Source organism: Gekko japonicus, unplaced genomic scaffold (assembly GCF_001447785.1).
Source record: "Gekko japonicus isolate JY-2015 unplaced genomic scaffold, Gekko_japonicus_V1.1 scaffold187, whole genome shotgun sequence".
NCBI classification, from domain to species: Eukaryota; Metazoa; Chordata; class Lepidosauria; order Squamata; family Gekkonidae; genus Gekko; species Gekko japonicus.
The window spans coordinates 24,279-85,980 of NW_015174849.1; the positions used below are offsets into that span (position 1 = coordinate 24,279).

Genomic DNA, 61,702 nt, shown 5'->3' on the forward strand with positions numbered 1-61,702 from the left:
GGGCTGAAGCCCCCCAGCCCCCCCGAAGATTACGCCGGTGACCACAACTGCTTTTGCCCATACCAGGTAATGCATCAGCAAGGCCCAGGTGCATATGGCATCCCTAGAATATATTACATGTTTATGTATTTCCTGGCAGGCTTCGAGGGCCAATCTGGCACCGCTTTGCCTTCTCATTGGCCATTCAGGAGATCAACCAAAATCCCAGACTCTTACCAAATAATATCACCCTCGGCTACACCGTCTATGACAACAATATGCATCAAAGAATGACGTCTAATGCTGTGCTAGACCTGCTGTCCTCTGGCCAGGAGATCATTCCAAACTACAAGTGTGGCAGACAGAATAACCTCTTGGCTGTTCTTGAAGGGTCTGAGTCTGACATCTCCATTGACGTTTCAACACTCTTGAGCACCTACAAAGTCCCACAGGTATGAACCCGGGATGGGGCCAATGTCTCTGGAGAAACACTGATGGACTTCAAAATGTTTCTGGCACAGATCAAAACCAGGTTTTAGGGGAGTTGAGGGGATTTGAGAGAGAATTTGGTCCTCTGGTGATTGATCTGCATCCCTCCTTACACTAGTTGTACTAGGTTCTGAAAAAGTCTTTGTTGCCTGGAGGAGGAACCCAACAAAGGAACTCTCTGCAAAAAGGGACTCCCTTTCTTAGATGGCCTGTATACATCTTCCTTTAGAAGCTGAAAACTTTTGGAACAGCCAGCCTGGTGCAGTGTTCCCTCTAAGCTGAGTTAGTGTGAGCTGGCTCACAGTTTTTTAACCTCTAGCTCACACATTTTTGTCTTAGCTCAGGAAGGATGGCTCCAGAGCAAATTAATTCATGCAGCAGCCAAATCGCTTGCTCACAACTTTAATGCTGGTAGCTCACAAAGTAGAATTTTCGCTCACAAGATTCCAAAGCTTAGAGGGAACATTGGTGGTGGAGTATGGAAATCTAGGAATATTGACTTATAGAGCCTCATTTGAGCAAACGTTATTTTGTGTGAGAGAGATTTCTATATCAATATGCAGAGGTCATTTCGGGGGGGATCGCGGGGGATCGCAGTTCCCCCGGGTGAGGTGTGGGAGGGCGGGGCACACGATGAAGCCACACCCCCTGCTTCCAGCCGCCCTGCTTCCGGCCCTCATTCAGCCAGGAGGGGGCAGGAGAAGAGGGAGGGTAAGTTGCTTCTTCCCCACCTCTCCCCACCCCTGCCTGCCTGGGGCCAGGGAGGGCCTTGGCGGGGCTTCCTCGCACTCCCGCCGGCCTTGCAGGTCCACCGCCGGGCCTTATGATGTCAGGGGGTGTGGCATATGCTAATGAGTTATGCTAATGAGTTCCCCTAGCTCTTTTCCTATGAAACGACCCCTGTCAATATGATTTGCATTTTTAAAAATTGTTTTGTCTAATGAAAACGTCGTTGTTTCACCTTCCGAATGACCTGGTGAGGGTTACAGATCTTGGGTTCTTATGGGTCAAGGTTATCCCTAGGGCAAAACCTCTCCTCCACTTCTGATCACCACTGAAAGTGATGCCACAGTGTGGGAGATCTCCATCAGAAAAGTTCAGGGCTGAAAACAATCCCTGCGTTTCAAGGGTTTCCCTTTAACATCATAAAGCTATATGAAGCATTTTGTAAAATTTATTGACAGTTATTTAAAGTGATGAAATCCAAATGTGACTTCCCCCCCATCAGGTCAGTCATGATGTGGATTTTACAGTTCTTAAGGATCAAACTCGGTTTCCTTTCTTCTACCAAATGGCCCGAAAGGAAGAAGCCCACTACCTGGGCATTGTCAACCTGCTCCTGCATTTCCGATGGACGTGGGTTGGTCTCTTTGCTTCTGACACCGACACTGGGGAAAAGTTCAAGAGCACCTTGACACGTCTCATGCTCAGGAGTGGCATCTGTGTTGCCTTTGCACACAGCTTTGAAGAACGTGGTGTTGGTGCCTTTATTTGGCCAGAAGAAAGAAGGCAACGCTTCAGTTCATTTCTCACTGAAGACCAAGTCAATGCATTTGTTTTCTATGGAGATTTTGTATCCCTAATATTTCTTATAGTGAATTTAAATCAAATGAAAGTCAAACGGCATGGAGTTTGGATCACAACTCTTTCGTTCAACTCCCTCTTCAGCTTGAACTGTCTTTCTATTCCCTTTGATGCCCTGTCTCACGGATCTTTCTCCTTGAGAATTCAAACAAAGGAAAGGGTGATGTTTCACAATTTACAAGTATGTAACCCTCTTCTCCAGGAGTTTGAGAAAGCATTTAATTTGGGTTACACAATTCCCATTTTCTCCTCGAGAGCCCAACGGAGATGCAGAGAGGCTGCAGAGAGGCTGGAGGACAGGAGTTGGGAAGTCCTGAAAGAACACCTGCCTCTCAGGGCCTACAATGTTTACACCTCCATCTATGCGGTGGCACATGCATTACATGCTGCCTACTCATCCAGATCTCAGAGGCTGATGAGGGCTGGTGGAGACAGATGGGACCATGAACGAATACAACCTTGGCAGGTATCCCTTTCCTGTAAATTGAGAAAACTATTCAGCAGTTTTTCATTGAAAGGATTATTGTGGATCTAGACAGAAGTGGTTGTCAAGTAGCATTTAGCAAATTTCCAAGCCAAACCCAGTCTCTGACTCCCTTGGGAACCTCCTCCTTCTTGCTCCCTCTGGGGAACTGAAGAGGGGAAATCCCCATTAGTTCCCCCGGGGTGCCCTACTGCTCATCCTTCTTACTGAACGGAAACTCTCCCCCTCACCACATTCAGTTCTGTCCACAGTCTGGGCTGGACTGACTGGGATGCAAGGGGGAACTAAGATCAGCCAGCCAACCTTAGTGACATTTCCATGTATGTTTCAAGACAAGATTCTTAACATGAGGTTTGTTGTTGTTGTTGTTGTTGAGTCGCACTGTCGAGTCCGACTCTTTGCGACACCATGGAACACATCACGCCAGGCCGTCCTGTCTTCCGCTGTCCTCTGAAGTTGGCTCAATTTCATGTTGGTTGCATCGATGACACTGTCTAACCATCTCATCCTTTGCCGTCCCCATCTTCTTTGACCTTCAATCTTTCCCAGCATCAGGGTCTTCTCCAGTGAGCGCTCCCTTCTCATTGGGTGGCCAAAGTATTTGAGCTTCAGTTTCATTATCTGGCCTTCCAGGGAACAGTCAGGGTTGATTACTTTTAGGATTGACTGATTTGATCTTCTTGCAGTCCAAGGGACTCTCAAGAGTCTTCTCCAGCACCATAGTTCAAAAGAATCTATTCTTCGGCGCTCGGCCTTCCTTATCGTCCAACTCTCGCAGCCATACATGACTACTGGGAATACCATTGCTTGGACCATGCGTATTTTTGTTGGCAGGGTGATGTCTCTACTTTTTATCATGCTGTTTAGGTTCGCCATCGCTTTCCTCCCAAGGAGCAGGCGTCTTTTAATTTCATGGCTGCAGTCACAGTCTGTGGTGATCTGGGATCCCAGGAACGTGAAGTCTGTCACCACTTCCGCGACTTCCCCTTCTATTTGCCAAGGAGTGATGGGGCCGGATGCCATGATCTTAGTTTTTTTGATGTTGAGCTTCAAGCCCACTTTTGCGCTCTCCTCTTTTACCCTGAGCAAGAGGCTCTTTGGGTCCTCTTCACTTTCAGCCATTAGAGTGGTATCGTAGAGTGGTATTAAGACACATACAGGCAATTAATTCATTTGGGAAACAAATTTGTGCTCAGTCCTCCTTAGTTATTTCTTAGACAATGGGGATTTCAATTGCCGAAAGTGCGGACTATTCTGCAATAATTGTCTGAGAAAGGTTATGGGTGGTCCAGAGTCATCACCAGTGGTGGATTTCTTGTATTAGCCAACTTAAAGCATTGCCCACAATGGGTAGGAACGTTCCTGTAGATTTGAGGGCAGAGCCTGGCCATGGACCCTTTCATTGAGAGCCAACGCAGTTTAGTGGTTCGTGTTTTGGCCTGGGATTTGGGAGATGCTGGTTTGAGTCCTCATATACCACTGAACCTTCGGCTAGTGACTCCCTCTTATCCTAACACACCTCAGTCATTGGGGGGAGAAGACTCTTGCTACCATGAAGAATTTGTCATTGTTTGCTTAAAGGAAAGCATGGTGTAGACATCTAAATGTATAAAACTGATGAGTAAGAAGAATACCACAGCTGCAATGACTTTGTAGAAGAGTCTTCTGTCTTCTAAATGCTGCTGTTTTCTTTGTGATTCCAGCTTCATCCGTTCCTGAGACACTACCAGTTTCACAACACTTCTGTGGGTGGGAAGGATTTGGGTGAAAACGGGGACCTAGAAGTCAACTCAGACATTGTGAATACAATCATCTTGCACAATGGTTCCGTCTCGAGTGTGAAAGTTGGGAGAATAGAAAGACAGGCCTCTGGGGAGATAAAGCTGACCATTGATCAGGAAGCTATTGTGTGGCCCCTTTGGTATAAGCAGGTGGGGAAATTCATTACTTTTTGTTTTTATTAAGGTTGCATGACGTAGAAAGATCTGCTTAGTACCATACATGAAACCTCCACGGGAGTCTTATGAGCCTTTCATTTGAAACAATAGTTATCAAGGTTTCTAGTAATAAGCACATGAAATGTCACATTTAATCAAATCTATATTTTATGAAGACATATATAAAATATTATTGCCAAATAATAAATTCTAATTCCTCCAGATAATGCTCCTTGTCTTTGTGTGCATAGAGGCTGCCTGATTCCAGGTGTACCCCCAGCTGCCTCCCTGGACATGCGAAAGTGACCCTGGAAGGAAAGCCCATTTGCTGCTATAACTGTTCCCGGTGTAGAGAAGGAACCATCTCCAGTCAGGAAGGTGGGTGACGGGAGGACGTCCCTTTGGGTATGGGGTAAAGAATAAGTTCGTTATTTCTGAGCATTATTCTAGAACTTTGTTGACTAGTCTAGAGGAAAGACCTGATGGGGAGAGGCTCCTGGGTAAATGGTGGTGAGTATGGAGAAAAGTTCAGCACCACCAGCTTTTGACGCTTTCAATGGCATTCATTGTTTTTAGCACAATGCCATACAGTGTGGTCCTTTATTTGCACGGTCAGTCCTGTCAGACAAATCAAGCTTTACTGGAGTCTTGGAGCATGCAACCGTATGCATTATAACCAGTGTTCCCTCTAAGCTGAGTCACTGTGAGCCAACTCACAGTTTTTTAGCCTACAGCTCACAGATTTTTGTCTTAGCTCGGGAAGGATGGCTCCAGGGCATGCTAATTTATGCAGTAGCCCAATCACTCGCTCACAACTTTAACGCCAGTAGCTCACAAAGTAGAATTTTTGCTCACAAGACTCCACAACTTAGAGGGAGCATTGATTATAACCCCCCCTCCCGGTATCTTCTGCAGGCTCCTTGGATCCCTGGAGAGGCATGCAGATGTCCCTTGGTACACCCCTTGATGTCACACAGGTTGTAGCTGAGTGATTTTGAGCCACTTATTATTTCACTGGGTTGGTGTGAGGATATTGAGGGAGAATTCCATGTATTTCAAACTGAAAGGCGACATCCACATGCAATTCTCAAGTCATGGTTTTCTCCTTGGCTTCATTGTACCTCTGGGTTTCTACTGGAACACTCGGCCTTATAATGAAGCTGAGGTCTATCTGAGCCACAGGACTTTGATAGTGGCTCTCCCATAACTGAAGGAGTTATGCTTTGATAACCCAGGAATCCCTTGGTTGTGCTGATACCAAGGATGAACCAGGAACACTGCCTTGCACAGCTTTTAATCTTCCAGTGAGCCTCTGTTCTTCCCAGATCATTCCATGTAACCGTGTTTTGACTTCATCCCATCTTTGTCTTCTATGGCTCTTGAATAATTCTGTTTGAGGAAGAAACAGCTTTCGCCACTGTAACGGATTATTCTGCCTGGGTGAAGGATGTGGGGAGAACCTTCAGGACCTCTTGGTGACATCATTAACTGCAAATTCCATTTGGGGACATTGGTTGGGTTTGGAGTAGTGGAAACAGGCATTTAGTTGGTCCTCTTCTTCCTCCTTCTCCTCTTCCTCTTCTTCCTCCTCTTCGTCTTCCTCCTCCTTGACTGACCAATTGAAGAAGGTGCTGCTGAGAGATCGCTGTTTCCCCCTGTTGTTCAAGCTATGTTTCACCTTGTGGGAGGGGGGAGAAAGGTATTTCTGGTCATTAAGGGGAAGTCTGTGGTTTCCAGTTTGTATTTTTTGTATTTCAAAGAGTCAGGTTAGGTTTTCTGGACCTGATGCTCATCTTCCGTAGTCAAAGGACAACTATGGAGAACTAATTGCCAAGTTCTGTGGTTTCCAATTTGAAGAGGGAGAGCAGGATGAGGCACAAAGGCCTTCAGCCTCCCCCCTGTGCAGTCGTCTCAGCCCCAAACAGCCTCTTCTCTCCCTGTCCCATAGTCTTTATTGAAACTGTATCTCTGCAGCACTTGAGAAATTAGTCATATGCAGCTGACATTTGGATGTGTGACATTTTGAAGTGCCACATCTAATCTGAGCCTTCATTGGATTACCTGGTGCTGGATGCAAAACAGACAGAAAAGAAGAAAAGCCCTTTGCGGGGAATATAAAGCCCTAGCTCAGTCGATCCAGTAGAACACTTCAGTTCCTGAGCAATAATGCATTTTCAAGGTATTTGTGGGCTCAGTGCGGCTCACAACACAAAATCAACAAACAATAATAACAACAAAACAATAAATAGTCCCGGGGGGGTGGGGAGGTAGGGAATTAGTTACCTGATTAGCCGAAGGTGATAAAAGGCTGATCTGGCAACCAAAATGGCCTGGGCCCCCAAAGTAAGTGAGGAATCCAGCATCAAAGACTCCTTACCTCTGGCACTGGCACCAATGGCACCCCACTGAAGACCGGGAGCCTAATTCCCAATCCAACCCTCCCACAACTCTGTTGGTCTGTTGGATTCAACTCTAGCCGACTCTGCTGCAACCATCCAGCCACAGCCGTCAAGGCCTGGTTTAAGATATCTGGAGCGGAGTCCAGTCAGCTGTCCGTCAACAGATAGTGCTGGGTATCATTAGCATATTGATGACAGCCCAGTCCAAATTCCTGGATCCATTGGGCAAGGGGATGCATATAGATGTTGAATAACATTGGAGAGAGGATCGCCCCCTGCAGTACCCCACATTTCAGCGGATATCGTGGGGACATCCTCTTCCCAAGCGCCACCCTCTGTCCCCGACCATGGAGAAAGGAGGAAAGCCATTGTAAAGCAGTCCACCCGTATCCCAATGTCGGCAAGGCGGTGGGTCAGTAGATCATAGTTGTTGTGTACCAACTGAGGACCGCACACGCGGTCGGGTTAGCATGTGTGCATGCGAAGAAGCAAAGCTTCGCATCCAGAGACAATAGCCAGCACGGATCCTAGAGGGGACCAGTGTTCCCTCTAAGCTGAGTTAGTGTGAGCTAGCTCAGAGTTTTTTAGCCTCCGGCTCACATATTTTTGATCTTCGCTCAGGAAAGATGGCTCCAGAGCAAACTAATTTATGCAGTAGCCAAATCACTTGCTCACAACTTTAGTGCTAGTAGCTCATAAAGTAGAATTTTTGCTCAAAGACTCCACAGCTTAGAGGGAACATTGGAGGGGACCTATCAGGTAGTCAGGATCCGAGTAATGACCTATGGGATTTGGGGACACTGTAAATAATCCTATTACAGGTGTGGGTGGGTGTTGGGTGTGGTTTGCAATGGGGATTTAAGCAGGCCTCTGGTCCTGCATATCTGTCTCAGTTTTTGCTAGCCAAATAAACTATGAGCTGATTCACCACCAATGCATCCTGGCTCAGTATATTATAATAGTCAACTGTCAAACGCTGCTGTCAAGTCTAAAAGCAACAGCAGCGCTGATCCACCTTGATCTATATGCCTCTGGAGATCATCTGTGAAGGCAACTATCGTAGCCAGGGTAGACACAGATCAGTTATATATGTGCTGTCATTTTTGCTTCTTTTTCCTCATGAGTTCTGGGAAGTGAAGGTTTTTTTCCTCTTGTTCACACTGCTACCAGGTTGGGGGAAGTTCCCAGTAGATGCATCTAAGTCAGGTCAGAAATTTTGCTTCCTTTTTCTCAGTGGTTCTGGGAAGTGAAGGCTTTTTCCTCTCCTCCACACTGCTGCCAGGTTGGGTGAAGAGTCCCAGTAAATGACTCTGAGTTGTATTTTGCCCTGCGCCTCCCATATGGTTGCCTTCTCCTTCCCTTTTCCCCTCCATCTGATGTTTCAGCTGCCTTCAACAGGGGCTGTGGAGACAGGGGGAAAACAAGCTGTTCTATATAGTATCAGACCATGGGTCCATCAAAGTCAGTATTGTCCACCCAGACTGGCAGTGGCTTTCCAGGGTCCCTGGTGGAAGTCTTTCACATCAGCTCCTACATCATCCCTTAAACTGGAGATGCTGGGATTGTACCTGGCACCTTCTTCATGCAAAACATGACTCTTTCACCGAGCCACAGCTGTGACCCTCCCCAGGCCATTTGAGTGCTTGGCCTGTGTTTGCTCCATTAGTTCCTCTGACCAGATGCAGCGGAACTGGAGATTGAGCTACTCGGACTATTCCCACAGCAGGGTGAGTTTCCCAATCTGCCTTCACTCCTGTATTTTCTAGCTAAAGTCTGCTTTACGTACATTGCTTGAAGTTGCTGAAAGGCAGGGCTATTTTTGGGCAGGAACGCACAGGAACGGAGTTCCGGCTGGCTTCAGAGTTGGCCACGCCCACTACAGCCAAAACCTCTGCATGCGTGGCTACAGAGGGAAGGCCTGGAGAACAACACCCCCCGGTGACTTTGAAGCGGGTGGGCGGGGGGGGCGCTGGAAGGATTGGGAAGACATTTAAATGCCTCCCCCGGCCTATCCAAAGGCTGGCTTGCCTGGGCAAGCCAAGGGAAGGCATGGGGGGGTGGCCTAATATGTTGTCAGCTGTGCTGTCGGGTGTGTGTGTCCTAATATGCTAATGAGTTCCTGCTGTTGGGTGTGGCCTATGATGCTAATGAGTTCCTGCTGGGCTTTTTTTACAAAAAAAGCCCTGCTGAAAGGTATTTTATGGCATTTTATATCCCTGGTTTTTGTTTTCCCTTTTAAAAAGTTGATATATCATCATTGATCTTATGTTGTTGGCTAATCATTTCATTGAGCTGTGAGCTGTCTCCAGTAGTTCTGTGGGAAGGTGAGAATTTCTTAATACATAAATATTTGCCATCTTTATTTTTTAGCTCTGTGCTTGTTTTTAATAGATGCACTTTTTAAACCTCTCTCTCCATTTGAAAATTTGTGTGTGGTTTTTTTTTTTTAAATTGTCTAGTGCGGTTATTTTTCTCTGGTTAAGGGAGAAGTGTTTTTGTGCTCTTGAAATGTATTGCCTTGATAGTGGCTTTAAGCCCAATGACAGAAAGGGCAGCAAATGCCATAAATGTATAATTTTCTTATAATTCTCACCGTGGTGTATAGGTGTTATGGAATCTAAAGGAGTACAATTGTTGTGGATATGCATGAGATATGCATGATGCTAAAGTCATGCTTTTCCTTTCCAGATGCAGATCGTTGCACCAAGTGCCCAGAAGATCAACATCCCAACCTGGACCACACTCAATGCATTCCCAAAGAGATTACTTTCCTTTCTTATGAGGATACTTTGGCGATTATCCTCATCGTTTTGATCCTATTCTTGTCCATAGTCACGCTTCTCATTCTAGGAATCTTTATTAAATACAGTGGTACGCCAATAGTCAAAGCCAATAACCGAGACCTCACCTACATTCTTATCATCTCACTCCTGCTTTCCTTCCTATCCTCCCTGCTATTCATTGGCCAACCAAGGAGAGTGACCTGCCTTCTCCAACAAACCACCTTCAGCACCATCTTCACAGTTGCTGTCTCTTCTGTGTTGGCGAAAACGATCACTGTGGTGGTGGCCTTCATGGCCACCAAGCCAGGAAACAGGATGAGGAAATGGCTGGGGAAGCGTCTGGCAAACTCTATCGTCATTCTGTGTTCCACTGTTCAAATTGGCCTCTGCCTCATCTGGCTGAGTATCTCTCCCCCCTTCCCAGAGTTTGATATGCACTCTCATCATACACAGATCATATGGCAATGCAACGAAGGGTCTGTGGCCATGTTTTATGGCGCCCTGGGCTACATGGGCTTCCTGGCTGCCATTTCCTTCACAGTGGCTTTCCTGGCCAGGAAGCTTCCTGGGGCCTTCAACGAAGCCAAGCTGATCACCTTCAGCATGCTGGTCTTCTGCAGCGTTTGGGTGTCCTTTGTGCCCACCTATCTGAGCACCAAGGGGAAATACATGGTAGCCGTGCAGGTCTTCTCTATCTTGGCCTCCAGTGCTGGCTTGCTGGGCTGCATCTTCATCCCCAAATGTTACATCATTGTAGTGAGGCCTGATCTGAATATCAAGGACCATCTCATGATGAAAAGTCAAGATGGAATTTGATTTCTCAGAACAGCATTTTTCATTGTTGCAATTTTACCACATGTATTGTCTGTGAACCCACCTCACAATTGAACTCTATGATACGCTTCTGAAGAAAATTTCCTTCACATACATCCTGACAGATACTAGTCACAAATCATGTAGGCAAACACTTAACAGCATAGCAATGGCCACAGCTAATTTCCTTAGCATTAGTTGTTGATCTCACCTTGCCTCCCAGTTGTTTGATGGTAATCTGCCCTCACTGAATGATACAGAGCATCTAGTCTCACATATGCTTAAGAGTTGGATGGGTAGGAGCAATTGGAGAAGATTACCAGCTCTTTCTTTGATTGATTACTTTATTTAAAACATCTTTAGAATCCCTTTCCACTTGATCAAGTTCCCCAGGGCAATGAACATGAAAAGATTAAGTATTTTGAAGAAGTTCAATCAACCAGGAGAATGAAAGGGCAGTTTTGTCTTACCCCGGCAAATGTAATTGTCTGTCTTTTCAAATGACCACCAGTCCTGACATGGTGGTTTATGTCTGTCATGTGGGATTCATCCCCTTTAAAACAGACGTATTTGAAACTCAGAGTCTCTTTTGTCTGCTGCAAATCAACACATTGACCACTAAATTACAAGACTGTATTGACACTATGAAATGATTATTTTCTCTTATAACCTATCTCTGACCGTAAATAAACCCTCTGACTGAACATCGATGCATCGATGAATGATATCGGACACAGAGAAGTCACCTCAAGCCACAAGGGAAAGGTGGGGTAGAAATGTTTTAATTTTTTACAGAGTAATCCTGTGATGTGCCTGCATTGTGGTCCCTGGCCACTGTGTAACTATGGCATTGCTAGTCCATTCCCTATGGGTACAAGTTATGCAGTGGCCAGTAGACAAAGCTGGTGGGTTTGCAGTATTTTCTGATCATTACCAGGGTAGCATCTACAGGAACCGTGCAGCAGTGGTCAATGGAGGTGTTGGAGGCAGTGGTACTATGATGGATGGGGCCATCAGAACCAATCAGGGGCCATGTTGAAAGGGGGCGGAGACCAGCATCCATCTTAGGCAGGGGGTGGAAAGGGGCGGGCCTAGGAGTTCTGCTTGTTGTCAGGAACAAACATCCCTCACCCCCTTAATGGGACCCACTCCTGTTAGCAGATCCAGGCACTTGATAGTGGGGAAGGGGTTTGAGCTGTCTGCTCCACCGACATGCACAGCTGCCTCAAGGCCCACACAGATCATGGGGTCCCTGAAGGGCAGAAGGAGGAGATGCCATTTCCACCCTATGCACTTGCTCACCAAAGGGCGCACTTCACTGTAGCACAGCCACATTGCTGAGAGCACTCCCACACCACCCCTTCCAGTTGTGGAGCAGGAGAGGGGGCCACTGGGGTGGGCTGAGATGTTGGGGCAATGCAGCACCACCCTGAGATCCCCCAATTCCCTCCTCAATGGAGCAGAGGTGGTCATGGACTGGAATGACCGTCCTTCCCCTCTGTCATTCCAGTCCCAGGGCAATCAGTGCCCCGAGGCAGTCATTCCAAATCCATTCTGCATTCATCATTACATCTATGTGTAGTAATGACATAGCAAGGTACTGCATATGGAGCATATGGAGCAGAGGTCCATCAGTGGCTATTAGGGGCTCTGGGGCAAGTGATGCTCTGTCTTTTGGTGCTTGGGGGGGGCAACAGTGGGAGGGCTTCTAATGTCCTGGCTCCACTGGTGGACCTCCTGATGGCACTGGTATTTCTCGCCACTGTGTGACACAGAGTGTTGGACTGGATGGGCCTTTGGCCTGATCCAACATTGGCATCTCTTATGTTCTTATGTTCTTAATAGAAACAATGCATTCCTAGCTGTCAGTATGTCACCACCTCCAAAAACACAGAGTCGGCCCTCTGCATTGGCTTCCCCCTACCCTTTCACTCTTGAGACCCTGTGATCCCCTGCCCCCTCACTGTTACCTTCACAAATGTCTACCCCCTGGGTGACCCTTTTTTTAGAGCAGACACACAGTTATGAACTTCAGTTATCCACTCTATCTAAAGCAGACCTTTCTCCCTTGCGTGGCTTGCATCGTTCCCCTCTTGAACATTTTATGCTCACAAGAACCCTGTGAGGTTGGTTAGGATTGCCTTCTCGAGATCCAGGTCATCCTGGCTTACCAGCTTCCTCTGCAGTTTTGGTTCCCTCAGTCCCACTAGGAACTGGTTGAGGAGTGTTTCTACAAGACTGGAGAAGGAGCACCTGGTCACATCCCGCCGCAGAGCCACCAGGAAATCTGAGGCGGTCTCGTCGGGGCCCTGGACTTTTGCGAAAAAGTCCAGGCGCTCCACAAACTTAGTTGGTTTGGGAGCAAGGTGGTCGGTCAGCGCCTTGACCAAAGAGTTGTATGACTCGTCTTTGGTCAGCTTGGGCGCTATTAAGTCCTTAAGCAGGAGATGGGTCTCCATCCCACAGTGGCGCAGCAGGTACGCTTTTTTTATACCTGGATCCACTACGTTGTGGATGGTGAAGTGGCTCTTGAGGGTTTCCAGCCAGGTTTCCCACTGTGAAGGTTGGGAGATATCGAAAGCTGGGAGGCTCTCTGATGCGGCAGCCATCTTACGGGTTCCATGTGGAAGCGAGCGGCGTAGATGGCGGAGCGGTGCAGGGCTGCTCTTGGGGCAGGCCCGTAGCCTGCGTGGGGCCCTGGGGGCCGGGCCCCCCTGTGGATTTTGTGGGCCCCCTCCCCCGATCTGCTCCCCCCATGTCCAGAACGTGGTCTCTGTTCAGAGGGAGATTAATCCCACCTTCGTCGCCAGTGAAAAGTATGCAGACGGAGAGTGATTTCAGCAAAGCGTACTGGATACATTACAATTGTATATATAGGAGTGGTTTGTTAACTTAGCATGCAAAATAGTGAGGACACATTTTCTTTTTTTAACAGTTCCTGGTTGTCATCTGTTTTGGTTCAACTGGGGGGAAAAACAACATAGGTAATAAATATGTTAGAACTGGAGACTGATGTGCCCTAATTTGTGAGAATCCTGTCCTTAAACCCCATCCATCTCCTTTCAAGCATGGAGCTGAATTTTACAGCATCTTGGGTGTGTAAGTTAAGTAACAGTAAGTTAGGATCATTTTTAGATCCAAGCACATTTTCTTTCTTTCTTTCTTTCTTTTTTTTGAAGCCCCCAAAGGGGGATTTTTTTATTTTTATTTTAACAACTACAAAAACTACTACTGTTGTTGATCTGTTGTTTATCTAAATGCTTGTCTTGCTTGGATTGGTATAGCGGGGAAGTGATGAACCTCTAAAGATGGGGAGGGGAACAAATGAGCACACACGTTTGCAATAAAGCATATCTGGTGCAGGCAATATACCTCAGAAGAGCAGAAGCAAGAGGCAAAATTTACAGTCACTGCACATTTTCAAGTTCCAGATAAATTGGCAGAAATGGGCGTTTTTTTGATAAGCTCTGCCGAGAAGAAAATAGCATAGCTTTTGCAGATAGAAAGTTTTGCCTCACCAGTGATTCAAAGTGTTTTCAAAAGGTGGAGAAGAGTGACCCTGTAAACAAAATATACTTGGGCAGGGGTGGACTCTGAAGTTAAAATGACTCAGGAGCCAGCCAAGCTGTGTTGCTCCTTCATAGGGTTGCCAGGTCCCCCCGCCCCCCGCCAGGGGAAGGGGTATAGGGTTACCAGGTCCAGGTTGGCAAACTCCTGGAGATCTTAGGATAGGGCTTGGGTAAAAAACCAGATTGATCTCTGTTTATTGTTTCCACTAATACTTTTTTTCAGTCTCTGTGCCAAAATTGATGCATAAATCTTATAATCCACATTTAAAAGTGAAATCGGTCTATAATTTTTCATTTCTTTCTCATCCGAGTTATGTTTATGAATCAAAGAGATAATTGCTTCTTTCCATGTCTCTGGGATTATACCCTGTTCTCTCGCCATATTGCACATCTCCTTAAAAGTCAGTGCAATTTGTTCTTCAAACACGAGATAAAATTCTATCGGTAGACCATCCGGTCCCGGAGCTTTCCCTCTATTCTGTCTCTTTATTGCTTCAACCACTTCCATCATTGAAATTGATTGATTTAAGATTTTTCTTTACCCTTATGTAAATTTCCACAATTGATATTTTTCCAAATAGCCTTTAATTTTTTCAGTGCCCACTGATGTATGTTTTCCCATATAAGATTTTATAATATTCCTCCATTGCTTTTTTAATTTCCTCATTTCTATAAATTTCTTTTCCTTCTTTTCAATACTTTGATGAAAGTTCTTTCCTTCTGTTGCCTAATTTTGTATGCCAACCATCTTGTAGGTTTGTTTGCATTTTCAAAAAAAAATTGTTTTGCAAAATATAGGCCCCTGCCACACGGGCAGGAAACTGCAGAGGAGAAGTGTGGCTGTTTGCCCCGGGGCAAACTAACATGCAGTAAAGCGATCAGACCTACTGTGGAGGTTCTGTGGAGGTACTGTTGGCCATCCCTATTAGAACTTTACACTTCAAAATCAGTGTGCTTATTAAACCTGTGTACTGGTGATCAGTAACTACATTTGCCAGTGAGGCAACTTATCTCTTTCTCCCCCCACCAAATATTTTTGTTCTTGTGCGAATGGTGAATATTGATATAATAAAAGGCCAGAAGGGACTTTGATCTGAGAGCCAGTTTGGTGTAGTGGTTAAGTGCACGGACTCTAATCTGGGAGAACCAGGTTTGATTCCCCAATCCTCCACTTGCACCTGCAGGATGACCTTGGCAAGCCATAGTTCTGGCACAGCTGTCCTTGAAAGAGCAGTTCTCGAGAGAGCTCTCTCAGTCCCACCTACCTCACAGGGTGTCTGTTGTGGGGAGGGGAATAAACCACTTGTATTTATTATTTAGTTATTATTTAGATGTATGAGCATGTCATGGCAGTACCACACAAACATATGGTGGTGGGCAGTGTTTCCTCTAAGCTAAGTTAATGTGAGCTAGCTCAAAGTTTTTTAACCTCCAGCTCGCAGATATTTGTCTTAGCTCAGGAAGGATGGCTCCAGAGCAAACTAATTTATGCGGCAGCCAAATTGCTCTCTCACAACTTTAATGGCAGTTGCTCACAAAGTAGAAGTTTTGCTCACAAAACTCCACAGCTTAGAGGGAACATTGGTGTTGGGCCCCCTGAGAAAAACGTGGGCCCCCTGAGCAAAAAGTTGTTAGCTACGGGCCTGATACACACAAATGCTGTTTTAATGTTTTGGTGTTTGCTGCCTTGGGAACCTACTTGACATTGAAATGTTTTAAATAAAAATTAAATAAACATGGGCAATTAGAGCTGGGAACAGAGCAGGATGGGCCTGCTCAAATTGTCCTGCTCAAGCACCTGCCAGCACATAGGCTACTGGAAAAGTAGACAGGTGTCTGAAATTTGCAGGGTTTTTTTCCCCTCTCTGTGTAATTTCCTGTCAGCTTCCCATCTTGTTGCTTCTAACAGCCAACTTCACAGTTGATTGCACAGATAAGTTTGGGACTTCTGTATACTCTAGGGATTCCCTAGTATGCAAAAAAACAACAACCCTTGCCTGTAATTTTTAAGACTAAGAAAAGGCAGCCTGATGATACTTGGCCATGATTATTGCCCTTGGAATATTGACAGCAAAGTCAATTCAGGAGGAAAATAAGGCAGAGGAAGATGAGGAAATTAGCCTTTTCAAACCTCTAATATATATTACCTTGGAGACAGTGGGATTTGGATGGGAGAGAAGTTTCTCAATGATGTACTACCCCATTGGTCCTTAAAGAATTTGAAATGGGTTGGCATACCTTACATATCTTCTAGATGAAAGTTTAGATGTGCCTATAACACCATTTTATCAATGAGATTTTAATGTAGCTATTCTACTGCAGACTGACATGGCCAGCCTCTGGAATCTCTATCAAGTATTACTTCCTAAACCCATTATAAACTGCTGAAGGCTCTTTTATGTTTGTCGTATGCTGAATTCCTTTATCTGCCAGTATGCGCTCAGTATAAACTGAGCCAACCCCCTCCCCTGATAAATACCTTTATTGGTATTTATTGGGTATTTACTCAGCCAGTTACCAAGTGGCCTACTGATTCAGCTATCTGAAAATGGCCACCCCCAAAAATCCGGAAAATATTCAGGATTTTGCAGGACCACTGGATAGCCATAGTTAAAGGGCACTCGAGGCTTGCAAACGGCATTTAAAGGAACCACATTCCCTTTAAATGCCTTTTCTTGCCTCCATTGGAAACAGTGGAGGATGGGGGTGGCTGTGTTGGACAGTCCAGTTTAAACCAGGCTGCCCAGCAGAGCCTGCAGGGAAAACTCTCCCCACAGGATCTGCCCCTGGGCAGGCTCTGTTGGGCAGTCCAGTCTAAACCAGGCTGCCGAGCAGAGCCTGCAGGGAGAAGCCTTGGCTGGGGCTGGCTTCTCTTTGCAGCTCAGTTTCATCTGAGCTGCAAAGAGGAGCCAGGCCAGGATCAGCTGGGGCAGCATGGAGCTCTCAGCGCCCGTTACCCCCGCTGATTGTCTTGGTTTTTCTCTTCTCGGGTCCATTACATCTGGAAAAATTCAGGAATCCTGAATATTTCCTGAATCTGAATACCATACTGGTATTGGGATTTGGGAATATCAGGAAATACCTAAATTTCTTGGGATCAATACACACCCTTATTCAGCAGTAATCTGCCCTGTGTAGTTTCAAGGCCAAGTGTGAGTTTGTTCTTCAGGTTTAAAGTACTCAAGGAAAACATAGCTGTCTTAAAATCATTTATTATCAGTAGTTCTAAATAAATACTCAACACTGAGGGCTGGCAGACTGTACCACTTGGACATTCGATTGTGTTACAGAAAATATACATCTCCTGGCTTACTCAGGGATTTACCTTCCAGACACACAAAGGAGGGGGACTGAATTCTCAAGAATGACAGTTCCAGCGGCTCAATCTACCATTTTCTAGCATTTTTCAATAAGGTGTACCTCAAAGGGAAAAGTAGAGGGGATAGGAATAGGATTTGCCAAGATCACAAATCAGAAAATATGGACTCTCCCTGGTAAATAGTGACCTGAGGCAAAGCAGACCACCCCTTTGTAGAAGCCATGTTAGGTGACGTAAAAGTAATAAATGGGACAACTATAGCACCATCTTTTGTGTCAGCTAGGCCACTAGAAGAACACTTAGTGCCAAAATTTCCTTATAGTGCTGCCATAAGTAGAGTTACACCTTTCTGAGCTTCAATAGACTTCTATGTGTAAGTCTTATGTAACTTATGTGTTATAAATGCAAAACTTAACCTTTCCTCTGAGAACATATAAAATTTTCTTTCATACAAAGTTTGACTCTCATCAGATCTTTGTATTCACTCACTGTCGGTTTTTTGGAGACTCGCACTTTAACTGGAAAGTGTAAACTTTAGATCTTTTAACATTCAAAAGTTGCTTGTATGTTTATGCATTGCATAGCAATGTAGTAACATGCAGGACACCATCTTTACATCCTTACTGTGACAGCTGATATGTGTATAAAATTTGTGGATTTCTTTCCTGCCTTCAGTAAATTAAAATTATCAAATATAGCAGCTGCTAAGCACCTTGTTTTTCGATGCTCAACTTACATAGCAGTGATATAAGTAAAAACAAACCTGTTATGAATACATTCTCTTCACACACAAGGCAGGGTTTTTTTCCAGTGATCTGGGAGAACCGGGTTTGATTCCCCACTCCTCCACTTGCACCTGCTGATGTGACCTTGGGTCAATCGCAAGCTCTGGCACAGCTGTTCCTGAAAGAGCAGTTTGTGTCAGAGTTCTCTCAGCCCCACCAACCTCACAGGGTGTCTGTTGTGGGGAGGGGGAGGGAAAGGAATTTGTAAGCCGCTCTGAGACTCCAAGTGAAGGGCGGGGTATAAATCCAATCTCTTCTTCTTCTTCTTTTTCTTCTTCTTCTTCGTCTTCTTCTTCAGTGTGATATAAAAACAGGTCTATTAGTTGTTTTTAATAGAGATCACCAATGAAAAATATATTTACTGACCCAATTGAAAAGAAAGTATAGTATAGACAGTGACAACCCCAAAAACTTTTTTTTCCAGAACTGTATTTATAAGCAACGTTTAGTCTAAAATAGATATTTTTACCAAATTAAAAAAAAATCTGTGTGAAAGAATGAGTCTCTGCTCCAACATGGAAAATGGAAAGCACCTAGTGTGTTACCTGGAGATGGTCTGAATTGAAAGATTACCGCATACAGAATGTCAGTCTTTCATAAGATGAAGAGACCAAGAATTTAATGAGTTCCTGCTTCCTGTGATGCGTGTGACAGGATTCCCTCCTGGATGATCTTTTCTGAGTAACTTTTTTTTCAAGTGTGCAGGTCTTATCCGTCTTCAAAGAACTAAAGTTTTCAGGAAACATAAAAAAAGAATTACCCTGAGGGGGAGATTCTGTTCCTTAGCCTTCCTCCCCCTGCTACTTTGTGCAGAGAGAACTTCAAGGAAACTTGAGAGCATAAGTTCAGGCAGGCTCTATTCAGGGTGAAGAAGAACAATCTACAATTGTTCCTCAGATGACTTATTTTATTCCTATGAAGATTATTTAGTCATGGGGATGGAGTTGTAAAGCTTTTTACCTTGTGATTTAGACCTCCTGATTTGGGGAATGTATTGAAGGGGAAGAAACTTAATGGTGTTTGACAGGCAGTCGTGTCCCTTGCTGTCTCCTGCTAGAATGTTTTATACACTTGTGGTCTGCTAAATATGCAGCTACAAAGGTAGATAAAGAAAGTGTTACTATGGCCACTGATAACAGAGAAATTAAGCCTGTATTAGTTTTCCACAGATATTACTAAGTAATATTGATTATTCACATAAAACTTTGCATGCACTCTTTGCTGTTGTACTTTTTAATATACTCAGGTGAGTAGCCTGAAGCAATAGAACAAACTTTGAATCCAGTGGCACCTGGACCCAAACTTTTTTTATTTATAGTCTGCCTTAGTTGCTGAGGCTCTAGGCAGATTACATAAATCACTACAATCAATAGAATAAGAAGACATCTAACAATGTAATAGGACTACAATTACAGAAAACTGAAACCAGGCAAAGTTTTAAACCTGACATGTTAAACAATGCAAGAAGCGGTACTGCATAAATAGAAACACCGTGCACTGAGAAGAAGGCAAAAACATACGTCAACAGATGATACATATTAGTAGCATGATCCACAGTTTTGTTCTCTATATTGGAACATCTTCCTGAACCATTCCGTTATAACCTAGCCCTATTCCTTTACAAAAATGCCTTCCTGAACTGTTTTGTTGTACATAGTTTGTAGGAAGCTGAAACTGTGAGAGTCTTTCCATAAAGTAGGAGCAACTACAGAGAATTCTTATGTGTGGGTAGTTATTATTTCCCATTTGCAGAGTGGCACCAGTAGAAGGCACTGGTCATATGAGAAAAACTGTCATGTTGGAGCATAGGAGGAGAGGTGGTCCAAGGTCATGAAGAGCTTTTTATGTGATGGTCAGTACCTAGAGTTGAACCATTAACTAATGTGCAGAATGGGTATAATTTGCATGCACTGACTTTTCCCCCCTGCTAAGTTGCAGCCAGCTTACAGTGACCCTGTAGCATTTTAAGGCAAGTGATGTTCAGAGGTGGTTTGCCTGCCTGTCTCTGCATAGCAACCCTGGTATTCCTTGGTGGTCTCCCATCCAAACACTGGCCAGGGCCAACCCTGCTTAGCTTCCAATATCTGACTAGATTGGGCTAGCCTGGGCTATCCAGGTCAGGGCATCACCTAATTCCTGATAATAAACAAGCTGCAACATTTTGCACTAACTGAAGTTTTCAAGTTGATTTTGAGGCGAGATCTATATAAAGCACATGACAGTAGTCCAGTCTCAATATTACTGTGGTGTAGATCCAGGTGGTCTCATCAGCCAACTCAAGGTAGGGGGCAGTCTTCCAAGCTAAACAAGGTTGGAAGAAAGTACTATTGTGACTGCATTAATTTGCTTCTCCAGTGGTCATGCTGTGTCCAATATCTATATATCTAATTCTCAAGTGTGCCCCCTGTGTGTGGATGCTTAAATCCGCACACCGGGGGCACCTGGGGGGGAGGGAGATGTTTGTGCGCACGTGGGGAGGTCCCCACGTCTGCACAAAAATCCGAAAACTTCAAAACAAAATCGGGGGATACTTAAATCCCCCCGAAACTGACAGAGCATCCCCTGCGCATGTGCAGGGAACGCTCTGCCGGTGCCCTCGCCGCCGCCTCACAGCCGCTTTGCAGGGGAGAGGGGGGAAGCGCCGAGGCCCGGCGGCTACAAGCCACGCAGGCCTCGCTCTCCAGCCGGGGGCCGGGGAGGAAGCGCCGAGGCCTGGCGGCTATGAGTCGCGCGGGCCTCGCTCTCCAGCCAGAGGCCCAAGCCGTGCAGGCCTCGCCTTCCAGCCGGGGGGCGGGGGAAGCGCCGAGGCCCAGCGGCTCCAAGCCGTGCGGGCCTCGCTTTCCAGCCGGGTGAGGAGGCAGGTGGGGGGAGATCGAGTGGGGGGGGCGATACGGATGAACCGGCGGGATGGAGGGAACGTTACCTGCTCCTGACTCCTCCGCCAGCTAAATGCAGAGCTCCGCCCCCCCGCTCCGCCCCCCCGCAAGTTTCACGGGTCGTCTGGCTTGTAACACCTAGTTTCATGATCTAATCAACAAGGGTCAGGTGAACCCCATCGACGGTAGGAAGCATAATGTCCTTCAAGACCTCAGTCTTCCCAACAGACATTATCTCCATCTTGTTAGGGTTCACACAGGACAAATCTTTAACCAGTCTAAAGCACAATTCTGCCACCTCCTTCTGTTTCCAAATGTTTCAAAAAGATGGAGTTGTGTACTGTATCAAAGGCAGCAGATAAATCCAGTAGAAGGAAAAAGAGACATGACCTTTGTCTACATTCAGCTCAGTCTACATCAGCTAAAGCAACCAGCACTGTCTCTGTCTCATAGCCTGGTCTAAAGCCAGACTGAAAAGGATCCAGAGCATGCTATTTATCCAAGAAGGCATGAGTTAGTCTGCCACTGCTTTCAGTTATGTTGCCCAGAAACAGCATATTAGAGGTAGGGTATGAAGGACCCCTGTCACTCCACCACTATCAGGCAGGTTTTCCCACCAAAAGTTTTGTTCCCTACTATGACAGAGCAGCCCCAAGTAGTGTGTTAATATTTGTGGTTTTGGTAGTCTGTTTGTTCCACCCTGTCACAGAGAATATAATTTGGCTTTTAACCCTGTCGGGGAACTTGATGGGGAAAAGAGGAGTCCTCTTGTTTTACCGTTTGAAATGGCACTTGAGACAGAATAACATTCTAACAGAAATCTTAAGTTTATTGAACAGGCAAGGGATGAATAGGTGTAGTCAGGGATTGGAAAAGCTGTGGTAAAACCTGTTGATATTCCAAAGTACACTTCTTTTAACAGGCAAAATAATGATCTTGAAGCTTGTTGGCATATGTACAGGATTAGCCCGCACAGGCCAGTCCAGGCATGATGAGAGGGAATCCTGTACTTTTCAATACATTAAACAAACCACGAGATGGTCTATAGTCTCTCTGGTTTCCAGACAATTTGCCACCAGAACCTCTTTTCACTAGTCCCTGCCTTTCCTAAGGGAGAGATTCCAGCCCTTAGTTAGCATCTGGGACTTAACACATTAGCAACTCCAGAGATGCATGCTTTTTACCCTCCAATGGTAGCATAGACTTAGACTTGGAATTCAGTTACAACACCAGAGACAATTAGAAATAAGAAGGATCTTTATTCAGTACGGAGCTTAGCATAGACTACCAGAGATTACAAAAATAACAAAGGCTAGGGCTGTTTGCCTTAACTAAACATTAATGATTCATAGTTACCAAGTCAGGAGTATCCGTCCAAAATAGTCCAAGTACCAAGGGATTTTGAGGAGAAATCCCATCTTTGCACAACCATGTGCTCCAGTTCACAAAGCAGGTCCTTGTGTTCCAAGAGACAGCATTTCAGGTGCAATAAAACAGACAATGACAGGGGAGAGAGCAAGAGAACTCACTCCCATAGGGATCAAACAATTATACCCCAAGCTAATCATGACTAGCCGTGGCCTTTGGCCAATCAGAGTAGCAGGGGTGTGTGGCCAATTTCTGGTTGCCATAGCTGTGTATAGATTGGCCAGGAGTTTGGAGACCCCGCCTGCAGTCAGCTGACCCCAAACTCCAGCTACTTCATTGAGTATGTGACTTGTCGCATGCGGACCAGAAAGTGTAGCCATGAGGTCTGGCTTTTGGCATGAAAGTGTGAAAGAATGTGGGTTTATGGCGTGGCTATTGAGGCCATTTGACCTCACCATTTGGCTTGCAACAGGAAACAAGACACAGCATGTTATCAAAAGACATTGCAGGAGAAGGCATGTGAATATAGAAGCAATATACAGCATATATTCTAGGCTCTTAACAGGGAGAGATGTTTTACTTAGTATTTTAGTCACAGCAACAATGTTTCTTCAGAGTTTCCAATGATAGTGCAGTTTTCCTGGAGTGGGTCTCTTTCTTTGAGCACGTAACTCACTCCTTTCTTGAAACTACAGTTTATTTCTGTCTCCTGAGTTATCTAAAACTGTTTCCTCTTCATATCAGACCCAAGGTCCTCCTCAGAGCTAAACACCCAGAGAAATAGGGCAGGAATTAATCTTTTTCTCTGCAGAAGATATAACCCTGTTCCTTTTGGCTTGAAAGGGAGTTTCAGCACACTACCCAATCACTCTTGCCAAATAACCATCCCAGTTCTGATATCTATGTAAAGTGTATTTCAGCTTAGGCTGACATTTAGGGGAATTTCGCATTACCCTTTTAAGCCGTTTTTAAGTTGTTATTGTACTGGCTTGGAGTGAACCGGTACAGGGCTGCCATTTCACGCAGCCTTTCCCCTACTGGTAAGGAGCCGTCTCTGAAGTGGTTTGGCATTTCAGAGTGCGCCACTTTGTTTTCCCGCTCTCTTTTGCCCGCGTGGGTGATCTCTGTCCTTTTTTTTTTTTTTTTTAATTTTTCTTTTTCAGTGCACGGCTGCTAGATAGTTCGGTATCTCTGTCCTTTTTTTTTTTTTTTTTTTTGAATGTTCATTTTAGAGTGCTATGGTGCTATAGTGCTATAACATAACACCAAAAGAGCAACCCCATTGGAATGCCTGGATTCCACTGGGATACATGAGATGGCTACATCTGCCACCTGGAAACAAGTACCTCATTGGACAGCAGGTGTAACAGATGTTGCTAACCCTTCCATGCCCACTGTGAGTCAGGGGAAGGTGATTGGTTGTCAGGTTGCCAGCTGGGGAGAAAATGCTCATTGGACAGCAGGTTTAGGCGGGAGATCAGGGCATCAGTGATTGGTGAGACAGATGTTGCTGACCCAGCCTGATGTGCATCCATCCATACCAAGAGGCGATTGGCTGGGAAGTGAATGGCACAGAACTGGATCAGGTATAAAGGGCAGGAAGGCAAACCCCTTATCTTTGTGGGCTGAAGTTGGTGAGTGGTAGGATTGTCTGGTTAGAGTAGTTTTGTGTGATTGTGTGAGAGGCTACTGATCTATTAGTCATGGTCTCCATAACTACCTTGTTGCAACTGATCCTGGAGGTGTTGCAGATGATGATCAGCAGCACAGCAGCTTTAAGTGAGGTGCTTACGCACTTCCTTCATCTCTCTAGGAGGAGGAGAACTGACATGCCTGTCTTGAGTCATGCACCCACCAGGTACAATTGGAGGGCATCTATCAGGGCATTGGCACCTGTCATTGCTGCCCATAGAGTCCCTCGATGTTGGTGGGTAAAAGAGAGGAGTGAGGACTGGTGGAACAACACTGTGATGGGCACATGGATCAATAAAGACTGGCTGAAGAATTTCCAGATGTCTAGGGCAACCTTTTTTGAACTAGCTGGTTCCCTGAGGCACCGTCTGGAGTGGCAGAACACTCACATTAGGATATCCATTCCAGTGTATAAAAGACTGGCCATCACCCTATGGTACCTGGCCAAACAAAAAGTATTCAGGGAACTCAGACATCAGTTTGGTGTGGGCCTGTCAACTGCATTCCTTATTGTGAAGGAGGTGATTCTGGAGGAGCTCTTCAACATGAAGGTCTGCCTTGGAAATAAGCATAATTTCTTTGTGTTGAATGCAGAGCTTCCTGGATTCTGTCATCCCCCCACAATGCAAGGACTCACAGTGGGCATAGAAGGGTTAGCACACCAATCACTGATGCCCTGATTTCCTGCCAAAGCCTGCAGTCCAATGAGGTACTTGTTTCCAGGTGGCAGATGTAGCCATCTCATGTATCCCAGTGGAGTCCAGGCATTCCTATGGGGTTGCTCTTTTGGTGTTATGTTATAGTGCTATAACATCGTAGCACTCTAAAATAAACGTTAAAAAAAAATAACGGAGATCACCCACGCAGGTAAAAAAGGGCAGGAAAACAAAGTGGCGCAGGAGGAAGCAGTACGGGGCATTTTACACAGCACCCGTAGCGCTTCAGAAACGGTATAGAAAAGTGGAGACTGCTTGGAAACAGTTTGCAGGTAAAACGGTTCAGCCATGTTTTCTGAATGGGACAAAAGCATTTCTGTATGAAAATGAAAATATATTCCGGTAGGGAACTGTTACTAAAATGGTTCTGTCTGAAATGTCAGACCAGAAACCGTTAGGGAACAGTTCCTGAACTGGAATATATCGGCTGTCTGATATTCCCCTTAGTCTCTGAATTCTGATAGGAACACTACAGTTAAGGCAAAGGAGTCTTTTTCTTTCACTCTAAGGTGAACCTGTCTGACTTTTATGATATCTCTGATTCTGCTGCACTAAGAACCTGTTTTTTTAAGTGCACTCCATGATAATTGGCCACAAAATTATTCTGTAGATATAGTGAATATTTTTGTAAATGAGGGGATGGAATGATGGCCTCCTTGAGTAGCTGGGGGAAGGTGTCATGAGACTGTGATTGATTTATGATAGTCATCAGTGACTCATTTATGTGGTCCTTAAACGATTTCAACATCCACCCAGGGTGGACAAGGAACTAAAGAACAAGTGGTAGCTTTCACAGATCCCAGGATCTTGTCAACAGCATGGTACATCACAGTAACTGAATCAGTCCCCCGGAGTGTTTTGGAATCCATTTGGATCCATGAGCCTTCAAGGGTGAACCACTTTATTTAATTTGTAACCCACCCTCCCTGCCAAAGCAGGCTCAGGGCAGCTTAACAAGGCCATTTGGCTTCATAAAACAACATAAAACCATCTAAGTACAGTACACAATACAGTTAAAAACAACTAAAACAGATTAAAACAGTATAACAACATTTTCATAAAGTGCAGTGTATAGTTTAACTAGATGTCTCAAGTGTAGGTAGTCTCCTATGACTATTCAGGTCCAGGCCACCGGGGGGGGGGGAGAGAAAGGGATGTCCACGGCCTCAATCAAAAGCCTGGTGGAAGAGCTCCATCTTGCAGGCACTGTGGAATTGTAATAAATCCCTCAGGGCCCTGATCTCATACAGGAGCTCATTCTACCGGGTGGGGGCCAAGGTCAAAAAGGCCCTGGCTATAGTTGAGGCAAGCCAGATGTCCCTGGGGCCGGGGACTACCAAAAGATGTTGGTTGATAGACCTCAGTGCTCTATGGGGCTCATATCGGGAAAGGCAGTCTCGAAGGTATGCTGGCCCCTGACCATATAGGGCTTTAAAGGTAAGCACCAACACCTTGAAATGGATCCGGTATTCGATGGGCAGCCAGTGCAGTTCATGCAGCACTGGGTGGATCTGAGCCCACACAGGCATCACCATCAATACCCATTCTGCACCAGCTACAACTTCCAGAGCTGAATCAAGGGTAGCCCCACGTAGAGAGAGTTACAATAATCCAATCTGGAAGTGACCATTGCATGGGTCACTGTAGCCAAATCATGGGGGGGTGAGATAAGGGGCCAACTGCCTGATCTGTCTCAGGTGGAAAAAGGCAGATCTGGCAGTGGCAGTGACCTGAGCCTCCATAGAGAGGGAGGCATCCAGAAACACCCCCAGACTCTTCACCCTTGACATTGGCACCTATGGAGCCCCATCCAAGGTTGGGAGCCTGATTCCCTGACTCAATCTCCCACGACTCAGGTGCAGGACCTCCATCTTAGATGGATTTAACTTCAGTCGGCTCTGTCGTAACCATCCAGCCACAGCCTGTAGTTCCCTGTCCAGATCACCTGGGCCATGACTGGGTGGTTGTCCATCAGTAGGTAGAGCTGGGTGTCATCCGCATACTGGTGACATCCCAGCCCATATCTCCAGATAATCTGGGTGAGGGGGCGCGTATAGATGTTAAAGAGCATGGGGGAGAGAATTGCTCCTTGTGGCACACCACATTCCAGTGGGTGTCGTTAGGATAACTCTCCCCCAAGTGCCACCCTCTGTCCCTGACGTTGGAGGAAGGAGGTCAGCCACTGCAATACAAGCCCCCTTTCCCCCACATCAACAAGGCAGTGGGTTAACACATCATGGTCAACCATATCAAATGCTGCTGACAGATCAAGAAGTATCATCAGCACTGATCCACCTCAATCCAGATGTCTTCAGAGATCATCTACCAGGGCAACCAGCACTGTCTCCATCCCGTGGGTAGGGCAAAAACCAGACTGGAAGGGATCCAGGACTTTAGCTTCATCCAAGAAGATCTGGAGCTGTGTTGCCACTGCCATCTCTACTACCTTATCCATGACCAGTAGGTTAGACACTGGAAAGTAGTTGTTAAGGAATGTAGGGTCCAGCGATGGTTTCTTGAGGAGAGTTTGGACGACTGCCTCATTCAGTCGCCCTGGGAAGGTCTCCAATAGAAGGGACAGATTGATAATCTTCCACAGGGGGGTCTGCACCTCATCGCCGCAAGGGATCTAGGAGGCATGTGGTAGGCTTCACAGCTGCCAGGGTCTTCTCAACATTGTCCTGGGAGAGCGGTCAGATGCAATGGAGCTCGCATACATAAGAACATAAGAGAAGCCAATGTTGGATCAGGCCAATGGCCCAGCTAGTCCAACACTCTGTCACACAGTGGCCAAAAATACCAGGTGCCATCAGGAGGTCCAGCAGTGGGACCAGGACACTAGAAGCCCTCCCACTGTTGCCTCCCAAGCACCAAGAATACAGTACATTGCCCCAGCCTGTGAGTTCCTATCTATACCTTGTGGCTAGTAGCCACTGATGGACCTCTGCTCCATATGCTTATCTAATTCCCTCTTGAAGTTTTCCATGCTTGTAGCCGCCTCCACCTCCTGTGGCAGTGAATTCCATGTGTTAATCACTCTTTGGGTGAAGAAGTACTTCCTGTTATCTGTAGAAGTGTCTCTTTGTGGCCTTCACTGCCATCTCATAGGTTCTCATGAACAACCTATAGGATGCTCTTGTAGCATCATCACAAACTCGCTGCCACCCTCTCTCTAGTCGTCTTAGCTCTCATTTGATCCGCCAAAGCTCCAGGGTATACCACAGAGCTAATTTGGTACGAGCACAAAGAGGACACTTGGGAGCAACCTCGTTGATGGCTTCAAAAAGACAGGATTGCTAGTCTTCCAACAGCACATCCAACGGGCTACCAGGGGGAATTGGATCCCACAGGGCTTCCTGGAACCTGCTGAGGTTCATTTGGCTCTACAGGCAATAAATTTGCTTGCCGCCTAAACAGGGAGGGTTAGGGATACCCAGCTGAGCCTCCAAAGCCAGATGGTCCGAACATGGTACTGCATTTGCAGTAATCCGGTCCCTGAGGCAAAGATCAAGTCCAGCGTGTGGCCTGTTTGGTGTGTGTGGGGGGGTCAAAACAAACTGGGAGAGTCCCACTGCCGCCATGGATGACACTAGGTCCATGACCTAAGAGGAGGTCACATCATCTGCATGCATGTTGAAGACACCCAAGACCAAAAGTCTGGGGTACTTCAAGGCCCAGCTAGATACAGCGTCCAACAGGCCTGGCCTGGCATTTGCTGGTGCATTAGGTGGTCGGTACACCAGCCAAATGGCCAAACTTTCCTCGGCCTCCCACTCTATGCCCACACAGTCAGTGCCAGCTATCTTTGCCTCAGGGAGTGGTCTGAAGGAGAAAGCCTCCCAGATTAGTAGCACCACTCCCCCTCCGCCACACATTAGTCTGGGACTGGTGAAGGATTAAGAAATCTGGTGGGGCTAGTTGACTCAAGGCAACCGTTTCACCCTCCCTCACCCAGGTCTCAGTCACACAAGCCAGGTCTGCTGTCTGCTCCACTAGATAATTTTCTGTCTCATAGCCTGGCCTAAAGCCAGACTGAAAAGTGTCCAGAGCCAAGGGAACTGCAGTCTTGTTCCAAATGGAGCTGTTCAGGAAATCAAGCTATGCTACTTTCAATTAAGGTGTGGAATTCACAGGCTTAAGTAATATAGTACTGAAGATTTAGTACTGTAGTACCAAAGATTTTGAGCAAGTAAAGAATTTTGGTCTGTCAAAACTGAGAGCCAGTTTGGTGTAGTGGTTAAGAGTGGTGGACTCTAATCTGGAAAACTGGGTTTGATTCCTCACTCCTCCACATGAAGCCAGCTGAATGACCTTGGGTCAGTCACAGTTCTCCCTGAACTCTCTCAGCCCCACCCACCTTACAGGGGTCTGTTGCGCGGAGAGGAAGGGACAGAGATTGTAAGCCACTCTGAGACTCCGAGTGAAGGATGTGGTATAAATCCAACTCTTCTTCTTCTTCTTCTATTTCTTTATTTTCAACATAAGACATACAGACATAAATACAGACAAATAGATGGGGGGGGGAGTTTATATCGATACATTAAAAATTAACTTTGCCTTCTTTACATTATTCTTTACTTGCCAATAAACCGTGTCGTCACTGTAACATCTCTTTTTTACAGGTTTGTATAGCTTTATAAATATATTTCCTCAAGTTTCTAATTAATTGTATTTTTTGACATATCGTAGTTTTCAATCCAGGTATAGGAACTTGACCATGTTTTTTCAAATAGATCTGTTTCTGCTGTTTCCAGTATTTTGTTGATGATTTCGCTTCTGGGTGGTATTTCTGCCCTCTTCCAGTATTTAGCAAACAATATTCTAGCTGAGGTAATCACTTATAATATGAAATAGGTATCAGTTTTATTACATTGATCAGGCATAATAATCAGCAAAAATAATTCTGGAGCAAAGGGTATAGAGACCTTTAAGGGTTTTTAGTACTATTTCATATATCCATGCCCAGTACCTCTTAGCTTTTTCACACTGCCACCACATATGATAGAAAGCCCCTACTTTACTTTGGCATTTCCAGCATACATTTGAACATTTTGAGTCAATTTTTGACAGGATATCAGGAGTAATGTACCATCTGTGGAACATCTTATACATATTTTCCTTATATGGAACTGCTTTTGTAATTTTTATATTTTTTCCCAAATTTATGCCCATTGATACCAATCAATAGTATGTCCCAGATTTTGTGCCCATTTTATCATAAAACGCTTCACCATTTTGTCTTGCATTTTATTTTCTAAAAGCAGGTTATACATTTTTAAAATAAATTTCTGATCTATATACATCAAGATCTTATCTATTTCCAAGAGATTGTTGTAGAAACCCATTGATTTATCTTTACTATATCTAGACTCAATTTGAACCATTTGCCACTAGTTACATCTTTGTATTGTTTTAAGTTCTTGCCGAGTGTCTAACAGGTCTTGGTACCTTACAGCAGTTTCTTCTTGGTAAGCATTTGGGTTTGTAAAAGCTTCCAGGGGAGTCACCCATCTTGGGGTCTTAGTATAGAAACAGTTTCGGGTTTGTTCCCAGACTTTCCATAAGGAAGCTCTAATCCAGTGCTGTTTGAAATATTTGTGGATATCGGCTTTTCCACACCAAATGAATGCATGCCATCCTAGGAGCAAATCTTGGCCTTCTAATTTCAGAAGTCTAGTATTGTCCAAAGTTATCCAGCCTTTGATCCAAGCCAACGCTACTGCTCTATAGTGTAGAGACCAGTTTGACATGGCGAACCCACCTCTATTCTTAGTGTCTTGGAGTGTTTTAAATTTAATTCTTGGTTTCTTTCCTTGCCAAATAAACCAAGTTATAATTTTATCTAGTTCTTTGAAATAGCTTTGGTTTTGTATTATTGGTATAGTTTGGAATAGAAATCTCAGTTTTGGAAGTAGGTTCATTTTAATGGTAGCTATTCTCCCCATTAGAGATAGTTGAAAGTCCTTCCAATTTTCTAAATCTTTCTTGATCTCTTTTAACAGTTCCATATAGTTATTTTCCATCAGGGAACTGCATTTGTTTGTTACTGCCAAGGCAAGTTTCCCCTATTCTATAATTATGCATTTGATTTTTCCTACCTAAATGCAGAACTTTACATTTATCTCATTGCAATTCATTTTATTTGTTTTAGCCCAGTTTTCCAGCCTGTCAAGATCATCCTGCATCCTGACTCTATCTTCTACTGTATTTGCTACCCCTAATAAGCATTCCATCTATTCCTTCCTCCAAATCATTATAAAGATGTTGAATCATCAGGATTATGGATTCCTCTTTTCAGGCAAGGTTCAATGAGCAAGGGGTTGCAGCCACTTATAAAGGCTCCTTATTTATTTAGAGTATTTTTGTACCCCACCTTTCTGCCAACACAGTCAGGGCTGAAACATTTTGTTTCCATTCTAAATTCCTATATTAGAGAAATATGTTAAAACAGAATTCTCTTCATCATTGCCCATTATATACTATTATTCTTTTGTTTTATCTTTGATAGTCAAATTTTGTGCCATTACTAACAAAACAGAACAAAACCAAAAAACCTCAACATCATCTCTGGTTTATTTTGCATGTTAGCAGTGGCAGTAGTGTTTTTATAAAGTTATATTTTCCCCAGTACTTCTCATACTATGTCTTTTTTCTTGTTTGAATAAATCCTTTTGGTTTTTGACATGATCCAGCAAAGAAAATGTACAATACTTCACTTTGTGCTATCCAATAATTTCAGTTGCTATTCAGATATTTTGCTGCTGCCTTTTGAAGAATATGTTCTGTTCTCTTATATAAAGGAATTGACTGGACTCAGAAAAAACAGCTTTAACTGGAATTAGCCAAACGTATTTACCTCTTCTTTCTAAATAAAGATGCAGGGTTTGTTCTGATGTGTTTCTGCTTTCCTCCAATTCCATTCAACAGATTTGGATTTGTCCCTTATTCCCAGCGGAACAGTTATTAAACAGATTGGAGAGGCACTACCTGTATCCTGTACAGTTTCTTCTAGTAGAAATGCCACTTTGTTTTGGCTAAAGGTAAGGATTGTATAATTTTGCTGCTGTTACTTATTAATGTGTTCATGTCTCTTGTCTGGTCATCCTTCATGTTTCTTCAGACTTTAAAAGAACAATATTTTTTCAGGGAATATAATAAAAATTTTGTTAGACAGTTTTAAATCCAAACTCTTTCCAGCAAAGCCTTGGTGTACATGCTTGCTGCCCGGCAACTGCCAGGAACAAAGAATGTACAGATGATTGGAAGAGCTGAGGAAACAGGACAAATGCCAATGTGAAGTCTCATTTTCTTTAATACCCAGTTACCAGAAGACAAAAGACGTGTGCTTCTCTTTAGCTGTGAGGAACATAAAATCAGGAGTATTTCTTTAACCTCCCTTTTAGCAGTCATTACTTTGAAGTATCATGTAAATACACTCAGCCAATGATGGCTCTTTCCTACATAACACTTGTGAATCAGGTTGAATGTAATTAATGTTGTGTAAAGACCAGTTGTATCTCTCTATAATAAAACACTGCGTAGCGGAATAAGCATAACTAATTAATGTGAACTACCTTTACTATTCTGTGAGTATGGAGACAACAATGTAAGCTTTGAATGGGAAGCTGAAGTTGTAAATAAGGATGATTAACAGTTTGAATTCTGAAGTCATCAATAGCTGCTATCTCACAACATCCTGTCCTGTTTTTCTACAGTCATAAAATGTAAATCAATTAACCACTTAAAAAAATAACTTTTATTGTCCTACATCTGGGGAAAAATAAGTCAGTAAATATAGAGATGATTAAATAAGTATTGATCATTTTCAGCAGTACCGTTCAACATAACTGATGTAATACATAGAGTTTTAAAAATATTATCCATTTGAATAATGATTTGTGGAGGCAATATATCTTTTAATGACACTGAAGTGATCATAGGCATATGGTATATACTGGAGTACTTGGATATAGGTCGTTTCCCCCCCATATACTTCAGTAACTCTTAAGTGTCCCAAATCCTAAATCCATACACAGCTCCAATAGTGCATGGAGTTGCTCTGAAGGGACTTGTGTAGAAAAAGAATCCAGCTGTTCAGGTTTATACCTTGGTCCTCTCAAAGAATTATAAAAAAGATAACAATGTCCTGATCTAGACCATGCCTTGCACAGCAAGGGGTTTGATGTAATGCAGGAGTTAATGGCAGGAGCTCTGAAGATCTTTTGAATTGCTCTTTGTTGTGCACTCAGATGGGTCATTGTCATTGTCTGGGATTGGGAGGCAGTTGTGCATTTGTATCTTCTACATTCTTTGCAAGTAGAAATGTATTTATTTATTTGGTTCAATTTCTAACCTGCCCTTCTGCAAGTGGGCTCAGGGCAGGTTACAACATTAATATAAAACAATAAAATCAAGAGTAAAACTATAGACTTAACCCTTAAATGATGGCGATCAAACTACATCACAACTAGAAGCCAAGGGAAGCATGTATAGCTGAACATTTTTTGTACAGGAAGGTATGACACATCTATGTTTTTGTGTAGATGGACAGTTGGAATTTAATAATAAGTAGGTTGTTTATTTAAAGTAACTTTAAAAAATATAAAATGGAGGTAGCTGCAAAGCAATTGGTGTCACTGAAGTAACTTGTTATGAAACCTATAGGCTACCCTGTTTAAATTTGTGAATGTACTTAATTTTCACTTGCTACTTTTTATCAGGACAATACCAGAATGCGGTCAAGTCCATCTTTTTCAAATTTACAGTATAAGGATGCAGGAAATTATATCTGCGAAACTACCTTACAGGAAGTTGAAGGGTTGAAGAAGAGGCAAACGCTTACACTGGTAGTAGAAGGTAAGGGTGAGCAGATTATCATGTGATGTCACTGACTATCATTTCCATATTGCTTTCAAAACTTTGAAATGTCTGCTGAGAACAGCCCCACGTGTTTGACAGCATATATATTTAGTGAGAGGGTAAAGAGCTATACATTTGACCAGGCCTCCAGGGAACTGGTATATACTTCATATAGATAAAGCCGTGTTGGTCTGAAGCAATAGAACAAAGTTAGAGTCTAATGGCACCTTTAAGACCAACAAAGTTTTATTCAAGGTGTGAGCTTTCGTGTGCATGCACACTTGATCAGACAATGAAATGGAGATGGATGGGGGGGTCTAAGGATGGGATTCTCACAAATTAGGACACATCAATCACCAGTTCTAACATAGTTATTACCAGGGGTCATTTCGTAGAAAAAGAGCTAGGGGAACTCATTAGCATAACTCATTAGCATATGCCACACCCCCTGACATCAGGGGCCCGGCGGTGGACCTGCAAGGCCAGCGGGAGTGCGAGGAAGCCCCGCCAAGGCCCTCCCTGGCCCCAGGCAGGCAGGGGTGGGGAGAGGCGGGGAGGAAGCAACTTACCCTCCCTCTTCTCCTGCCTCCTCCTGGCTGAATGAGGGCTGGAAGCGAGGCGGGCGGAAGCAGGGGGCGGGGCTTCATCATGTGCCCCGCCCCCCGTACCTCACCCGGGGGAAAATAGTAAACCACCTCTGCTCATCTCTTGCATCCACCTGGATGGCCCAGGCTAGCCCAGTCTCGTCAGATCTCAGAACCTAAGCAGGGTCATCTCTGGTCAGTATTTGGATGAAAGACCACCAAGGAAGCCCAGGGTTGCCACGCAGTGCCCCACTGGACTCTAATTTTGTTCTAATACTTCATGTAGTCCTCAGTTTGATTTATCTATTGGCCCTTCTTATTTGAGTATTTAAGTAAACCCCTCTTAAATATTAGTTTTAAGTCTTTTATACTTGTTAGTTATTTTGAATCTTTCGTAGCGAGGCAATAAGTAGATCACAAATTTAGAAAATATATGTGCAACTTGTTCCTTTGATAATTTTCCCCCCTTAGGAAGACCTCAGATCAAAATGTCAAAGAAAACCAGCTCAGATGGAACATTTAAAACAATATCGTGTCATGTGGAAGGTTATCCCAAGCCAGCCGTACAATGGACAGCCACTGGCATTGGAACCCTTAATAATAAAGCAAGTAAATTTCTCATTAGTTTCTGAATGATACTTTTCAATTGCAGCTGGAAAGCAATCACCTAGAAGTGTTAGTTATAAAGATTTCTCCCCTCTGATAAAGTTGGTTATTTAATTTACTACCTTTGATGCAGCTGGGTTTTGCATTGGAGTGGTACTGGCCTTCATTTATTGTCTAAATAACTAACAGTAACCAGTAAAGGACAGAATCCAACAAGAAAATTGTGACAGAAAAATATATTTGTCTGAAGAATATTGTTCAAAGGAATTTTACAAATTTCTTGCAAGAGACAGATAATATAAAATCTATGGTGAGCAATGGAACCTAAGCCCCAAAACTTGTAAATGTATCGTTCACACTGTGTAACCATACATGTATCCATAACCACACAGAGAAACCAGGTATATATCTAATTTAGATCACCTTCTAAATTATTTTAGAGATTTGTTGTTCTTTCAGTAACCTTGATTAATTTTGTTTCCAGACAGAGGAGACTAAATATGTCAATGGCAAGTTTTCCAGTAAAATCATAATTGCTCCTGAGGAAAATGTTACTTTAACATGTACTGCAGAAAATCAGCTAGAAAGAACCATAACATCTTTGAATGTATCTGCTAGTAAGTATGGTTATTTTTTTAAAAAAGGAAAGTTTTAAAAAATAAGAACAAGAGAAGTGATTCTTTCTTGCTTCCATCTACTTTCACACAAAATATTCATCACTGTTTTCTCATATGTAGCTCTATGCCAGAATGTTGTTTTTCCAAGTTGCTTTATTGTATGCACACAGAAATCGGAAAGAAATGAGCAAACACTTAACAGCTCATTCCTCAGAACTGGGTTGCCATGGTAAATTCTGGCATTTATTTCTTTTTCTGGAAGATGACCAAAAATGTGAAATGAGTTTGGCTATGCTAACATACTTTAGCTGATAAGTGTCCATGCCAAGGACTCCAGGAGTGTTTAACTGTCTCACAGTGCAATCCTAAGTAGAGTTAGAGCTGTCTAAGCCTATTGAAGGCAGCAAGCTTAAACGGGTATCATTCTGTTTAGGATTATACTGCTAGTCTTTCATGCAAAGACTGCTGTATTCTCTTTTATCACTGTTAATTTATAGCCTTATAATTTGACAACTACCCATATCTTCTAGGCCAAGACCAAATTAGCATTTTAATTACATTTATCTATAGATGCTTTCATGTGGGTAACTTGTCCTACAGCAATTTTGACCACATCTATCTGACAGCCTTCTGCTGACTAGTAGCTTGCTATCATAATGTGTTTTCTCAGAAATCCTATTGGGTTTAATGGGTCTTACTTCCAAAACAGTGCATATATGATGGCAACATACCTCTGCAAAAACCAAAGTCCTTATGGCCAACCAAAATTACACAAAATGTTGTGCAAGCTTTTGAGCTCACCAAAACTCTTCATCAAGCTAAATATTAAAAATAAAAACGTTTTTGAGAGGAGGAAAAGAGTAGCTATTTCAAGTCATGTTCTTAAGACATCCATGCCAGCATTTGGATAGATCTTGTGCTAGCTAGTTGTTCTGAATTGCTGCTAGTGTTAAATCACACTATTTGCATACTGGGAGGAAGAACTAAACAAAAGATGGTTCTCATCCTGGAAAGGTAAAGGTCCAGCAAAGTCCAAATGTGAGTCAAAAACTCAGGCAAGAAGCACAGTTCTCCTTGAAGGCTGAGAGCAGAAGGGAGCACTTGGTAGCCTTTATGTTCACAGTATTTGAAATAAGTTTAAGCTGGAGCTTAAGTTGGTAGTTAACTGAAGCCTCATTGAGTAGTTTTGCCTCTATTAGCAGTTCTGAGTGAAGAGATCTCTACTTCCACACTGAAGCTGAACTGGATTATTTTTCTAGCTGTACATATTTGTGGTTCCTGTAGTACTTAGAAATACCAGGTTTTGTTTTTTAAAGGAAAACTTCATAGCCCTCAACTGAGGAACAGACCCCAGAGAGATGAATGTGACGTCTGCCCTCTGAGTGATCAGCCCATACAGTTTGCACAGACACATTAGTCAGGCACAGGTTTTTTGTCTGGATATAGTAAAGATGACAATTATTGTCAAAAACACAAATAATTTGGCATGCAGCCCAAAATTCTTAAGTTCCATAGAGCCTTTCCATTGAAAAAGCAGAAATGGTTCCAAACCACACTTTTCATGAAACCCCTGCAAGTGCCTTTTCAGTGTCAGATGTCTCATATCCTGGCCACGTGTAACAGAAGATAAGGAAAGGAGCTATTTAGTTTTGTTAGCTATACTTTTGCTACCTTTTAAAAACAATTCAACTATCAGAAAATAGTTTAGGCAACAGGATAGAAGATATCCCTAATTACATTATGGGGGAAATCCATCAAACGTCTTAACAGACAACTACACACCATATGCCTGGCACAATTATAATGAGTGGCAACAGAGAGAATTATCGTAGTTTCCCAGGTACAAATATAGTGCTTTGATTATTCAGAACATATAGTACTCCTTCAAAAGAATAAATTGGATGGAAGACATGTGGACAGAACATAAATATACATCTTTGCACAATAAACAACTTGACTACAAAAAAATTCATCTTATTTTCAAACTTGGGTTAGGGAGCTTTATTTTTAATCCTGAAGGTAGTACCATCATACTATCTACCTTCAAGCCCCCCTTCGCTGGATTTTTAATCCTGAAGGTAGTACCATCATTACCTTCAAGCCCCCCTTCGCTAGGGGTACAGTCTATCCTGTTGTGATTGCATCATGGATTACATGGACAATCACCATGAATCATGTGGTGCCCTTCTCAGCTTGTTTTATAGTCTCCAGCAGATGCACTGATCAAGAAGTGTTTGCCTGAATTCACCCAAGGGTGCTAAAGTTTAATCAAATCTATCTACAATAATAAAGTGATGAAAAGTCAGCATACAGGCAGGGTAACACATAAATATTTCTTCTGACTAAGCATTTATAAGATTAAACTTGTCATTTTTGGAATAAAGCTCTTTCATATGATACATTATAGATATAAAGTAAGGATTGCTGCCTAAAGAAATAAGATTAATCATTTTGTTGTGTGGCTGATGCTGCATTAAGTATGAACACTTCTGTCCCAGCTGAAAAATAGATCTTTTTATTGTTAAATATCACAGGAGATTGAAACTTTTGAAGGTGACTTTCATATATCTATGGTTCTGGGTTTTTTTTTTCTTTTTCAGTAAATATTCCAGAATCTGATGAACCAGATGAAAGAAATAGTAAGTACCATAAAAAATAGAAGACACTGCACTGTTCAATCAAAAATGTTTTATGCATTTTTCTCACTTACCTCTGCCTTACAGTAGTATTAGAAAAATAAAGAAATAAAACTGATCCTCAGGATAGGCTGACCTACTACATATTTGAAAAACAAACTACTCTTGCAATTTATGGAACTGGTAATCAAAGATGAAGTCACATTTATGAAAGAATGTCAGGTTCTCCCTCAAGATTATCTAGTAATTGTACTAGAACTAAATGAGTGAATACGTCAGGTCATTTACCCCGGTAGCATATGAGTTTTATGCTGTCACCTAGGTTTGGAGTAAGGAACAGAGGTTTTCAAACATAGAAGCAATGTTACAGCAATTAGAGACCATAGCCATAAAAAATTAAAGAAATATCAGAGGTTACACGACTAGTAAGGTCCAAAGCAGGACAAATAATTGAGATACAGCAATTTGAAAAGAGAACCAGTAACATATTTCTGAACAGCAAGATTCACCGAGTGACAGGAGCATTTAGTATACATCTAGGTGAAAACATCTAAATTGCAAACAGTGTTGGCAAATCAGAAGTGAGTGGCTTAATATTGACTGTTAAATATAAAACTCTGCTACTGAAACTCAGGGGATGGTCCCTTGTATCGTTATTCTTATTTGTAGACAGGGATAGAATGACATATGGGCATTCTTGCCATCCAACTGAAACGTGTAACTCTATTACAGCTGTGGAACAAATGGTTTAAGGCAGTGATACGAACTCAGTGGCTTGCAAGCCACCTATAGTTCTTCAATATGGCACTTCTGGGCACTGTTCCGCAGTGTAGTACCTGCCCTATGTTTCTGAAAAGTGGGCAAGGACATTGCCTGGTGGGACTTGTAGCTGGAAGTCACTTCCAACCTTGAAACTGCTGCTGCTGTAGGGACTGGAGGACATGTATGCAGCAGTTCTTACTCTGGGGATGGAAATAAAGAACCCATCCTCTACAACAATTTTCTGCTCTTTTGTGTAGCCTCTGTGCTCTCATTCTAGTACCTGTGCAGCTGCCAGGAGGACAACAAGCTGGCTGCAGGGAAGAGAGGGTAAAACCTCCACCATCACCATAGTAGTGACTCAGGAAATGAGCAAGCTGGCCATAGCAGGATTCCTTCCTGTTCTCCATGATCATGTTGCTCTGCTCTGGGTGCCTTGGCAGTCTCTCTCTCTCTCTCTCTCTCCCTTGAGCTGCTATGCCTTGTGCTGGGGAGGGAAGTAAAGGGCACAAAGGCTTCTCGCAAAGAGGGACTTCTCAACACCACTGGGTAGCTTGGAGCAGACTCCTGCAGTAGGAGGCCTGAGCACCGTTTAATTCCCTCACTGTCTTCTTGTTCTCTCCCTGACACGAGGCAGAGTATTCTTGGACATCTTGCTGCCATACAGGCTGTGAGCCTTATAACAGGGAGAGAGTGAGGGAAATAAAGGGGGTTCAAGCCTCCTGCTGCAGGAGCCTGCTCTGAGCCACCCAACAGCACTAACAGCGCCTTCCTTGGGAAAGCTCGTCACCTGACCCGAGCAGGTTAGCCCACAAACTGTGGAGTGCTCACAGCAGCCAATTTAATCATTGTCAATACCATTAGAGGTGCATGCTTTCACAATTGCTCTTCTTGATCAACTTTGTAATTTAAATTTTTAAAAATGTAATTTGAAAACTGTTTGGGGTATGATCTGTAAACAGTTTTCCATACTTTGTTTGGTCAAGTCACTCCGTTGCTCTTCTTGATCAACTTTGTAATTTAATTTTTTAAAAATGTAATTTAAAAACTGTTTGGGGTATGTATGATCCGTAAACAGTTTCCCATACTTTGTTTGGTCAAGTCACTCCATTGTTTTCTTCTTCTTTTGTTTTAGATGATAATAGGGAAAATGTTAATGACCAGGCAAAACTAATAGTGGGAGTCGTGGTTGGTCTTCTTCTAACAGCTCTGGTTGCTGGTGTTGCTTACTGGCTATACATGAAGAAATCAAAGTAAGACTTCCCTGATAAAATTGTTAACATTTTATACTCATCCAGTTTATATAGCATTCTGAAAATCTAGGTAACAATGAACTATGTCCATCCAGTCCTAAGTCCCATGTGTTTATCAGTGTTCACATGGAGCTCTCAGGAAAAAAATAGGTATATTCAAGAACATTTGGACAATGGGGTATGCACTAAACCCCATCCCTAGTGAACCCAGTTTCTGGAATGAGAAGTCCATGTTCCTGTTTACCTGTTATCTAAATGGCAGCCCATTTATTTTCCCATCTCTTGAACACCTGTTAGGTATCCAGCCAACCTCCCTGGTGCAGGCCCATCCTCTTATCTGCATAGCCTCTGCCAGGGTTCTGTTTCTTGATCATACTAGAGTATGGCAGCATTCTAGGAACTAGTTTTATAAAGCAAATATTGTATTTTCAAGAAGCACTGTTTCCTTAAATATGGCACACCTGTAGATATCAACAATTTTCTGTCATATTGTTGAAAGTGAAGAATACTTGAAATACTGTATTATTATTATTTGAAACTTCCTTCATACAGTGATAAATATTTCCTGAGATTAATAGTTGTCAATGTGAAGAGAGTCTCCATGGGCTGTAATTAATCATCATGTGAGTGGGTTATCCTCAGATTCCCCAGTGTCCTAAATTGAGCCTGAATATACAGGAGCTCATTAGAAGTATCAGCTTTAAAGCTAGCATATCACTCTCTTATGACAACTAATAGGGAGTCAGCAAACAGGATGCAGTTGTTTGGTTGTTCACTTTTTCTCTAAAAACAGTGCTATATTAAACTGGTGCTATATTTAGATAGCAGTGTAGTATTATCAGTTACTATAACTTCATTACAGTTGTTTTCCCCCCAGCAAAGAGTGAGAACTTGTGTCGTTTCTGGTTAATGATAAGCTTTCAGAAAATGTTAGTAGAATATGTTATATCTACCTGTTTGTAATCTGAGTCCTCCAATATGGGTTTGATTGTATTAAGAAGTGCTCTCACCTACTGTAAGCAATAGGCAATTTGTAAAACTTTCTTTTAAATAATGGTAGATTTTGCTTTTCATTTATTGTAAGAATGCCAGGTGTATGCCAAACATAGGGCTTTCTCAGGTTTCCAGTGTCTTTGCTTTTAAGAGACTGAATAAGAGAGAAGGGGAAACAAAAAGCCATTGGAATTTCTCCTCTCTTAATCCAGTGCTAATTATCTTTGCTTTGGGAACTCCCCAGATAAAGGTGGTCTGCAGAAAGATGTTAGGACTTTTTATTCTGACTTCTCAAAAGTTGGCTCCTCTGGCTATTCAGTAATGGAGAACCAGGTGTAGCAAACTTGATTTGTTAGGGCTTCCACCGCTATATAGCCTTAGAGTCTTGTTCTTCTTCAGTGAGCAAGAAGAAAGCAGCAAGTGAGCCAAAGCTGCTTCTTCCAGCTTTTTAATCTACCTACTGTTAATGTCCTTTCTCCATCTTCTTTTATAATCTCTCTCTCCCCCCCAATCCTGGTTCATCTCAGGGAATTGCTTATAGCTAAGTGGATAACCAATGGATCTGCTAGTGAAAAGCACAGTGTAAGAGACAAAGGCAGTCTCAGATCTTGTTTTCTGATTTTAATCTGACAATACTCATTTGGTTGAACAATTCACAAATTTGTTTTTCTTTTGTGTGCCTGTTTGGTCCCCTCCAGATGTTTCAGCCCAACTCTATTACAATGTACATTTGTACTCTAGGGGGACAAGAACCCTTATTTATCACAGTTTCAGGTATTAGTTACTGAAATCAGTGCTAGATGTGGTTTTCAGGCATTGAGACTAGTTGTTCCTGTGTTTTATTTCTTGCTATAATCAGATTCTTTCAGCCACAGTATGTGCGTTTTCTAGGTCCACTTTTAAGGAACATGGGTATTTTTAATAGGCTCTGTCACAGGCTCTGATGAAGAGTCAGTGGGAAAATTTCAGATAGGGAGATGTACTAGGTCAGAAATAAGTACTTTTCATAAGTAAATCATGGGACAACCCTAGCACCAATTATATCTTCTTGGTATTTTCCTCTTTGAACTTCCTGATACTTCTAAGCTGCTCTGCTATAGATATTTCATTCCCAGCAACAGGCAACTGGAGAATTTGTATGAATCTTTGGACTTGAGTTGGTCAAAATGGACTCTGCAGAGAGACATCACCACATCCTAACACTTTACAAAAGGGGGGGAGTAAGGAGTCCAGCAAAAAAAAAAAAATTAATTAAAAGGCGTTGCAACTCTTCACAGCAGTAAACTGATTTGCTTTGCATTCCAGAAATGCATCCTTTTCTTTTCCTACTAGACATGAAACCCAATCACAGTAAGTTCAAGATTGTGGCTTCCTCTGCTGTTCCACTTCTGCAATTTATCCTGCTTCTTCCTTCTTTGTAACATAATATGTGCCAGTGTTACCAGTAGCTGGAAGACAACCCAGTTTGCTAAATGCTAGTCGGAGTGGCTTTCTGCTGTAGAAATGCATCCCTTCACCTTTTATAATGCATATTCCCATGTAAAAATTTCTTCTCCTAAGGATTCCTTCCTCTCACACTTTGAATGGCTACAATTCTTTCTCTCTAGAGGTCCAACTGTATAATTTCAGAAATACATGACTGTGTAATTCTTGTTCTAGGATTAGCTTCAAATACGTAAGCTAAAGGTACCCTTCAGCAGGGGACCTCAACCTTGTTTATTCATTAGCACTTTCGGAATGTTAATACTTTTTGGAATTCATAATGGCCGTCACGGGGAGTGAAGCAGTCACAAATTGCTGGAAGGTTCCCAGTACAAGTGATGATGAAAACAACTACTTCTAAGTGCTTGTTCTGTATAAATACAAAGATGCTGATTCCTAGGCTTTTCTGCAGCACCTCCTGCCCTGAGAAGATGGACAAAATCCAAAATTAGGAAGGCTGGCTACATGGCAGCGGGGAGATGGTTCCAAGCACAGAGACATGAGAAAGTTCGTGTTTTGTGTAAGATACTTTATAGTCAGAAGTCCCAGAGTGACCCAGAACTTCCCAAGAAGCAAATGGGCACAAGGAAATCACTGGACATTGTTGCTGTATAGATACTACATGGAGACTTACAGGATTTGGCAACCCATTTCTTCTCTTTTGTGCTCTCTTTCAGCCACCATATTCCTTTTTAAATGTATGAATGGTGTTAGCTGACCATTCTGTCTACAATCTGTTGCCTCAAGAACCTCGAAGGTAAGTTAGAAAACAAGTAAGGAGCCAGTGGTTAAAATTTCAATATAGAATAATTATAAGTAAAAATGTATGTATTTATTGCAAATACTTTTTTAAAAAATACAAAGGCTCAAAACATACAAAGGCTCAAGTCAAGCCTCATCACATGATAAAAGTGACATATGCACTAGAGGAAACATTTATGACCTAATGTTTTGGCTCAGACGGGCCTTACTCAGAGGTCAAACATTAAAAGGTACATATAGGCTCCTGTTACAATCAAAAGGCAGTTAACAAGTTGATATAGGACCAAAAAAGGCATTTTCCAATATGGAATCAAATGACACAGGAAAAATATTATTTTTGAGGCCTCCTTGAAACGCAATATAGAGCAGTGCTAAAAGACAGGTGTAATAAGCTTATATGGTGTCTTTTAACACTGCTCTATAATGAGGGAACATTGGCTCTGATCAGGTGGTTTCACCCATACTTTCTAGACCAAACTTGGACGGCATACACATGCAGCATTACTCAGCTTGTATACATCTGTAAATGACACAAGGCTATGTTATGAGGCTTGATTTGGGCCCTTGTATGCTTTTTTTTTAAGTCTTTGCAATAAATACACATATTTCTACGTATAATAATTATTCTATATTGCAGTTTGAACTATTGGCCCCTTACTTGTTTTCTAACTTACATTTGAGGTTCTTGATTCCATTTGGTTGGGTTGAGTCCCCCCCCCCCTTTTCTAGCTTACTTTCTTAGGCATAAGAGTACCAGTCCAGATTTCATTATATAACAGTTCCAATTAGGAAGAGTTAATCTTATGTAACTCCTGTTGCTAGAATGGCTTCCAGTGGGTTAGACCATTGAAAACTGTCTTTGTATGATTGACTGTAAGTCTGAAAATAGTGTATTATTAGGTCAGAATAATACAAGAAAAGGAACAGCTATTGTTCAAGATGAGATTATGAAGCTGGCAGTGCTTAGACATGTTTTGTTTAGAAACAATTTGTTGTTAAATAGTAGGTGATTGCTGTACCGGACCCATATAAATAAAACCTAATCTCAATTATCAATGTTGGTGACCTTCTCAGCAAAAAGGTATTATGTACTATATGTCTGTGACAGAAGAGATGCAAATCTTTCGGAACATATATATGGTAAAATAAGAATTTCAGTAAAAACCAATGGCCATAGAAACTGAACGCTGCCTTTTAAAAAGTTTTTACCAACATATTATATGTTCCCTTCCCCATCACAAATATCAGTATCCACAGATCACCCTCAAGCAATTTTTGAAACCCAGTTGAACAAATTATTCACATAATCTCTGTCCCCAAAGGGATGTCCACGGAGAGTCTGAGAAGGAAGCAGCACAGAACAGTCAAAACCTCCCGAGGCAAGAAAGTTACTTTCTTATGTGTGTTGTGGTTTTGTAGATTTTTCTATTGTCTTGTCATCCCTGTAACAAGGTTTTTATTTATATAAATAAATGACCCTGAAGGCTACTCAAATGTTACAGATTCCCATTAAAACGTTTTGATGGCTCCTTCCTGCTACCATCCAAAGTGCTCCTTGAAAGAATGCTCCTGCATACGTGGAGGCTTTCAGACACAGTGCAGTCTGCAATTCCTAATATTCCAGTCAAAATGTTTCCAGTATTATCTGTAACGTTTCATTCTGAAATCCAGCAAACATCTCCCCTTTTCAGTAGAGGAGATTCTATTAATGATAATAAGGCTGGATCCAACCCTTTGTAGTTGGTTTAATGGAAACAAGTTATTCAGCATGGCTCCTCCTAGTAACCCCTTCCAAATTACATGCACTTTAACAAAAAGTGGAGGTATACATGAACACTGTTCATTGGTCCTCTTTAAATAAGATGCGGGGGAAATTGTTCTTTTGGTATGTGTGCATATGTGTAATACAATTTCCCTGTCAAATAGGCATGGTATGAGGAGAGATTAGCCAGCAGCCGCTCAAAGTTGAGACACACCTGCCTTGATTCAGCTGTGTTGTTTATAGAACTTTCCTCTTAGAACAGTTATTTTCTAAGAACTTTTTTGAACAAACTCTTTGAATAAAAAACTTACCAGTTCCTATTTCCTTTTTGGACTGTAGAATCTTTATCTGAATTTGTTTGTACAAATTGAATTACAATTTTTTGTTATCTTTAGTTGAAAGGGATCAGAGGTTACAGGTGACTAGGAAATGGGTGATAGTCAAATGCATGCAATAAAAAAAGGCTACAGTTTGGTCAGAAGTGGGGACTGCGGCTCTTTTTATGATGCAAGTGCTTTTTCTTGGAAAGTTCTTGGAAACATTCTCCCACCATCTTTAATCATTCACAGTTAATTCTTAATTTCTCACTAAAAGAAATCTGTCATTATACAGTGACAAAAAAAATCTCTTACCACAGTTGTTGGGTAGTGCAGAAAAATTAAAAGTGTCAGGCTATATTTTAATATACTTGGTTCATCAGGTAGAGTGTTCATTTATTTTCTAGTACAGATTACCCTTTTAATTATTAAAGAGAGCCCACCCCCATCTTGGTGTAGCTGCTGGGTGAGCAACTCAAAACCTGTTTTTTAAAGTTAATTTCTTCCATATTGATAAGTTCAATTGCCATCCTAATTGTACTTACCTGGCAGCCCCATCTTTTAAAAAAATCTAGGACAGGGATGAATTTTCCTTACATTTTAATCAACAATTCACAAAGGTAGAAATGAAGCCCTTAAATACTGCAAAGGTCTTAAATAGTTTTTTTCCTCCCCTTACATTATTGTGGATTAGATCTCCCAAAATATATTTTAGTCTAAAAACAGCTTGGAGGGATCAATTTGGCTAGAGCTGCATCATGAAGGATTTACAGTGGAATCCTAAACAGAGTTATACCTTTCTAAATCTGCTGGAGTCATCAATCATTCCCCCCCCCCGCCGCTGTTTTCCCCAAAGACCTCCCCATAAGGAAATAGATGAGGGGAAATGGTTAATACATCCTTGCCTGTTTCAGCATTCAAACCTCAGTCCTGTAGCTTCTTTAACATATCCAAACAAGGAAAGAGAGACAGAAATCGGATTACACATGATATATTTTATTCCTAATATTCCAGTCAAAATGTTTCCAGTATTATCTGTAACGTTTCATTCTGAAGTCCAGCAAATACCTTCTAAAATATATTTTCCTTAGGAACAACATGTCTAATAGCAAGTAAAATTTTGTGAAAATAATTGTGACACTATTGAAAGAAGAAGAAAATACGTATTTTGAGATAACTAATTCTCCAATAATGTAGTTATACAAAGCCAGAGATGACTTTTTGTTTACACTGTGGACAAATGTGATTGCTATGAATTTCAACAAAGTTACAAGATACAAATAATACTGAATAAGTATTAAATATTTTGTGCTGTCACAAAAGTGGCTAACATCCAGAAAACCCATGACATGCTTCAGTAATATCTTTGGCATTTTATTTATATTTCGTTATAGCAACTCATTTTTAAGTCAAGTATAATATATCCTGATTGATCTTACAACATTAGAGACAGGAGACAGAGTTTGCTTTCTGAATGTAGAGAGAGCTGCAAACTTATTGCCCCTGTTGTGATGGATTATGTTGCCATTTCTTTCCTTTGTTGTCTTTTTCAAGTAGTCTGACTGGATTCTCTCTAAGAAAACAAGGAGGCACTACCCACTGATATTTCTGAGAGAAGGGTCACCTCTCAAATTACCTTTTCAGTTCTGTTCAGAGCAAAGTTCTTTTTTTTCCAAATTGGCCATCACTCTCATTAATATATGTCTTATTTTATTTATAAAACAGTATATCAAAACTGTGTCAGGTATGTTCATTTGTTTTGTTCCCTTCACTTCATGTATACCACTCCAGTTTTCTGCAATTTTATTGAAGGCTCATAGCCATTAATTACTTCAGGTTTTCATTTCAGAAATTCCTTTGATATAATTTTAACCAGTTACATGCTTGTTATTGGGGATGACAAAACAATGACATTTGGAATTAAGCCTCCGGTAGCAGGACCTCAACATAGCAGGTGCTGTCAAAAACATTTATATACTAAAATATTCTAAAATACATTAAAAAATCCATGGAAGTGATGAAAAGACATAATTTAAGGGGAAACATTTTAGTCCCAATAATAGAAATCCAGTCACAACAGTGATTCGGGCTCTATACTTTCTATACAGTGATTCAGGCTCTATACTTTCTAACATAATCCACAAGCTTCTCTATAGATTTGACAATTCAGTATCAAGTCTGTTTGTTACACATACCATTTATTTGATAAAAGCTGGGGTGTCTAGGTTTTTCAGTTTTTACTGAAAAAAAAGACATTTGAAATCCAGGAAGATTATACCCCATTACAGCTGATAATTCTGGAAGAACAGCTGTCTCACTCTGTTGCAGCAAAAATAAGTTAGTCGTACTGTTTTGTTAGTCTTTATGGTGCCTTAAGACTCCTGTTAGTTTGACCTCATGGAAGCCAGTGTGGTGTAGTAGTTAGAGTGCTTGACTAAATAGAAACAGAGAGATCCAGGTTTGAATTCCATCTCTGCCATGGAAGCTTTCTGGGTGAACTCCAACTGCTAAGTGGGGCCTTATTCTGGTTGGGACCTCTGCAGTTTGGGGAGAAAGAGGGGATACTAGCTCCCAACTGTGCCATTTGGCCAACCCAAAATGGCACCGAGGGCATTGTTTTCTAACACACACACAGTGCCTTTTCAGGGTGGAAAAATGGTGCAGGAGGGTGGCAGGGAACTAACTTTTTAAAATGGTGGCACATCACCAGGGCAAACCTGGCGAAGCCAGTCTTGTTCATAGGTTATTTAATATGAACTCGCAAACAAACAAAAAACCCTGACTTGAGTATCTAACTAGTCTACTCCTTACACTGGGTGATAAACAAGCATAGAATAGCTAATGAAAACCTTTAATTTTTAAAAGAGGTGTTCTAAGAACACATTAGAAATATACACGAGACTGAAATATTATTTCTAATGCCTGATATTAGTCCTTACTCTTTCTATTCCCTCTGTTTTGTGTTGCCAATCAGATCTTTTGCCCCCTGCCTCCTGAGAGCAGTTTTTGTTGTTCACTTTTGTGCTATATAAGGCAAGAGCACCATGGAGGGAAGCTACAAAACACAATGCAAACAGTCTGCTGTCACATTTGTATTTCCAAATGCCATGACCAAGCAACTTTGGGAAGGCAAATCTGCCCTTTCACTTTAAGCACTGCACATACACAGGATCAGCCCAGAAGTGAACATCTGATGCTGTCCTTTTCCCACTTTAAAATGATTACAGGAAAAGGAATGCTTCTCCCTCTGCCCTGACTCAGAATTGTTGGAGAAATCGCACACATAAATCCAAGCAGCAGATGAAAATTTGTACCAGAAATCGAAATTCCAATAAGCTTCAGAAATTTTTCTTACATGCCTGTGCATGATCTGCAACAGTCCTTTCTTTGCTACACTAATCCAGTTGAAAAATAGTTTGTCACTTCTTCCTTCTCATCCTTATTAAGCTGAGACTTAACCTCATCACCAGAGACCCTGCTCTTTTTCGTCCTAAACACAAGGGATTTTATTTGTATCACTTGTATGGATTTGTGCATTTACATTTTGAAGCCTGGGTTTTAAAATGTTATCACACTAATACAGGAGTCTTTCATCCTGACAAACTGGGGAAAGTAGTTCAGCATTCAATGACAACTATAATATGGTATTGTGTTCCGTGACAGTATGCCTTCACACAATACCTATCTTTATATAAAACTAAACTTGTGCTTTAAATGAGTCATACCTCCCTTTCTGTTCACTGTGCTTGAACATTCAGGACATTCCAAGACATTGGTGTTTGTGAGACATGCAAGTCAGACTGTTAGGGATGGGCACGGACTGGACCACGGACCTAATTTTTCCATCGACTGGGGCCCAGTTCTTGGTCCATGAGCCCGATCCATGCCATCCCACTAACATGAACCCCCACAAGTCCATGACCCTCCCAGGAGGTTCGTAAGGCCTGTCTTGGCAGGGCTGCAAAAACCATTTAAATTGAGTGCATTCCCTTTAAATGGCTCTGTAAGCTGCGTAGTGTCATGGACCAAACAGGCCACAACCCAGTCCGTTAAATGTGTAGGTTCGTGGTCTGGGGATCCTTAAGCCCCATGGACCTCCACACCTCAACAGACCACAATTTTTCTGGACTGTGCCCATTCCTACTCCCTGAATTGACTGCTAGCAGTAACATGGATCACTCAGCAACAGTAGCACCAAGACTGTAATAGACTTGCTCCAGCAGCATCTTGTTTTCCTCAGTGGAAACAACTGCCACCAGAACAAGTGAGTTAAGCCTGGAATTAAAAAGAAGAAAAAAAGGAGCTGAAGTTTAGGTCCAAAGCTGCCTAAAACCCTATGACTAGATGTGACTGTGGTAAACAGCTCTAAGTGTGGGAGAGAAAAGCAAACTAAAATGTGAGAAGGTTCAGAGGGTAGCCGTGTTGGTCTGCAGGAGAACAGTTAGATTATGTCCAGTACACATTATGGTCTGCAGTAGAACAGTTAGATTATATCCTGTAACACCTTAGAGACCAACAAGAGTTTCAGGATGTAAGCTTTTGAGTCAAAGCTCTCTTCATCAGACACAGTAGAACAGAAGTGAAGATCCTTATTTTCTACTGTGTCTGCTAAAGGAAGCTTTGACTCTTGAAAGCTTACATTCTGAAACTCTTACTGGTCTCGAAGCAGCTGCTGGATTCTAATCTAACTGTAGGATGTGAGAAATTATTTCAGGCAATACATACATGTGTTGGCCTAAAGGGCAAAGGGTACAACAGCTCCTCTATTCATGAAGCTTCCTCAATGGACTGAGGTCTTTGTTTCATGTTACCAGAAGTTTAATAGAAACCATATGCAGCTTGACTAGTGTCCAGAAAGGGTTGTTTGTGTATATTATTTTAAATGGCACTTTTTAAATTATCAGTATCTGAAACTGTGTTATACTTTTTTAGAAAGGCAATTAACACCTTATTGCACAGAAAGGATTGGCATATTGATAAAAATGTCTTAACCTTTTCAAGTATGCATGGAGAAAATTCTAGCCAATTAACTTATATAAAGAAACACACATTATTATTGACAATATAACTTGATCATTTACAGTGAGGGTCAGATTAATTTCAGACTTCTCTTACCTGAGAACATACCCAATACTGTTGTAACATTTATTATCATTAAAGTTTATGATTTGCCAGTGGTAGCCATAATCACATGATGTTAGCAGACTTATAAAAATCCTAACCCTTGTAGCAGATAAAATATTGTGTGTTGATCCAAATGGCTTGATATAACTTAAAGGCAATAGGCAAGGCAAGATATCATACTTGTGCTTTTTCCATTTTAGGACTGCATCAAAACATGTAGATAAAGATCTTGGAAATCTAGAGGAAAATAAAAAGTTAGAAGAAAACAATCACAAGTCAGAAGCTTGAGATACAGAATGAGTCAGTCATCAGTCCAGGTAGGTGAGAAGAATTATGTAATGCATCATTTTTGTCCTCTCAGTACAGTTGTTTCTCCAGTCTCTGTATTGCCTAGATGAAAGGAACTGGAGTTATCTGCTGACCATTTGGAATGTCTTCTGCAGCTCTTTCAGTGGCTTGTTGTGACTTCTTCAGGTGGGGCACGAGAATAATATTCAGAATACTCATCATGTGAAGAAAAACTCAGGTGGCTGTTCAATTTATTAAGATTTATTGCCTCTCCAGTGTCACCTTTTTTATATTTCATGGGATTGACTTGGCTATAATTCCACAGTGTTTACTAAGGTGCCATCAGTAGTTTCTACGAGACATGTAGTCTTCTATCTGACTCCTCCCCAGACCATCTGTTTTAAAATAGAGGCATGCAATTTCTTTTTAGTTTTGCTACAGAACTATAATTTGATTTAGTAGTTCATGTTCATTTTAGTTATTTTTGTTGCCACATGTGAACAGCTCTCATTCTCCTCTTCCCTTGCACACATAGCTGCACTTACTGTGCTGCTGCTGGCCAAGCTTGATAAGTGCCAGGTGAGCACCCTGAGCACTGTATTCTCCATGGTGGCCCAAGGCTCAGCACCTTGAATGCATTGGAAACATTGCCATGCCTCCTGATCATTGCCCTCCACTTCTGTCTATCTGGGTGCTGTTACCATAGCCATGTTGCCGAGTCCGGCTTGCAGCATCCATCAACAATAAAGAATTAAAGCAAGTGAACAAGAAGAAATAGCAATGTGTGATGTTCACCTTAGTTTTTCACTTCCATTTCTGTTACCACAACAAATTAATCAAGGGGTTGAAGCACCTTTCCTATGAAGAAAGGCTGGAGAGTCTGGGACTTTTTAGTTTAGAGGGGGAAAGGTGAAGGAGGGACATGGTGGAGATTTATAAAAGTATGTATGGGGTGGAAAGCATGAATACGGGGAGCTTTTTCTTCCTTTCCTATAATATTAGAATTTGGGGGCACCCAGTCAAGCTGATGGGCAACAGGTACAGGATAGACAAAAGTAAATACTTCTTTACTCAACAAGTAACTAAGTTGTGGGATTCACTGCTAGTGAAGGTAGTGATGGCCAAGTGCATAGATGGCTTAAAGGGGGGTTACACAGATTAATGGAGGATAGGTCCATCAATTAATACTAGCCATGGTAAGTAAAGGGGAGCCTCTGTATTGAGATGCAGTAAACCTGTGAAACCCAGTACTACAAGGCAACATCAGGGGAAAGTATTGGTTTCTGTGCCCTGGATGTTGTTCCTCCAGGGCAACTGGTTGACCACTGTGGGAGATGTGATGCTGGACTAGATGGACCACTTCTCTGATCCAGCAGGGTTCCTTTTACATTAAAGAAATGCAAATGTGCTTTGGGGGTTAATTCCCCCCCCCATTCATTTCGTTATGGATGTGCATCCCTACTTTATTTTATTTCTTTTAAAACATTATATCCTAAAATATGCTATGTATATAGAGGTTTCCAGAAAGTACAAAAATACTATTAATGTAAAACACCAGTCATGATTTAAAAAAAAAATCAAAACACCCTTGGATTTTACACAAAAGTGCCTTAAAAGTCACGGTGGCATGATGCTTGGGAAAGTCTTCTACATTCATGCATTTATTTTTGAAGGCTACATGTCCTACCTTTATATATAATTTCTAACATGGGACTCATAAGATTTTACCTTCTGAAAATGTCTATATTATCTAATATAACTCCAGGAGCCATTTCCTTGCTTACTAGTGTGGAATGGTCTATAGAAGCATTTACCATTCCCATCTAGACCTTTGACCTTCTTTTTCATATTTTCAGGAATAAACATAGACCGACTGAAGCATGAACATGGATTGTATTTAAGATATATACAAAGATGTGACAGCTATTCATGGTTCAAGTATTAAACAGACCATTCTACCAAGTTTTCAAAGGAATTTACAGTTATCTCAAGCTCACAAAAAAAAACAGCAAACTAATTTTGGCAGCAGCCGTGATAATAGGTCACAAAGTTGTGTTCTGTTTGAATATATATTTTTTTTGTAAATGTCTGCACTGAAAATTTCTTTTGGTTTGCCTTTATGTAAATTTTTTACGTAGCTATTTTTATACACTGTAAGGCTTTGTTCTGGGAGTCGCTGGTAATCTGATGTATAGTGTAATGTTTTTATTTCTGTTGGTTTTCACACCCTTTAAAGAGGTACATTTCTAATTCTGATTGCTATCAGTAAAGTTCCTACTTTGCACAGCAAGTATCTAATTTATAAGATTGCCTTATGGGAAAATGAGACACTTCTCTCTCTGTTTTTCAACCACCATTAAGAAAAAGGGGGAAAATAAATCTGATTTAAAAAAAACACTACATAGTTTATAAAATAATGAGAAATTGATCAGCTATAATGAACATGTACATAATTTCCAAAAGAGTTGGTTGTTAAGCAAAATTCATGTTGTTATGTATGCAAATGTCTACTAATAAGTCTTTTTTTAGACAGGAAAACCTTTTTATTGATAGCATTCTGAAAAACTAATTGTTCTTGCAATTCCATAATATATAGTGTGAATGACTGGAATTATGAATTAGTTCTGAAATGTTTTGTTATCCACTGCCTTAAAAAATCTTAATTTCAAAGAAGAAAATCAGACAGAATTGGATTTTTTAAAAAAGTAATCATATCAAAGCTGCATTTTCCACAAAATAGAATATATATTTTTTGTGTGTGTGTTTTTGTTAACTACACTACAGATATTGCACCTTGGAGATAATTTTAGTGTTTTTAACTGGTACATAATTTATCAAAAACAGTACATGAAATTGTAACAATGAAATTAAATCGATGTATCTTTAGTTACATTCAAGATTGTATCTTTATAGACCTGTTTTATGTTTGAGAATTTTTTTAGAAAGTTAGCATAAAAAGAAACCTTTGGATAGATCAGGGCAACTAGACAACAGTATTTAGCAATGTTTCCTCATTTAGTGGAAAAATAGCATCTGGAAGAATGTAATAGATAATTTTGATCACAGCAGGAAGTTACTAGGAGTAAGTATCAGGTTTCTGTTTACAGATTTACGAGCCAGGAAAACAGAATGTTTTATAGATTGCAGGGAGATTAGTAGAAGGGAAAATTGATATGGAAATTAGGAAATGTATTTGCCACATAGGGGAAAAAACACTGTTACTTGTAAATTTGTAAAATGTAGTGACTGATGTCTTAAATAAAAGCTTCCTGTAGTGTATTGGCATGGATTAAATACATGAAATGTCCTATAAATTCAACTCTGTATAACATATTATGGAAGAATCCTGTTAAAAGTCCTTTCAGCATTTGTTAAGGCTTTATTTGGCAAGGAAACATAAAATAATCTTGGTCGATGTTTAAACCAAAGTTAAAAGGGGGTAAAACCAAAGTCATTTGTTTTGCATGGCTAAGCCATTTATGATATCTTTGTAAATACTGTTTTTTTCTTTTCCTTTCTTTTTGTTTTTTTTAAGTTTGTTTTTGAAAATCCTACAATTTTTAAACACCTGTTTTCCAAAATAAAATGTGAACACACATAAAAAAAGATTATATATAACTTTTTTTGGTGTGAAGATATCACTTCTATAAAATAAAATTCAACTGGTTTGAGAATAGAAAAGGATTTACAGGGCAAATTACATGTTTTTTGAATTATATGAAATATATAAATGTACTCCTATTGAGAAAGTGAATCCTACTGGTCTGCTAAAGAAAGTGTCACACAGCTTACCAGGCTTGAAACAAGATTGGAGACCAAAAATGGAAGTTTCTAATAACTGCATCCAGTATCATGAGGAAAGAACAGAATTCTCGCCTTCTGAGGTTCTTCTGACCATCCAATGTAATTCTCGGGGGTGTATCCTTCACTGTGCAGAGTTTACATCAAACACTTTTCAGGAATCAACAGTACCAATTCATTGTTGCCATTCATGCCTGAAAGACAATAAAAGTGAAGTATGTTTTCTCATTCCTGTCTGACATTTCAGTTCAAAGGAGACACTTGCATGTACACAAAGCAAGAAGAGTCTCAGTGGTAATGATGGCATGTTCTGGTCACACAAGTGCAAAACTTTAGTTAGGAGATGGATCACTTTCATGCCATCCATTTATCAGGGAGAGAAATCCACACACATGCACATACACAATGTATGGAAATAAATACTGAATTAAATGCTTTACTATCACATAATTTTCAGTTAATTGTTTATATCACCTGATACATAAAGTGGACTGAGACTAGTGGGTAAAAGTGAAGACAACCTTTGCTAAGACAGCTCCCCACCACCACCAATAGTAGCCCTATTCACCTGTTACAGTGAATGCATGTACATCCTGCTTCAGCAGGGGTGTAGACTTTCCAATTTTCGGGGTGGGGGCTGGGCCAGATGTGTTACCCAGTGACATCAGAGGCCATTGTCACTATCTATGGAGGCAGAGCCATGTGGGATTTAGGGAGGGGCTCCCCAGAAATTTAGGGGGAGCTGGGAACTCCCCTAACAATGCCCCTGGGCTGGGCTGAGCCTGCTTTGGCAGATTAGGGCGGGATATAAATTAGAATATAAATAAATCCAAGAAAAGGTGGGAGTTGGCCAGTGGCTATAGTGATATCTCAGCATTCTCTTGCTGTGTCTTAGTTTTGAAATTCAGTTTTACAGTAGTCACATTAAGATCTGGAAATATGCATACGATGTGCATAGGACAAACTAATGGTCACAAATTTGACAGTAAAAGAAAGGCAACACAGAAAATCCTGTGGGAAAACTTTTTAAAAGCTTTTCTGGACATTCATTTACAGGAGTCTTGTTTCTGCCATATTCATAAGGGTGACTTTGTACTGAAATTTACAAAATTATGGCACCACATATGCCTTTGTTTGGTAAATGTATAGCTGAAGTCTCTGAGCCAGGGCAGAATACAAAACAGTTGCTGTGCACTCAATTCAGAGTAGGAGCAATCTTTTTCTCACTTCAAACACACATCCTACAAGTGATTACAAGTACATTTTGTGGCAACTCAGAACAGTGCCCATAGCCATGACCCCAAAGAAAACTTATAGTTATGCCACCTAGCATTTTATATACCTTGCCTTCTTAGCCCACTGCTTAGAAACTTCACATTAAAAATATAGACACTTAGAACAAAGTGTTAATAAAATAAATCACATAATTAAGTTTATGGGCATGGTTAATTTCTGCTCTTTTTTAAAAAAAAGATTTATGATTTTTACATTACAAAGAGAAAAACAAAGATTTACTTCATAACATCATAGAAACGGGAAACTTACCAAACTCATGGAAAGATGCCTTGATTACATTAATACACAAACCTAATACTGAAGATAAAGAAATCCAAAACTATAAACCTATATCACTTCTCAATGTTGACTATAAGATTTTTGCAACTATCATAGCCATCCGTTTCAAGAAGATATTGGTACAAGTTATACATCGAGACCAATCTGGCTTTCTCCCGAAGAGACAGATAAAAAATAAGTTAAGAACTATTCTAAATATACTATGAACAACATCCTGGAAGACAATTAACACTAGTTTTTCTCGATGCGGAGAAAGCTTTGACAATGTAATTTGGGAATTCTTAAGATACAAATTGGAGATTTGGGATTGTGGCAATAATTTTATGATGATGATAATGTCTATATATAAAGAACAATTTGCAAAAATAATAGTTAATGGAGATTTAACTCAGAATATACCTGGCGGGAGATGGTCCATGGGGTCGCGAAGAGTCGGACTCGACTGTGCGACTGAACAACAACAAATACCTATTCAAAAAGGAACTCGACAAGGATGTCTGCTTTCACCATTATTATTTATCTTTGTAATAGAGACATTAAATGACTTGGTAAGAGAAAATTTGAACATAAGAGGTCTTAAAACTAAAGGAGAGGAATTTGAACTTCAAGCTTTTGCTGATGATCTAGTATTCATTTTGGAAGATCCAATAATATCTACACCATACCTGCTTAATGTAATACAAGAATATGGCTCAATAGCAGGACTTAAAATACATTCTAAAAAAACCAAGATCTTGACAAAAAAACTGCTCTTAGGATTTGATAAACAAGATCCAGTCTCAATCTAATATAGAGGTAATCAACAAAGTAATCTATTTGAAAATAATTACAAGAAATTATTAGAAGATATCAAGAAAGAGTTACAGAAATTGCATGATTTACACCTATTTATTGGTAGAATTGCCACTATTAAAATGAACATCCTTCCACGTTTCCTATTTCTGGTACAGAACATACCAATTTTAAAAAATAATAAATTTTTCTTGGAATTGGATCAATATGTAAGAAAATTTATATGGCACTCCAAAAAAGCATGTATTAAATTGAAACTTCTTCAAGATAAAAAAGAATGAGGTGGCCTCAGTGTACCAAATTGGTCCCTTTATTACCAAGCCTTAGCTATGGGTTGGATTAGGAATTGGTTACTGTTAGAAGATAAAAGACTGCTATATCTAGAGGGCCATAACCTACATATGGGCTGGCATGCCTACATATGGTATGATAAAGAAAAAATCCATTCAAATTTCCATAATCATATAATTAGAGGAGCCCTAATAAAGATCTGGAGGAGAATTAAAGAAAGATTTTACCTAAAAATACCTATGTGGGTTTCACCTTTAGAGGCTTTCATAATGTCTACATTGATGTCGGACAATAAGAGAGTTACATAACAAAAACTATTAAACAAGAATAAAGCGCTAAATTCGTTGGAGACACTACAAGCATTGAATATTAATCTCACTGGTTGGGGAAAATTGCAATTACAGTCAAGGTTTACTAAAGATAAAGTAATGAATTTTTATAATGAAAAGATAGACCTAGACAAAATATGGTTATCAACCTCTGATAAACTGATACAAAAATTGTATAACTTCTTATTGGTTGATGCTATGCAAGATGAATCAGTTAAACTATCAATGGTAAGATGGATGCAGGACATAGGATATAGTTTGGATATAGATGACTGGTTGAAAATACGGAAATCTGCCAAAATTAAGATCTACATCATATAAGGAAAATATACTCAAAATGTTTTACAGGTGGCACTGATCGCCTGACGAAATGGCTAAATGTTATAAAGACGTATTAAGAAACTGTTGGAGATGTAAGAATAATATAGGCACTTTTTTCCATATGTGGTGGCGGTGTGAGAAGATCCATAAATTTTGGAAAGATATTAAACAGTTAATAACAGAGATTATGGACATAGAGCTACAATTGTTACCAGAAATTTACTTGCTTAATATAATACCAGATGGGTTCAGACGTGATAATGTATGTAATTTTATCATACACCCTTACTGCATCTAGAATACTTGTTGCTAACTGTTGGAAAACCGATAGCTTACCTACTAGAGAAGAGTTGATCATAAAAATTTGTCATGTGGCAGAAATGGATAAATTGAATATGATACTTTTAGGAAAAGATGAAAAAGCGTTCCAAAAGAGATGGTACAAGGTTAACAAATGGTTTAGAAATAATGTTTAATGTAAACTCCAGAATTTGATTTATGTACTGCAACTTTGTAATTTCTGCTCTTCAAGTTCAACTTGCAAAAGACATTTGGCTTCAACAAATGATCTTCCAGACTACTGAAATACAACTTTAACTTTTTAATTAACAATGTAAACTGCATGAGAAAGGACTGTCCTCTTTCTAATAACAAGTCTATCCATGGCAAATTGAATTGAATGGTGAACTCAAAACAATTCAAAGGAAATTATCAGAATTTTGAAGGAGGAGAAATTGCATATAAAAAATAGGAGGGGTAGCCATTTTAATCATGTAATCCCGGCAGCTTCTAAATTTGCAGAGTGGAATGAGAGCCCCTGGGAATAGGCTCAGTACTCTGGGACAGGAATGACAGCCCCCAAAGTGGAATGATGGTCCCTAGGAAGAGAATCCCTTGCCGACGCGGGGATTAAGGGGCTGGCCCTCCAATGGCTTCCCTCTTTTCTCCAAGGTCGGGGACAAAGGGTGGCAGTTAGGGAACAGCAGTCCTGGATACACCCTCTTGAGTGTGGGGTGCCTCAAGGGGCAGTGCTGTCCCCGATGTTATTTAACATCTACATGTGCCCCCTTGCCCAGATTGCCCGGAGGTTTGGGCTTCGTTGCCATCAATATGCAGATGACACCCAACTCTATCTGATGTTAAGTGGCCAGTCGGACTCCAGTCCAGAAGACCTCTACTGGGCATTGCAAGCCATGGCTAGTTGGCTCAGGCTGAGCTGGCTGAAACTAAACCTGGCGAAGACAGAGGTCCTGGACCTGAGTCGGGTCAGTTTGGGGTTGGGGCTCCCTCTCCCGATCTTCGATGGGGCACCTCTGGTGCCAGCGTTGGAGGTTAGGAGTTTGGGAGTGCTCCTGGACTCCTCTTTAATGATGGAGGCCCAGGTGGCAGACATTGCCAAGTCGGCCTTTTACCATCTTTGGCTGGCTTAGCAGTTGGTCCCCTTTCTTGACTGCAATGACCTGGCCACAGTGATCCATGTGACGGCACCTCAAGGCTAGTCTACTGTAACGCTCTCTACATGGGGCTGCCTTTGTTGCAAATTTGGAAGCTGCAGCTAGTGCAGAATGCCGTGGGCCAGGCTGCTGATGGGTCTCACTAGGCGGGACCATATCAGGCCTGTCCTGAAAACACTGCACAGGCCAATAGCGTACCTGGTTCGCTTCAAAGTGCTGGTTCTTACCTTTAAAGCCCTATATGGCCAGGGTCTGGCATACCTGAGGGACCGCCTTTCCCCATATGTTCCCCCAAGGGCACTACGGTCTGGGACTCAACATCGACTGGTAACCCCAGGTCCCAAAGATATTAAATTTGCTGTTACCAGGGCCAGGGCATTTTCGGTGGTGGCTCCTACCTGGTGGAATGAGCTTCCGGAGGAGATCCAGGCCCTGCGGGACCTGGCGCAGTTCCGCAGGGCCTGCAAGACGGAGCTCTGCCACCAGGTTTTTGAGTAGGAGCCGCCACCATCACTATACCATCACCGTACCACCACCACTAAATGAGTGGGTGTTATCGGGGAATGAGATGGCCCTGGGAGGAAGGATGGATCGCTGTATCACTTGGGAGTCTACTGTGTCGCTTTGGGACCACTTGTTACGTGTGACCCCATCTAGAGCACTTGTATTTTTACATGAATGATTGTTTTATTGTTGTTTTATCCTGCTTTTATCTGTTCAGCTTGGCATATGTGCCTCATTTGTTAGCCGCCCTGAGCCCATTGGGGAGGATGGGGTATAAATTTAATAATGAATAAATAAAATAAAAAATCTGTGCTCCTGGACTGGAATGACAGGTTGCAGAATGGAATGATAGCCCCTCGGAGTAGCAGAAGTGTTCTGGGACTGGAATAACAACCCCCATAGAGGAATGACAGTCTCTGGGATTAGCAGAAGTGTTCTGTGACTGGAATGACAGCCCCTGGGAGTTGCGGAAGTGTTCTAGGACTATCATTCCACTTCACAGGGGCTGTCATTCCAGTCCCAGAGCACTGAGCCTATTCCGAGGGGCTGTCATTCCACTTTGCAACCTGTCATTCCAGTCCCAGAGCACTGAACCTATTCCCAGGGGCTGTCATTTCACTCTGTGACCTGTCACTCCAATCCCAGAGCACAGATTCTATTGCTAGGGATTGTCATTCCACTCTGGGGGCTGTCATTCCAGTACCAGAATGCTTCTACTACTTCCAGGGGCTGACATTCCACTCTGCGACCTGTCATTCCAGTCCCAGAGCACAGATTCTCTTTCTAGGGACCATCATTCCAGTCTGGGGGCTGTCATTCTAGTCCCAAAGTAGCTTACCTGAGCTCAGACCCTAATGGAAAAACCATTTCGCATTTTCTTTGCAATTTTTTTTTGTGCTGCAATGTATTTGCTGCATGTGGAGCCCATGCAAGTCAATTGGCATTCTGGCTCTCATTATCTCCAATGGGCCTTCAAGCCTTTCCCACTGATTCCAATGGGCAATCCTGTCATTTCTTTTAGTTGTTGTTGTTGTTCAGTCGCACAGTCGAGTCCGACTCTTCGCGACCCCATGTACCAGCTCCCACCAGGCCCTCCTGTCTTCCGCCATCCTCTGAAGTTGGCTCAATTTCATGTTCGTTGCATTGATGACACTGTCTAACCGTCTCATCCTTTGCCGTCCCCGTCTTCTTTGACCTTCAGTCTTTCCCAGCATCAGGGTCTTCTCCAGTGAGTGCTCCCTTCTCATTTGGTGGCTAAAGTATTTGAGCTTCAGTTTCATTATCTGGCCTTCCAGGGAACAGTCAGGGTTGATTTCTTTTAGGATTGACTGATTTGATCTTCTTGCAGTCCAAGGTACTCTCAAGAGTCTTCTCCAGCACCATAGTTCAAAAGAATCTATTCTTCGGCGCTCAGCCTTCCTTATAGTCCAACTCTCGCAGCCATACATGACTACTGGGAATACCATTGCTTTGACCATGCAGACTTTTGTTGGCAGGGTGATGTCTCTACTTTTTATCATGCTGTTTAGGTTCGCCATCGCTTTCCTCCCAAGGAGCAGGCGTCTTTTAATTTCATGGCTGCTGTCACAGTCTGCGGTGATCTGGGATCCCAGGAACGTGAAGTCTGTCACTACTTCCACGACTTCCCCTTCTATTTGCCAAGGAGTGATGGGACCGGATGCCATGATCTTAGTTTTTTTGATGTTGAGCTTCAAGCCCACTTTTGCGCTCTCCTCTTTTACCCTGAGCAGGAGGCTCTTTAGGTCCTCTTCACTTTCTGCCATTAGAGTGGTATCGTCT

General features: G+C 41.9%; 1 protein-coding gene across 1 annotated transcript; it reads left to right on the top strand.

Moving 5' to 3' along the window:
* The first annotated feature begins 24,088 nt into the window (after window positions 1-24,088).
* On the top strand, window positions 24,089-52,759 carry ALCAM (activated leukocyte cell adhesion molecule). Its single transcript, XM_015424525.1, has 9 exons — window positions 24,089-24,164; window positions 31,721-31,833; window positions 33,514-33,649; window positions 34,708-34,841; window positions 35,327-35,459; window positions 38,060-38,098; window positions 39,990-40,107; window positions 50,748-50,864; window positions 52,692-52,759. Exons 1-8 carry the CDS (start codon window positions 24,089-24,091, stop codon window positions 50,833-50,835), a joined length of 837 nt encoding a protein of 278 aa, XP_015280011.1. The 3' UTR covers window positions 50,836-50,864; window positions 52,692-52,759.
* The last annotated feature ends 8,943 nt before the right edge of the window (window positions 52,760-61,702 follow it).

What these genes read in the sequence shown, in the direction of transcription:
- ALCAM (XM_015424525.1), top strand. Translation starts at nt 24,089, where the DNA reads ATGGTCTCCATAACTACCTTGTTGCAACTGATCCTGGAGGTGTTGCAG. An exon ending in TTGGAACCCTTAATAATAAA is followed by an intron (nt 34,842 to 35,326) that starts GCAAGTAAATTT and finishes TTTTGTTTCCAG; the next exon opens with ACAGAGGAGACTAAATATGT. An exon ending in CTATACATGAAGAAATCAAA is followed by an intron (nt 40,108 to 50,747) that starts GTAAGACTTCCC and finishes TTTCCATTTTAG; the next exon opens with GACTGCATCAAAACATGTAG.